This window comes from Hyla sarda, chromosome 1 (assembly GCF_029499605.1).
Source record: "Hyla sarda isolate aHylSar1 chromosome 1, aHylSar1.hap1, whole genome shotgun sequence".
NCBI lineage: Eukaryota > Metazoa > Chordata > Amphibia > Anura > Hylidae > Hyla > Hyla sarda.
Window position 1 is genome coordinate 481,532,540 of NC_079189.1, and position 72,089 is coordinate 481,604,628.

At 43.8% G+C, this 72,089-nt stretch overlaps 1 protein-coding gene across 4 annotated transcripts; it reads right to left on the minus strand.

Annotated features, from left to right (window-relative positions):
- Positions 1 to 10,808: 10,808 nt before the first annotated feature.
- PRRC1 (proline rich coiled-coil 1) lies at positions 10,809 to 36,350 on the minus strand. Of its 4 annotated transcripts, none has more exons than XM_056537301.1 (9): positions 36,072 to 36,348; positions 34,659 to 34,784; positions 28,750 to 29,145; positions 21,760 to 21,905; positions 18,080 to 18,182; positions 17,751 to 17,914; positions 13,075 to 13,178; positions 12,731 to 12,833; positions 10,809 to 11,865 (listed from the first exon to the last, which is right to left on the minus strand). In XM_056537301.1, exons 2-9 carry the CDS (start codon positions 34,765 to 34,767, stop codon positions 11,656 to 11,658), a joined length of 1,335 nt encoding a protein of 444 aa, XP_056393276.1. In that variant the 5' UTR covers positions 34,768 to 34,784; positions 36,072 to 36,348; the 3' UTR covers positions 10,809 to 11,655. The 4 variants fall into 4 exon arrangements, with proteins under 4 accessions (XP_056393276.1, XP_056393279.1, XP_056393277.1 ...); XM_056537304.1 differs by lacking the exon at positions 36,072 to 36,348 and adding an exon at positions 35,723 to 35,877; XM_056537302.1 differs by lacking the exon at positions 36,072 to 36,348 and adding an exon at positions 35,717 to 35,877.
- Positions 36,351 to 72,089: the final 35,739 nt, after the last annotated feature.

The following is a 72,089-nucleotide window of genomic DNA, read 5'->3' on the forward strand; positions in this document are numbered from 1 at the left end:
TGTAACACAATTTCTCCCGAGTACAGCGATACCCCATATGTGACCCTAAACTGTTGCCTTGAAATACGACAGGGCTCCAAAGTGAGAGCGCCATGTGCATTTGAGGCCTGAATTAGGGACTTGCATAGGGGTGGACATAGGGGTATTCTACGCCAGTGATTCCCAAACAGGGTGCCTCCAGCTGTTGCAAAACTCCCAGCATGCTTGGACAGTCAACGGCTGTCCAGCAATACTGGGAGTTGTTGTTTTGCAACAGCTGGAGGCTCCATTTTGGAAACAGTGGCGTACCGGACGTTTTTCATTTTTATTGGGAGGGGAGGGGGGCTGTGTAGGGGTATGTGTATATGTAGTGTTTTTTACTTTTTATTTTATTTTGTGTTAGTGTACTGTAGTGTTTTTAGGGTACAGTCACATGGGCGGGGGATTACAGCGAGTTCCCGCTGCGAGTTTGAGCTGCCGCGCAAAATTTGCTGCATCGCAAACTTGCAGCCTGATACTCACTGTAAGCCCCCTGCCCATGTGAATGTACCCTGTACATTCACAGGGGGGGGGGACGGGACCTCCAGCTGGTGCAAAACTACAACTCCCAGCATGCACAGTCTATCAGTGCATGCTGGTAGTTATAGTTTTGCAACAGCTGGAGGCACACGGTTGGGAAACACTGAGTTAGGAAACAGACAATGTTTCCCAACCAGTGTGCCTCCAGTTGTTGCAAAACCACAACTCCCAGCATTCTCACACATGCTGGGAGTAGTAGTTCGGCAACATCTTTAGAGCCAGATGTTGCCGAACTACAACTCCCAGCATGCTTGGAGTTGTAGTTTTGCAACATCTGGGGGACTACAGTTTGCAGACCACTAATACAGTGGTTCCCAATCTGTGCCCTTTCAGATGTTGCAAAACTACAACTCCCAGTATGCCAAAACTGTCCAGGCATCCTGGGAGTTGTAGTTCTGCAACATCTGAAGGGCCAGATGTTACAGAACTACAACTCCCAGCATGCCTGGACAGTAGGGATGTAAGAAAAAATCGATTCTCGCGATAATCGCGATTTTTCATTTGCCGATACAGAATCGATTCAAAATATTTTTGAATCGATTCTTTTAGGGATGTGAAATTTTTATCTGCGGACGCCCGTATCTTACCTGCCAACGAGCCCCCGGAGCTCCGCAGCGATGTCCCGCCTCTGCTGGTGATAGGCTGAAGCTCCATGTGACGTGCCGGACTAACAGGAAGTAAGAAGAATACAGCCCGGGGACCGAACACCTGTACCGGACTGTACCGGAGCTCAGCGGGCTCGTTGGCAGGTAAGATAAAGTGCGTTTTATTTTATTTTGCAGCCCGGACGGGATAACATGAGAAAAGTGTGCACCGGAGTACTAGATCGCCGCTGTCAAAGCTGACAGCGGCGTCTATTGGGATCTATGAATGCTACCAGGTGGGCGATATATCGCGATGTATCGTCACCTAGACGGTATCGCGATATATCGGGATATATCGATTCGCCACACTGGTATCGCGATTCGAATCGAATCGCCAAATTCTTGGCGATTCACACCCCTACTGGACAGTAAGGGCATGCTGAGGATGTGTAGTTTTGCAACATCTGGAAGGGCACAGTGGTCTCCAAACTGTGGACCTCCAGATGTTGCAAAACTGCAACTCCCAGCATGCCCAGATGCCAAGGGCTGTCTGGGCATGCTGGGAGTTGTAGTTTACAGGGTCCCAATACAGCAATGCATGTCGCTTTACGGCGACGTGCATTGTTGTAAAGGGCCCGACCGCGGCTGAAGATCTACTCACATGTCGCCGCCGCCATCTTCCTCGCCGGGATCCGGGTCTTCAGGGACGAGGTAAGTACCGGGGCTGGTCCCCAGCACTCCCCCGTCCCCCGCCGCGTCCTCCGGTCTTCCTCCCGTCCTCTCCGGACTTCAAGGGGCAGGGCGGGAGGAAGTAACCGCCCCCCCTCCTGCGATTGGTCGGTTAGTTAACCGACAGATCGCAGGAGATCGGAGGAGGTGGCCGGCTTGCCACCTCGCTCCGATACTTCAGCATGGTCCTGGCTGTCTGTGACAGCCGGGATCATGCGAAATTACCGGGTGGTCGGGTCCCAGAGACCCGATCAGCCCGGTATCGCCGCAGATCGCAAGGGCGATTTCCCTTGCGATTTGCGGCGATCGCCGACATGGGGGGCATACATGGCCCCCCTCGGCGTTTGCCCTGGATGCCTGCTGAAGGATTTCAGCAGGCATCCGCTTCCGATCTATGCCCGGCGAGCGGCAGAGACCGGAAATACAACAGGACGTTCTCTAACGTCCTTGGGCATTAAAGCCCAGGTAGTGAGGACGTTAGAGAACGTCCTATGTCCTTAACAGGTTAAACTTATCCCCTATCCTTAGGATAGGGGATAAGTTGTTCACCACTGGACTACTCCTTTAAGGACACTGACACACGGATCGATATAAACTATAGGGGAGATTTATAAAAACCTGAGCAGAGGAAAAGTGGAGGAGTTGCCCATAGCAACCAATCAGATTGCTTCTTTTATTTATCAGAGGCCCTTTTTAAAATTAAATAAGCAATCTGATTGGTTGCTTTGGGCAACTGCTCCACCTTTCCTCTGCACAGGTTTTGATAAATCATCCATGTGACTGAGAAGAAAAGGGGGCATTGCTGGTGATGACAGGTGTATCAGGAAGAGTTCAACCTGACTACGTAAAAAAATGTTCAGGTTATTTTTCCAAAGCATTGCATATGTAATAAGGCTTGTCTTATATGACTACCATGGTCTTAGAAAAGCCAGGGAGTGTTATACTTAAACTTCTGATATGTTTTGGGCAGTGTACCATCTTTTCCTTATTTTATCTGTCCCATTTAACAAAAAAAAATGTGTTTAACTAATAAATCAATGTATTGTTATGGAGCTGATTAACCCTTTAATGACAGGAAAAAAGACTAAGCAGCCGACACTACTTGTGTCCCGTTTTCAAGGAGTGAAGAGGTCTTAAAGGGGTACTCCAGCCCTAAGACATCTTATCCCCTATCCAAAGTATAGGGAATTAGATGTGTGATCGCGGGGGTCCCGCCGCTGGGGACCCCCGCAATCTCTCATGCAGCACCCACCTGTGTGATCTGCACGCAGCGCTTGAGGCTCTGAGTCCAAAGCCTCACGACCACAGGGCTGGAGTATCGTGATGTCATGCCCCGCCCCCTCGATGCAAGCCTATGGGAGGGGGCAGGGCATGACATCACACAGGGCAGAGTCATGACATCACCATACTTTGGCCCCGTGGTTGTGAGGCTTCAGACTCCAGCTTCATTCTTATCTATTGGCTGACACATTAGATGGTATTTGTTAAAGGATTTGATTAAAAAAAAAATAATAATGTATGCAGTGGTTAGTAAAGAATGGTGTAAAAAACAGATTTTAGTGCTTCTATGTCCTGCTTTTCTCATTTATCACTTACACACATTTGCTGAGGAGAGCTGCTGTGTCAGATACTGGTACTGCTCCAGAAAAACTAATTCGGCCCAACAAGATGCTATTTTTCACTCACTTAATGTTATGATATCCAGTATGCATTATTCTTGCACTACTATTCCAACATTGAATCTGCAACACAAAAAAGTAAAAGTTATGAATTACGAAAATCACAGGAGAGATTAATGATATGCAAATTACCTTATGACTTGTCCTTCTGGGAGTTGCCATTTCAATGTTGAGGAGTGTATGATAACAGTTTTAGTGTTGCGATGCTCTGCAAGAACTTGGAACAAACTCATGCTGCCACAGGAAACCAATCTTTTTATCTTTCTCATTTATTTTATATAGCCCCAACATGTTCTGGAGGACTATACAAGGAGTATTCACATGCATAATTCCTTGTTCCCTAAGGGGAAACCATTGAGTTTTCTTATCTCACAAAATCACTAAAATACCCCGGGGCCAAACTTAAAAAAAAAAAAAAAACACTAATAAATGAGTTTTCCCACCACTCTGGCAACTGGTTGGCTCCAAACCAGATTTTAGTGCTGGGCTAGTCACCTGCATACAGCGGTAGGGATGTCCAGATATTTTTTTTTTTAAGACAGAGTACCAATACTTTTTATTAAGCACTAGCCAATTTCAATTACCAATACTTTTTTCAAGGTCATGTGACTTTTTCCTTAAGGGTACGTTTACAAGGGCGAATCCGCCGCTGAAGGACCGGCTATGTGATGCCTTTAGATGTGACTGCTCGGAGCAGCAATACCCGCTACGAGCAGACACATCACTTCAGGTATGTCTGCTCGTAACGGCGTATTGCCGGTCTGAGCAGGCACATCTAAAGGCAGCATGTAGCAGTACTTCAGCGGCGGATTTGCAGCGTAAAATATGCTGTGAATCCGCCCATGTGAATATACCCTTAACCTCTTCAGGACGCAGGGCTTATGCATATGCCCTGCATCCTGAGTCCTTAAGGACGTAGGGTGTACAGGTACGCCCGTGAAATCATTTAGCAGGCATCCCAGCACATCGCAGAGGGGTCAATTCAGACTGGTGATCTGTGGCGATTCTGCCACAGGAAACCAATCTCGGAAAATAAGGGGGATCAGGGATGTCCAATACATCCCCAATCCCCCTGAAATATAGGAGTGAGGTGGCAGTGATGCGACCCCTCCTATCCCTGCTATTGGTTGGTCAGAAACGACCGACCAATAGCAGATCGGGGGCGGGGGTTAAAGTTCGGTTCCCCCGTTCAAAGCCTCCATAGTGCTAGAACAATGCCCCCCCCCCCCCCCCACATGTGACCCCATTTTGGAAACTACACCCCTCACATAATGTAATAAGGGGTGCAGTGAGCATTTACACCCCACTGGTGTCTGACAGATTTTTGGAACAGTGGTCCGTGAAAATGACATTTTTCATTTGCACAGCCCACTGTTCCAAAGATCTGTCAAACGCCATACTCAGAAGAAATGGGGTTAAAAATTTTGAGGGGCATTTTCTCCTATTACCCCTTGTACAAATGTAAAATTTGGGGGAAAAACTGCATTTTAGTGAAAAAATTTTTCTTCTTCATTTACACATCTGACTTTAACAAAAATTTGTCAAACACCTGTGGGGTGTTAAAGCTCACTGTACCCCTTGTTACGTTCCTTGAGGGGTACAGTTTCCAAAATAGTATGCCATGTTGGGTTTTTCTTTTGCTGTTCTGGCACCATAGGGGCTTCCTAAATGTGACATGCCCCCCAAAAACCATTTCAGAAAAACTCACTCTCCAAAATCCCATTGTCGCTCCTTCCCTTCTGAGCCCTCTAGTGCGCCCACAGAGCACTTGACATCCACATATGAGGTATTTCCTTACTTGAGAGAAATTGGGTTACAAATTTTAGGGCGAGTTGTCTCCTTTTACCCCTTGTAAAAATTCAAAAACTGGGTCTACAAGAACATGTGAGTGTAAAAAATTAAGACTTCTTCACTTTGCTGATATTCCTGTGAAGCACCTAAAGGGTTAATACTCTTACTGAATGTCATTTTGAATACTTTGAGGGGTGCAGTTTTTATAATTGGGTCATTTATGGGGTATTTCTAATATGAAGGCCCTTCAAAACACAACTGGTCCCTGAAAAATTCTGATTGTGAACATTTTTTGAAAAATTGAAAAATTGCTGCTGAACTTTGAAGCCCTCTGGTGTCTTCCAAAAGTAAAAACATGTCAACTTTATGATACAAACAAAGTAGACATAAAACAAAAGAGAGAAAAGAATATGTCTGCACTCACCATAATATGCAAAATCAGTTCAGGCTTTTATAGCGGCAAAGTCTTATAGAACAATGCTATAGAACATGTTCACCCGTGGTGCAGGGAGGGAAGGTGGCTACCAGCCGGTAGCAGGAGCGTATCAGAATGACAGCGCGGTTTCACGTTAGAGCCGCATCATCCGGTTCCATCACTGATCAATGCTATGCCACAGCAGAGAAGTGATCAGTGTTATCGGCGCTCCTTTACTAATGCCTGTCATGGCTGGCAGCAGTAAAGGAGCGACAATCCGATGCACAAAGCAGGGTAAGGGACCTCCGGCCATCTTCACAGCTGATCGGGACACTGCGGTGATCCCGATCAGCATTCCTGAGCTAGCCGGCAGTTAACTTCAGGACTTTTAGAAGTCTTGATCAACTTTGATCACGGCATCTTAAGGGTTAATGCATGTCCCGGCTATGATGTGGGCTAAGCTGCTGAGTGCACTGCGTAGCTTGGGAACAGAGAGTGCAGGTGGCTTACCGCACCTCCATGATACCTGCCGGCAGGTATCGGGACATTTGCACGAGTACAAGTACTCGTGCAAAAGTCCAGTATCTGCATCGGGACATCACTATACAGCGCTATTGCAGTTCTCTGTTCAGTAGTTCAAGAGAGCCACAGATTGTCCATTCCAGGGAGTGGTGAAGGTCCCTTTGTGAGTCCTTCACTGTTCAGTAACTTAGGCAATGCCCCAAGCAAGTATGAACTCCCCTTTCAAGTATATTTAGAAAAAAACACAACAATATCTTCCTCGTGTAGGTGCTGTACAATTTTCAATTGTACCTAAAGCATAAGCTCATGATACTTAACACGGTTTTGACAAGGTACAGATAAAAAAAATTGTACCAATGTAATAACTTGTGATACACAGCCAAAAAATAATCAAAATCAGAAACAAATCTAATTTATAAAAACATTTATTTAATGCTGATACACATAATAAGCCACTAGAGGCAAATATATTAGTGCACTGCTTCAAAACTGTGTATAAAAAAAAAAAAAAAAAAAATTATCAGTTTTAGGCATCAAGGTTAGATCGCATTATAAACTAGCATATAAGACCAAAAGAAATACATTCACCCATAAGTGGTGATGTGAGCGTGTGCTTTAAATACTCTGCTTATTATTTATCAAACAGAAAAAATAAAGCTCTCTTTAAGCTATAAAAACTGGCCAAAAAAACCCTGAATGATAAAGAACCTAAATGACAGATGTTAGAATTGCATAAATAGAATTCTTAAAAAGTGATTTTAAAGGCAAAACCCACCGGAGTATAGGAAAGTTAAAATTAACCTTAGCCAGCAATCTCTCTTTAAGAAGTTTCATATAAATTATTCGGAGGTAAAGAGATCTTAGAAATCATGTGGGTGTCGTGGATTAACATTTTATGCTGCTTGTAATAAATCTACAAATCCACAAGGAAAAACTATTTTATTAAATATAGCAAACTAAATAACTGCTGCCCAGTTTCATCATCTGCATTAGGGCTACAGGGAACTGCTGCAGCTTGACTGTTGTGGCTGGGACGGGCAGTAGCAATGTTTTCTGCTATGGCATAAGTCACCATGCTGTCCTGGCTTTTCCATGCACAATGAGATATAAAGTGTGATTCACTGTAGGAAGAAGAGTAAAGTGAAGCTTGTAAAAGTCTTTGTGCTGCGCTTCCTGCAAGGACAGTGAAATGCAACACTGATACTATCATTTGTAATAAAGGACTTAGACACACCATTTATCAAGTGCCTGATAAAAGAAGCTCCAGAAGTATTCTTTTAATTTTCTACAAGGAATAACATTTAAAATGATAGTATTAGGTCAATGGTAGCAATACTTTCACTTCTGGTAGTAGGGACGATCATAACAGGTTTTATTTGATGAAGATCAATTACGTATTTAAATGTGATGCATAATGGTTGTTCTTAAAAGTGGCTCAAAATATAGAATTTTTCTGGAAACGCAAACACTTAATTGAATGGGGCCGATCTGTAATACCATACACAGCCCAAGAACAACAAAACAACACCCGTTTTGACATGTCATGGTGTAGCATTGGGATATCTCAAGCACATAAGTCATACTCCAGGTAGAAAAATGTTAACATGCTTGTAGATATTGAGTATAAGTATTGTTGCACATACATTTGCTTTTACAATACCTGATTAAATGCTATCACTGTAACATTTATCAAGTATAAAAAAAAATATTAAACAAAAAAATATAAGCATTTTCATAGTGTAAATGCTATGGAAACAGCTAAAAAAAAATTCCTCTTATTATGGTACAAAAAACACTTTCTCTATAAGCCAACTTAAAAAAAATGTGTGTTCTTTTGTTATCAGTAACGTACATCATAGAAGCAGTTCTCAGATGGGTTTCATATCAGCCCTTCTTTCCTTTCCAATATATGGCCACACCAAGTTGACCTGATGTGCGTGGTCATACATCAGCTTGAAAGTAAGGTTATCAGACAAATAACAGAAGCAGTGGAACACAAACTAAACTTAATAAAGAACTATGGAGATAATTTTTTTGTTTTTTGCACCATGAGTACAAAGCCAGAATAAATGAATGCTGTTCGAAAGGTGTCAATAGTTTAAAAGGAAAAGTTTTTTCCTTTTACAACTTGCATCATGTTAAAAATGTATTCAAGGGGTACTCCCGCCCTAGCCAAATGATAGGGATAAGATGTCTGATCGCAGGGGTCCTGCCACTGGGGACCCCCACAATCTCTCATGCAGAACCCACCTGTGGCAGCTGCACAGAGCTATGTTCGCTCTATGTCTGAAGGGTCACGACTACGGGGCCGGAGTTTCGTGACGACATGCTGCCGCCCCATTGTGATGTCATGCCCCGCCCCCTCAATGAAAGTCTATGGGCAGGGGCGTGATGTCACAAGGGGGCAAAGTCGTGACGTCACAAAACTCTGGCCCAGTAGTCGTGACCCTTCAGACACAGAGCGAACATCGTTCTGTGCAGCTGCCACTGGTGAGTGTCTGCATGAGAGATTGCGGGGGTCCCCCGCAATCAGACATCTTTTCCCCTATCCTTTGTATAGGGGATAAGATGTCTTCGGGCCGAAGTACCCCTTTAAGTGCCCAACTACCTATTGATTTAGGATACTACCCACAGTGACTAGAGGATAAAGAGTTAGAGGCTATAGATATCTTTGAAAGCATTTGGTTTTATTTTTGCACTACACTTCTGCGGCAAACACATTTCCTCATCTACAGCCTCTGTCTTTAATGGGTCACAAATCAGCTCAGACGTTCCCTCAGGAGCAGAGAGAAAAGAGCTAGAAAGAGACCCATCAGGCTGCTTTGTTGACAGACTTCTGACAGAGTAGACAGCACTCTATGTAACAACATGTTTGTTTCATAGTAAGGATAGTGCAAGAACTAGCAATAAAAAAGCATTATAGGGTGTCCACAGCCTGTAACGTACATCCACATATGGGTGTAATTGTGCTGTAAAGACGTACAACATTCTTGTACAGAAAAATATGGTGAATATTCTATTATAGTACTGAGAATATTTTTACTATACAGCATGTAAAAATAAAAAAAATGTTTTCCATTTGTTAGTCAGTTCTGTAGTAATTCCTTGTTGAAGTCAATGGATAAAACAATGGCAAAACCACGACCAATAGGGCACGCTGTGCTCAGTGGATTAAAAGAGTATTCCGGCTTTATACATCTTCTCCCCTAGCCAAAGGATCGGGGATAAGATGTATGATCGCAGGGGTCCCGCAGCTGGGACCCCAGCGATCTCGATGCAGCCCCCGGTATTCTGTGCCGGGCACTGCCTCCGAGACGTGACATACTGCCACGCCCCCTCGTGACGCCACGCCCCTTCCATTCATGTCTATGGGAAGGGGCGTGACAACCGCCACGCCCCCTTCCCATAGACATGAATGGAAGGGGCATGAAGTGACGTCACGAGGGGGTGTGGCAGTGACGTCACTTCTCAGTAAGATTGTAAAGCCGGAATAACCCTTTAAAAGCAGTTTTATGGAGAAAGTGTGTCAGTAAAAAACTCAGTGTTTGGATGAAGAACAGGAAACATGGACAGCAGGGGCCAGCACTGTCAACATGGCACTTTCAGAGGATTGATGGCAGGGAAGTAATTTTTTTTTTGTGACATCCGCAGCAGTTTTAAAAGTAAAATAATTTTTCCAGACTACCCCTTGAAAAAATTTCCTTTCACTAAAGTGTAACATCTATCATTTACAGCAAAACAAAAACTGGGAATATCACATATGAATCAATTGGGCAATGCAAGATTCTGTGGAATGAAAATTCATCCCTTATCTAGACAATGGCTCCAAGATAAAGCTTTGCATTAAATCTATCTGGTGATGTATCAGTTTATTGTTTGATCACTTGGAGGCTAAACAAAAGACCACCCATACTTGACTGTACAACTTGCTACATGCTCAAAGGACAGTTTTGCTTGAAACCCTGCCAGTTTGCTAAAAAGACAGATAGAAATAGCATCATATGTACTTTATGATAAAATAGGAAGTGGGATTAATTACAGTTACATGTGGTGTTACGGATCAGTCCAAAGATCATATGCTTGCTTGGCATCACTGCAATCCCTCAGGACTGAATGGAATGATGGACAGGACAAATTAGTCTCTGAAGACCAAAACAGAGAGGAACTGCCCCAGAACACTTTAGACCCTATTTACCGAGAACAGGCTAGCAGTCCATAGACATATATTTTTCTAACCTGAAGTTATAAGATCATTAAAGTGTACCTGTCTTTTGCAAAAAATTTTAATATAACGTAGATAACATTATGTGTATATTTGTAATATACATTGGTTAATAAACATGTATACTTTTGGAAGAAGCAGGGCTCTTTGCACTGAGGCTCTATGAAACGCCCCTGGCTCACACAGCAGGCTGATTGACAAGCCAGCAGCCTGCACAGAGCCCTGCTAACACTTCCTGTATTTGGTCTCCTCATAGAGACACACAGGCAATAGCTGCAATACACACACGTTATTATCTACATTGAATAATTTTATTTTTTTAGCAAAAGACAGGTACACTTTAAGCTACCTGGATATGGTTTTGCATTTTAAAGGGTACTGCAGTGAAAAGTAACTTATCCCCTATACACAGTATAGGGGATAAGTGTCAGATTGTGGGAGCGCAAGCTGGGGTTAGCACACGCTCCATTCATTCTCTATGGGAGCGCAGAAGAGACCCGAGTGCTGTACTCTGGCATATCCAGCATTCCCATAGAAATAAATGGAGTGCATGCTGACCCCAGCACGCACTCCTCTCAGAAAACTGGGACCCTTTCAGGAGATGTCTGGAGTCCCAGTACTTGGGGATAAGTTACTTTTCGCCGCAGTATCCCTTTAACTGTAATATCTACAAATGAATAACCAAGAAAGGAAGGGACAATTAAGGTGCAATCATTTCCAATATATATTCCTGGCTATATGATCTACATGAAATTAAGCAGACAGACTTTGTATTACATACACTGACATACATAGAAATTAAAGCTTGGCAAGTAAATAAATGGAAGTATCTAGTGAAGAATGTATAGGCAGTATATAACGTATACTCCTTTGCTTATAAGCCTAGCCTACCACTTGCCATATAGGTACCTCTATAGCAGCTGAACACACAGATATTGTGGGTGGAGGCAGACGTAGGGGCACTACATTCCCAGATGTCTAACAAAAGTTGTAACCTCTTGATTGTACAGAAAATTAGATATCTCAATAGAAATAACTGTGCAGTTTCTTGTGTTTCCTTTTAACAATAGAGAACTACTGCTCCAAGTCATTTGGTCTTAATTTCAGGTCTAAAAAACACAATTATATAAAAAGAAATATCAAGTGGGGTTGTTTTCAAAGACTTCTTGGTGGGAGACGCTGCTTGTACATTCCTGCCAGGGCTTTGGCTGCACTGTAAATCATCTGCTTACGGGACATGCCTGTGAATGCCACATGCCAATCAGTCCTGCTGACATGGGGCATGCTTCTCTCCAGAACTTCGCCCACTGTCACTGAGAGCCCGGACCACCGGAGGTTATAGTCTTGGGGGGTTAGATTTTGGGCCTATAGATCAGAGGGAAGAAAAGGAAAAAAAAAATCTTTATCTAAATATTGTATTCATTATAACCTCAGACAAAAGGGAGACATCTGTTAGATTACTTCGGGAGGTTGGTAGTAGTAAGACAAGCTCACTGTGCTCTGCATTCGTGTTCTGAGTTATGCATTACAATAATGTATTCTAGGATATTTTAGTTGCTTATATAGTACCTGTCTGTGGCCAATGCACAAGAGCAGTTAGAGTACGGCCACAAGAGGTGGGTGTGTGTGTATATATATTTATTAGTTAGGAGTAGCCGTATTAGTCCAGGGATGCAAAAAGCTAAATCATCGGTAGTTGCAGTATCTTGTAATACCTTTTTTATTGGACTCACAAGATTTTGTAGAGACAAGCTTTCGGGATTCCTCCCTTTATCAAGAAATGCCTATGACTTGATAAAGGGAGGAATCCCGAAAGCTTGTCTCTACATAATCTTGTTAGTCCAAAATAAAAAAGGTATTACAAGATACTGCAACTACCGATGACTTTGCTATCTATATTATATTATATATATATATATATATATATATATACATATATACATACACACACACATACATACACATATACACACACTGTAAATTTGTACACTTATTACTGTACACTTATATTAAATAGTACAGCCGCCATATAGCATTTCTTTTTTCAGCAGATAAACATAAAACCTGACAAACTACCCAGAGGGTGCTTATATAATACTAACAATGTGAAAAGAGCGTAACAGAACAATCACTTAACTTTCTTGTAAAAACTGTATGATCTTCATAAAAAAAAACTGTTTCCTTGCTTTCATTAAGTCTCTGGGCATAGACAAAAAATATGACATTGTACCTGTTGTACATATTCTAAAGGCACAGGTGTGGCTTGTGTAAAGGCTTCTAAACGTATTCCATGGATTGGGTCATCAACAATGATACAGCCGATGTCAAACCACCTATAACAAAATGTAACATAATAACTAAACTGTCTTTTAATTAGCAAGTAAAATATGTATAGATCATTCATTGACACACAAGAACAAAGTACAGTATCTTTTACCTGCTTCTTCGGATATAAGTCAGCAGTATTGAAGATGAATGCTTATATGTGACTACATGTACAGAAAAACATGGATAGTTTCTAAACTGAGGACATCAGCACAATGAAGTTCATTTTACTATATATCTATTGCTTACTTGTCTGGCAGAAGCTCAGCGATGAAATTTTCCACTGACACAGCAGGCTGCTTCTCATGGATCACACCACTCCGACGCAGGCTATCGATCCTTTCCTGGGCTCCCTGCAGACGGCAGGTATTCTGTTTAAGGTGCTAAAATAATACTTTAACCCACTTACCATGTTTTATTTATTACCATGTTTTATTTTTCATCATTAGATTGTACATGGGATAAGTGGGGAGATGGATTCTAGCACATTAACTAGTGCTCAGTTGTTATAGCTCTCTTTATGTACTGCCAAAGAAATGGGCAAACGAACATTCCAGATCCCCAAGACACTAAATATAAAGTGTTCCTAAACTCTCACACAACTTCTGACATGTAATTCTGTTGTAATCACTAGTGAACACCAATGGAAGATATTGCAGCTGGTGCCCAAGGGATTATCAATACTTTAAAGTACATAGAGCTCAAAACTAGCAACTAAATAAGCCAACAATTATTGGATGATCAGAAAAAAACAAAAGTAGTAGTAGTAGTAGTAGTAGTAGTAGTAAAGTGGCCAGAAGAGTTGAAAAATACACCAACACAACGCCTTAAGCACTCAGGGTTTTTCCATTTTTGCACCCCCCCCCTTTTTTTTTCTCCTTACCTTTCAAAAAACATAACCCTTTCAATTTTGCACCTAAAATTTCATATTATGGCTTATGTTTTGCGCCACCAATTCTACTTTGCAGTGACATTAGTCATTTTACCCAAAAATCCACAGCAAAACAGAAAACATTTTTTAACTGTGCGACAAAATTGAAGAAAAAACACCATTTTGTAAATTTTGGGGGCTTCCGTTTCTACGCAGTAAATTTTTCGGTAAAAATGACATCTTATCTTTATTCTGTAGGTCCATACGATTAAAATGGTACCCTACTTACATAGGTTTGATTTTGTCTTATTTCTGGAAAAAATCATAAATACATGCACAAAAATGAATACGTTTAAAAGGGTCATCTTTTGTCCCCTATAACTTTTATTTTTCCCCGTATGGGGCGGTATGAGGGCTCATTTTTTGCGTTGTGATTTGAGGGATACCATTTTTGTATTGATCTGACTTTTTGATCACTTTTTATAAATCTTTTCATGATATAAAAAGTGACAAAAAATACGCTATTTTGGACTTTGGATTTTTTTTGCACGTACGCCATTGATCGTGCGGTTTAATTAATGATATATTTTTATAGTTCAGACATTTCCGCACACGGCAACACCACATATGTTTATTTTTATTTACACTTTTTTTTTTTTTTTTAAATGGGAAAAGGTGGGTGATTCCTTTATTAGGGAAGGGGTTAAATCATCTTTATTCACTTTTTTTTCACACTTTTTTTTGCAGTGTTATAGCTCCCTCCTCTAGTGGCTATAACACCGCACACACGGATCTTCTACACAGATGACTGCTATGCATTAACATGGCATTGATTAGTGTTATCAGCGGTCGATTGCTCAAGCCTGGATTTCAGGCTTGGAGCAATCAATCGCCAATTGGACGCACCAGGTAATGGACCCTCTGCTCGCGTTCTAGCTGATCAGAACATCGCGATTTCACCGCAATGGTCCCGATCAGCCTGACTGAGCAGCCAGGAGTGTATTTTTGTTACTTTAGATGCGGCGATTAACTTTGAACGCCACGTCTAAAGGGTTAGTACTACGCAGCACAATGATCGATGCAGCATGCTATTAGTCCGGGGTCCTGGCTTTCATTAGCCACCGGGACTGACCCACTATGATGAGGGGACACGTGACCCCGCGTTATAGACCAGGACCGGGCGCAGAGCGTACAGGTACGCCATGCGTCCTTAAGAGGTTAAAGGTGTACTCCAGTGAATAACTTTTTTTTCTTTTTCTCTCTTTTAACCCCTTAGGAGTACGGAGGTTTTATTCAGTTTTTGCATTTTCGTTTTTTCCTCATCACCTTCTAAAAATAATAACACTTAAAATTTTGCACCTAAAAATCCATATGATTGCTTATTTTTTGCACCACAAATTCTACTTTGTAATGACATCAGTCATTTCACCCCAAAATCTATGGTGAAATGGAAAAAAAAAATCATTGTGCGAAAAAAAATCGAAGAAAAAACACCATTTTGTAACTTTTGGGAGCTTCCGTTTCTGCGCAGTAAATTTTTTGGTAAAAATGACCATTATCTTTATTCTGTAGGTCCATACGGTTTAAATTATACCCTACTTATATAGGTTTGATTTTGTCGTACTTCTGAAAAAAATCATAACTTGACAGAGGAATGGCTGTGGATATAGTGTTTCTGGATTTTGCTAAAGCATTTGATACTGTCCCTCACAGACGTCTGACAGGTAAGTTAAGGTCTTTGGGTTTGGAAACTTTAGTTTGTAACTGGATTGAACACTGGCTCATGGATTGTACCAAGAGAGTGGTGGTCAATGATTCGTACTCTGATTGGTCCCCGGTTATTAGTGGTGTACCCCAAGGTTCAGTACTGGGCCCGCTGCTGTTTAATTTATTTATCAATGATATAGAGGATGGTATTAACAGCTCTGTTTCTATCTTTGCAGATGACACCAAGCTTTGTAGCACAGTACAGTCTATAGAGGATGTGCATAAGTTACAAGATGACATGGATAGACTAAGTGTCTGGGCATCCACTTGGCAAATGAGGTTCAATGTGGATAAATGTAAAGTTATGCATCTGGGTACTAATAACCTGCATGCATCGTATGTCTTAGGGGGGATTAAACTGGCAGAGTCACTGGTAGAGAGGGATCTGGGTGTACTTGTAGATCACAGACTACAGAATAGCATGTAATGTCAGGCTGCTGCTTCCAAAGCCGGCAGGATATTGTCATGTATAAAAAGAGGCATGGACTCAAGGGACAGGGACATAATACTCCCCCTTTATAAAGCATTGGTACGGCCTCACCTGGAATATGCTGTTCAGTTTTGGTCACCTGTCCATAAAAGGGACACTGCAGAGCTGGAAAGGGTGCAGAGACGTGCGACTAAACTAATATGGGGCATGGAACATCTTAGCTACGAGGAACGATTAAAGGAGTTACAATTGTTTAGTCTTCAGAAGAGACGTTTAAGGGGGGATATGATAAACGTATATAAGTATATAAATGGCCCATACAAAAAATATGGAGAAAAACTGTTCCAGGTTAAACCCCCCCAAAGGACGAGGGGGCACTCCCTCCATCTGGAGAAGAAAAGGTTTAGTCTAAAGGGGCGACACGCCTTCTTTACCGTGAGGACTGTGAATTTATGGAACGGTCTACCTCAGGAACTGGTCACAGCAGGAACAATTACCAGCTTTAAAACAGGATTAGATACATTCCTGGAACAAAATAACATTAATGCTTATGCAGAATTATAAAACTACATCCCTTCCCCTTATCCCCTTACACCCTTCCCTTCAATCCCCTGGTTGGACTTGATGGACGTATGTCTTTTTTCAACCATACTAACTATGTAACTATAACTACACGCAGGAAAATGTATATGTTTATAATTGTCCTATTCTGACCCCTATAACTTTTTTTTAATTTCTCCATGTATGAGGCGGTATGAGGGCTCATTTTTTGCACCGTGATCTGAAGTGTTTAGCGGTACCATTTTTGATCCCTTTTTATCAATTTTTTTTATGGTATAAAAAGTGACCAAAAATACGCTATTTTGGACTTTGGAATTTTTTTGCGCGTACGCCATTGACCGTGCAGTTTAAATAATTTATTTTTATAGTTCAGACATTTAAGCACACATACCACACGTTTATTTTTATTTACACAGTTTCTTTTTTTTTTATTGGGAAAAGGGGGGTGATTCAAACTTTTATTAGGGAAGGGGTTAAATGATCTTTAACTTTTTTTTGGACTTTGGATTTTTTTTACACTTTTTGGGGGTGAAATAGGGAAAATGGGACAATTTACGTTTTTATTGGGAGATGGGGTTTTTCAAATTTTTTTTTTTTTTTTTTTTTACTTTTCTGTTTACACTTTAATAGTCCACAAAGGGGACTATTTATAGCAATCATTCGATTGCTAATACTGTTCAGTGCTATGTATAGGACATAGCACTTATCAGTATTATCGGTCATCTTCTGCTCTGGTCCGCTCGATAGCAGACCAGAGCAGAAGACGCCGGGAAGGCAGCGGAGGCAGGTCAGGGGACCTCCGTCTGCCATGCTGGATGATCGGATCGGCGCGGCAGCACTGCGGGCGATCCAATCTTCCATTTTAGTGTCCGCAATGCTGCAGATGCTGTGATCTTTATTGATCATGGCATCTGAGGGGTTAATGGCGGACATCCGCACGATCGCGGATGTCCGCCATTACGGGCGGGTCCCTGGCTGCTATCAGCAGCCGGGACCTGCCACGCATGACGCGAGCATCGCTTCGATGCTCGCGGTTATGCATAGGACATAAATGTATGTCCTGGTGCGTTAAGTACCAGCTCACCAGGAAGTACATATACGTCCTGCGTCGTTAAGGGGTTAATACACCAACAGTAAAATGCATGCAACCTTTTTGACTAAACAGTCAATAAGTCTTACAATGAAAAAAATAAAAATAAAACAGCACAATATCTTAAGAAAAATAATATATTAATTGCACTTGCTTCTTCTTTTGTCCTTTATATGCAGTATTTACTGCAAGATAGAATAACTTACCTTTAGGCCTGCTGCATAGCCAACAGGCTGCGGAGCAATGTTTGACTGCCCATCTTCTCCTGTTACAAGGGCCATACCAAACACTTCTTGAAAAGCATCTCGCACAGCAGCAACTTTCACTTCTTTCTTAGAGGTTACCACTATGTCCAGCTCCCCTCCAGATCCTTAAAAAAAAATAATTGAAGACACCATTTTTTATTTTTTTTGCATTCAGATGAAGAGTCTTCCATTTGCTTCTTTCCTGCCATTCTACCTTCATATGAATGGACAAAGCTAAAAATAGGATTGAATGCTATCTGAACTGACAGAAGTTGTAATACTTTACTTACTGATATATGGAGCCATGCCAGGGTCCAGAGTAGTGATCACACTCTCCACAGAGTGTTTGGTTTTATCTAGCACAGATTTCACCACAGGATTTCCAGCAACTCCCTATATTAAAAAAAAAATTTAATTTTTAAAATTCACATTTACTGAAAAGCTACAAACGATCAAACATTTTAAAAACGCATAACATTCAGTATCACTTCAAACTATTAAATGTGTTACTGTCATAAAAAACATACATACATAATGTTGATCAGACATATCAAAAGCTATTGATCGCATCAGTTGTCACCTGAGACTCATTGTGATTGTGAGGTATTAGCCAGGAAAGCAGGCGGCGTTGCACTCTGCTCCCCGGCCGGCCGAGAGATCTGTCCATTTATCTGCATAGAAGTCTACAGATCTCTTGGCTGCGATCGACAACTTTGGACACGTCTGATCGACATATGGTGTTTTTAATGAGTGTAACACTTTAAATATTAGTGACCATAGTGCTGTCTTCTGACATACTACAAGTCCAATAAACATGTTCCCCTGACCCCTATTTCTCTCTGTATGAGAAACAGAACTTAAAGGGAACCAATCAGCAGATTTTAGCATATATAACAATTGACAACGCGTTATATATGCTACAATTGTTATCCGCACCTTCCCCGGGGGACGTTTTTGCCCCCAGGAATGGGGAAGATATTAAGTTATAAAGTTTGTTAGTTTCTAATCCCGCTATATTTATGATCAGTCTTATTGCCGCTTAGTGTATTTGGCTATTCTTTGTGTGAGACTGTGTGCCTGCTCACAATAATGTGCACCATTTAGTGGTAAATTGCACCTATCATGTCATTGAAATCAAAACAGACAGATTTAAAGTTGGTCAGAAAAGTACAGGGAAACCTATAATAAATGTATTATCAGGAATGCCAAAAATACAGAGCCCATGCCCCTTTTGTTGGTTGCTGAGCAAAATTGGCTAGGTGATGCAAAAAAGAGAGACAAAACTGGAAAGCTAAAAACAACAAGAAACTTTTTACATTAGTAAATCTGGGCAAAGGTGCCCATCATATTTAGATGGGCACAGTCATTATAAAAGCTTGCAGACATATGGACCTAGTGACTGTTCAGGTTCTGAATATTTAGACCCTGACCGGTAAAAACTTGATTTTTTTTTTTTTTTTTTAAAACAGGTACATGTTAAAGTGCATCTATCACGTATTAACCCCTTAACCTCCGTGGCGGTATGATTCTGTGTGGAAATTTGTACCAAAAGCGGTACAATTTTTTGCATTTAATTTCACATCTCCCCCCCGCCCATTTCACATCTCCCCCGTCACATTCTCCCCCCCTCCTTGTCACATTCCCCCCCCTTGTTACATTCCCCCCCCTTCAAGTTACATTCCCCTCCCCCCTGTCACATCCCCCCCCCTTCATGTCACATACCCCTCCCTGGTCGCATTCCCCCCCCCCCCCCGTCGCATTCCCCCCCCCCCCGTCACATTCCCCTCCCCCCCGTCACATTCATTCCCCCCCCCCGTCAAATTCCCACCCCCCCCCCTTGTCACCTTGTCCTGCAGCAGCATACACTAGGTTTGCCGGGCAGATTTCAAACATAGTGTATTTGCTGCAGAACAAGCCCTTTCCCCTTCAGCCAATCACAGGCTTGAAACCACTGCGGCCTGTGATTGGGTGAATAGGGAAAGGTCCTGTAAGGTGAATAGTGAAGAGAGCAGGGACCAGAGCGCACGGAGGGGAACGACATCTTCAAGGACCGGGATTAGGTAAGCAAACGTTTTTTTTATTTTTTTTATTTTACTCCTTTTTTGCTTTTACACTTAGCTCAGTGCGCCTCCAGCTGTTGTGAAACTACTACTCCCAGCATGTAGTTGTAGTTTTGCAACAGCTGGAGGCCCCCTGGTAGGGAAACATTGACTTTTAGTATTTTTCTTTACCTGCTCTGGCCGGCCCCCGCCACGGGAGCCGACCAGAGCAGATAATCGCATGTTTTCCCGGGGGCCGCATCGCTATATCGCATTGCTTTTGCGATATATCGTGTAGCCCGCCCGGCAACTCTGCTATTCTACCCCGAGCGTGACTCGGGGTTACCGATCCTAGCAGGGAAAATTAATCCCGAGTCACGCTCGGGATTATCGCTCAGGAGGTTAAGGGCAAGGCCATTTTCCAGTTTTGACCTTTCGTTATTTCCTCCTCACCTTCTAAAAATCATACACTTTCAATTTTGCACCTACAGACCATTATGAGGGATTTTTTTGCGCCACCAATATCACTTTGTAATGACATCAATCATTTCACAACAAAATCTACAGCAAAACCAGAAAAGAAAATATTTGTGGGGCAAAATTGAAAACAAAATGCACATTTTGAACTTTTGGTGGCTTCCGATTCTATGCAGTGGACTTTTTGGTAAAAATGACAACTTTTTATTCTCTAGGTCCATACGGTTACAAGAATACCAAATTTATATGGCTTTTATTTATTTTACTCCCTAAAAAAAATTATACCGTAAACTACGTGCACCAAAATTTGTATTTTGAAAATTGGCATCTTCTGACCCCTATAACTTTTTTTATTTTCCGTATACGGGGATGTGTGGGAGCTCATTTTTTGCACCATCACCTGAAGTTTTATTGGTACCATTTTTGTTTTTATGGGACTTTTTGATCGCTTTTTATAAATTTTTTAAGATATACAAAGTGACCAAATATATGCAATTTTGGATTGCGTGGTTTAATTTAAGTTATATTTTTATAGTTCGGACATTTGCACACGTGGCGATACCACATATGTTTATTTTTATTATGTTTACATATTTTTTATATGGAATTTGGAAAAAGGGGGGCGATTCACACTTTAATATGGAAGGGGTTAATGGGGTTTTTTTTTCCAGTAGATTCATCATATAGATTAATGTGGTTCATTGATCTGTGTGTTCTGCGCTTGATTGATAAAGCCTGGTTTAGCCAGGCTTTATCAATCACAGAGTTGGGACAGCCGTAGGAGCAGAGGTAAGCCCTCCGGTTACCTCCACAGTGGATCGCACCCCTGCGATGGCACTGTGGAGGGGGCGATCCATCCCACTGGACCACCAGGGAGTGTTTAAATGTCCCTTTTGACTCCAATGTCAACTTTGACAGCAGCGATCGAAAGAGTTAATAGCCGACCCCCAGCTACAAGAATCAGCTGAGGGCCGGCCGGTAGGGCGTGGACTCGAGTCAGGAGACCATGCCATACACTGCTTGCTGGAAACCGGTTAACCAATTGTAAAGCTGCCCACATATCGCAAAAGGGCTTCACGTGTTTAATCCGGGCATACCTTTAGCATAACTTTCAGGCGGTTTATGGTATATCCATTAAAATAGTTTTGTTAGGTGTTCAGGACAGTCAGAAAGCCAGGACCTGGGTCTGCTATGCTTCCCGGCCCCAGTGGATGTCTCCGCTTAAGTCATGCCCATCATGAAATCATGCAGTTTCTAAACTTGCAACTAGGGCTAAAACTAAACTAAGACATTATGTTCTGTACAGATTATTTCCTAGTAATGCCTTTTTTTCCCCAGAACATACAGGGAGCACAGTAAAAGGTCACACGAGTAGATAGATAACACTGAATCCACCAATCACAGGATAGATTAAACCCTCCTCCTATAAAATATGCATCTCCTATGCTTCTTACCTTAATGAAGCCCCAGATTCCTCCAGCAGGCAGCTCATTTTGTGCTGCAGGCACTCTGGGGTCTTCAGACTCCTCTGGAAATGTAATGGAAGAGCCTGATGTACCAGGTGCAACAGAAGCAAACTGAGTTACGGGGTTTGGTAAAACTACAAACGGGGGAGGAAAAAAAAAAAAAAAAAACACAACATTAATATTTGGTTATTTTATTATATATTTAACATAAATGTGTGTTGATGCCAAAAATCTGTGAATGATGTTGTATGCATGATAATTGAAACATGGAACTGAGGCTATATTGTTCATATTTATTGACAAATAGCTGATTTTCAGTGATTTTACTAACAGAAAACACGTTTCCTTGTCCACACAGCAGCCAAGTCTACAATGCTGTCAATTAGGCTTTTCAGACCTACAATTGTGCCAGGAGTTACAGCCATGATATGGATGCAAAAATCTTTGCTCATCTGGAACTGTAGAGACAAAAATATTCCCATGCGTAACTGATCTACGCCAAGACAGATACCTCACAGACAGAAAAATTAGTGTACAAAGATCATAAGAGACAATATTGCAACCTAAAGTATGTGGGGTGCACCACACGGAAACTGAAAACAAGAATTAGGGAACACCTAAATGATGCTGTAAATATAAATGGTAACCGTAACAAATCAGGTGCATCATTACATTTTTTCAAAAAACACAATGCCAGTGTCAATAACTTTAGGATGTAGGCCATAGAAAAAGTTCAGTTGACAACACGGAGAGGTGATCTGCAGCGCAAACGGTTAAGTCGGGAGGCATACTGGCAGTTTGTGCTCCAGACCAGAGCCCCCCAAGGGTTAAACAAACGAAAGGAACTAATGTTTCATTACTAATGTTGCACTTGTGAATGGTCATCTATATATTTAATATTATTGATAATTGTTCTCTTGATACATATATACATATGTGTATAGACTACTGTGCGCACCTGCATGTCACTATCATGGCGATTTGAAGCACATATAGTTTCCAACTTTACGTGAATATTACCAGCAAGCACTTTTTGAACCTGTCTTGTTAAATCATTTTAAATTCACAAACAGTGACTCCTCCCTCTGGGTCACGTACTTAGAGGGCAAGGTGTGCACAGGTGGTATGGTGATCAAGAGCGCGCATGCGCTCAAAACGCATCTATTGGGAGTGTGTCACCGGCTAGGTGGTGTGATGCGAGTTAGTCTTGCAAATGTTATCGTTTGGAACAAAGAATTGATGTTTTAGGATTTGCTGGATTAAGTGCTTTCTCTTTTTACTGTCACGTATCAAGCTGAGCCAGGCTGAGGATCCGCGCAAAGCCCACGGGAGGTGAGCTGAAGATTATTTCTTTGTATTTTCACAATATTTTATTGACATGAATGCAAAAACAAAACACAAGACCGAAGGATAAGATCACATAAAAAATGGAAAGTGCTATAGTGGAATCTGACAGAGATGGGAATCTGCACATGATTAAATGGCATCAAGTACATGTATATTAAAAGGCATGCCATGAACCGTTACTACTCCCTTATAAGCAAAATTAATACCGTAGCAGTAGCATAAATAGAGTGCATCAAGATGGTCTATAGAACAACCTACACTGAACGTATGTAGCAGCAAAAATGGTAATGTGCATCAACATAATATGGAACCTGCACGGTGCTTAAGGGGAGAGAGAGGCACAAATGCTTAAGTAAACATATGACACAGTGATTACCAAGTGGTCACAACAATGTGCAGCGTGCATGCCTCCAACACCCAATGTTTTGCTCCAAGGCTTCTTCCGGGGCATCTTGGCATGCCTTTTAATATACATGTACTTTATGCCATTTAATCATGTGCAGAGCCCCATCTCTGTCAGATTCCACTATAGCACTTTCCATTGTTACATGATCTTATCCTTCAGTCTTGTGTATTGCTTTTGCATTCATATCAATAAAATATTGTCTCTTATGATCTTTGTACGGTCATCTGGAACTGTCCTTAAGTACTGAGATAGCCCTAGTAGAGTATACATATGAATACTTTTTAGAATGTAACTACAATCACCTGCATTCACCTGACTGTATCTATATAACCACATCACATTGTGTCCCTAAAATAGATCATGTGGGAGCTCATATCGTACAGGACATTTGTGATATATAAAGACATGGAACGCCAAAAACGTGTACCAAACAGTGCACACAAAAACATGAAATCATTATAAATCCATATACTTTATTAAATTCACAAAGTTTAAAACATACATAGAAAAGTGCAGAATGCATAAAAAAGGCACTGAATCACTATGGAAAGGCAGGTATAAGTCTATGTGAGATGTAATATAGCAGAGTAATCACATAAATAGATGGCAATAGGGGTTATAAATACAAGGGAACCTCAGTATAAGACTATGACGAACATAAGTCAATTGAAAGAAAACAAAGCCCAATGCCCAACCAGATGATCAAGAATGCCAGACCATACCTACCAACCCCAACGATCGTTTTGCTTCTAAAGTGCTTCCTCAGGGGGTGTGGCTATCCTATAAAACAGCCTACCGTTGGGGTTGGTAGGTATGGTCTGGCTTTCTTGATCATCTGGTTGGGCATTGGGCTTTGTTTTCTTTCAATTGACTTATGTTCGTCATAGTCTTATACTGAGGTTCCCTTGTATTTATAACCCCTATTTCCATCTATTTATGTGATTACTCTGCTATATTACATCTCACATAGACTTATACCTGCCTTTTTTATGCATTCTGCACTTTTCTATGTATGTTTTAAACTTTGTGAATTTAATAAAGTATATGGATTTATAATGATTTCATGTTTTTGTGTGCACTGTTTGGTACACGTTTTCGGCGTTCCTATTTAGCAAGTGCACTCCCACCTACTTTTTATAGTAGGTTGGTTCTTCTCCTTTTTGGTGTTAATATATAAAGACAAATAAAAGCATATTTCTGGTGGGCATGCAGAGATTTTGAGATGATGCTACCATCCCTTCTCATATGTTATCATGCCCACAGTGTGATGAAAGTAATTTATTGCTGTTGCCATGTATTGTTTAGTGGTGCTGTCAGCACCTGGTCCACGTACATTAGGGAATAAAGTTATTATCACACAGGTTACTGGAAGGCACCAATGCAATGTTATGTAAGAAAAATAAAGTAAACAAGAATGTAAACTATTTCCAGCTACAACTTCTGACAGCTCTCAGTCCCCACTGCTTGCTGGTTCCTCTAATGTGTTGTCTCCACAAAAACTACCTGTTCATCCAATTACTGGATACAGCAGTGACCCTTCTCAACCAGTACCTGGCTAAGCAGGCAGTGCTTGTGGAGATGACAGGTGACTGGAACAAGGGCTGAATGGTGGGGACTGGGAGCTGTCGGAATGGCAGCTGTGTGGCAGGTGAGTATGGCTTCTTTTTGGGTCACTCAGACCCACTTTTAAAATCTTTTTTGATCATTGTTACCTCACATATTATGTATCCTTACATAAAGTTTTTTTTTTAAACCATAATCACATAAAGTGTCCATGATCACAAGAAATGAGAGGCACCATCCGAGCAAAATTTCGAGTGTCATAGTAAAGGGTCTTAATACTTATGTCCATGTAAAGTTTTTTCATTTTTAATTAATTTGAGAGTCAAAATTTGTGTTTTCACATTGTCATTATGGGGTACTGAGTGTGGCATGATGAGGGTACGTTTTTGTATTTTAGCACAAGGCAGCAACATGAAATGTTCGAAGGCTTTGTACTTGCCCTGCTGTAAATCCACAAACAGGACGAGCCATAGAGAAGACTGCTAAGTTTAATGATCTAAAGCAGAGGACTCATCAGCTAGTAGCGCACAATCGGGCTTAGAGCAGAGAAATGCTAGTAAAAAGAAAATAAATGACAGATTAAGACCTAATCCTAATCTGCATATTTTAAGCGGTGGGGGGAGGGGTTAAAGATGTAAAGGTGCCTTGGTAAGTTTCTCTCCCACTATATCAGTGTTTCCCAACCAGGGTGCCTCCAAGTGTTGCAAAACTACAACTCCCAGAATGCCTGGACAGCCAAGGGTTGTCCAAGTTTTCTGGGAGTTGTAGTTTTGCAACATCTGGAGGCACCCTGGTTGGGAAACACTGGACAATATGGATGAAAGAGCAGCATCAGGAATCATTTCTGAAGTGTTATATCACTACACATCAATATACAACTAACACACCGTATGAAACTCAAATTAATCTATGGTTAGATATAAACAGGGATGACATAATGGCAGCACTTTCCTGTTAGTGCTGTAAACAAATAACCAGCTCTCCGTAACCTGTGAGTATTATCAATATGTGACCTTTTACATCAGTCCTATTCAAACTAGAAAAGACTATACACATGTAACACTGCCATACAACCACCAGGCACATGTAACTCACCAATGTATCAATCACTGTTATACAGTACACTTCAGCTTGGAGCCGGGATATACATTACATTAAAGAACAATTCCTTAATATAATGTTCATATCTGAAACATCTGCTAACAACATGACATTTATGGCAGTCAGCAAGATACAGCCTGCCATAAAGAGCAGACGGTATTCCGCTGGCACATTTTAGCTGGGAATATAAAACTACAATAAAAGTCATTCCTGTATCACTCCAAGTTTTAGGCTTCTGATATACAGTTCATACATACATTCGTAATAAAACAGAGCACTTGGCCTAAAAAAATAATATACATATATATTTTGGAGAGTTCCCTAACAATGTTCACATAAGCAGCAAACAAGAGCGTCACATAATGTGTTTTGTCTAGACATACACAACAGAAAGCTGTTTTCTAAGGGGTACTCCAGTGGAAAACTTTTTTTTTTTTTTTTTTAAATCAACTGGTGCCAGAAAGTAAAGTACTGCTTTAAACAGATTTGTAAAATTACTTACATTAACCTGTTGGGGACGGAGGGCGTACAGGTGCTCACTCCCTTCCTATAACGCGGGCCCACGCGTCATAGCGGGTCAATAGCGGGCCTCTAACAACAGCCAGGACCCGTGGCTACTAGAGCACGGCACCGCGATCAGTGCCACGCGCTATTAGCCACGGGTCCCGGCCGTTGTTATTAACCATTTAGACGCGGCGTTCAAAGTTGATCGCCGCGTCTAAAATGAAATTAAACTGCTCCTGGCTAGCTCAGTGGGCTGTTCGGGACAGCTGTAGGACATCAGGAGGGTCCCTTACCTGCCTCCTCGCTGTCCGATCACCGAATGACTGCTCAGTGCCTGAGATCCAGGCATGAGCAGTCAAGCAGCAGAATCATTGATCAATGGTTTCCTATGAGAAACCACTGATAAATGTAAAAGATCAGTGTGTGCAGTGTCATAGTCCCCTATGGGAGCTATAACATTGCAAAAAAAGTGACTAAACCCCTTCCCTAATAAAAGTTTGAATCACCCCCCTTTTCCCATTTAAAAAAACAAAGTGTAAATAAAAAATAAAAACATGTGATAGTGCCGGGTGCGGAAATGTCCGAATTATAAAAATATATCGTTAACTAAACCGCTCGGTCAATGTCGTACGCGCAAAAAAATAGAAAAGTCCAAAATAGCATATTTTTGGTCACTTTTTATATTCTGAAAAAATTTATAAAAAGCGATCAAATAGTCCGATGAATACAAAAATGGTACCGATAAAAACTTCTGATAACGGCGCAAAATAAATTAGCCCTCATACCGCTCTGTACGCGGAAAAATAAAAAAGTTATAGGGGTCAGAAGATGACAATTTTAAACGCATACATTTTCCTGCATGTAGTTATGATTTTTTCCAGAAGTATGACAAAATCAAACCTATATAAGTAGGGTATCATTTTAACCGTATGGACCTACAGAATAAAGATAAGGTGTCATTTTTACCAAAAAATGCACTGCGTAGAAACGGAAGCCCCCAAAATTTACAAAATGGCGTTTTCTCTTCAATTTTGTCACACAATTATTTTTTTTCCCCATTTCGCCGTGCATTTTTGGGTAAAATGACTGATGTCATTACAAAGTAGAATGGGTGGCACAAAAAAATAAGCCATAATATGGATTTTTAGGTGCAATATTGAAAGAGTTATGATTTTTGAGGAAAAAACGAAAGTGCGAAAACGGAAAAACCCTCCGTCCCCAAGGGGTTAAAAAATCTTAATCCTTCCAGTACTTATTAGCTGCTGAATACTACAGAGGAAATGGTTTTCTTTTTGGAAAACAGAGCTCTCTGCTGACATCACGAGCACAGTGCTCTCTGCTGACATCGCTGTCCATTTTAGGAACTGTCCAGAGCAGCATATGTTTGCTATGGGGATTTTCTCCTACTCTGGACAGTTCTTAAAAAGGACAGAGATGTCAGCAGAGAGCACTGTGCTTGTGATGTCAGCAGAGAGCTCTGTGTTCCAAAAAGAAAATAATTTCCTCTGTAGAATTCAGTAGCTAATAAGTAGTAGAAGGATTAAGATTTTTTTTTTAATAGAAGTAATTTACAAATCTGTTTAACTTTCTGGCGCCAGTTGATTTAAAAAAAAAAGTTTTCCACTGGAGTACCCCTTTAATCCTTCGAGTACTACTTAGCTGCTGTATGATCCACAGGAAGTTATTTTCTTTTTGAATTCCCTTTCTGTCTGACCACACTGCTATCTGCTGAAGCCCCAATGTCAGGAACTGTCCAGAGCAGGATAGGTTTGCTATGGGGAATTGTTCTTGCTCTGGATAGTTCCTGACATGGACAGAGGCGTCAACAGATAGCACTGTGGTCGGACAGAAAGGAAATTCTAAAAGAACTTCCTGTGGAACATACAGCAGCTGATAAGTACTGCAAGGATTAAGATTTTTAAATAGAAGTAATTTACAAATCTGTTTAACTTTCTGGCACCAAGATGATAAAAAAAATGTTTTGCAGTGGAGTACCTCTTTAAATAAAAGAAACTTAAAATAAAATAATGGAATATAAAACATTAAAGAGAGACAACCTGTGACAGGGGGTGCAGAATATGAAGGCATCAATGGTGTCTGTGGTGCTCGCCCCGCGTGACCCTTTGTAATATCATAGGTGGAAGCCATAGAAAATCCTGTAACCGGAGGACCCATAGGTGGTGCTGATAAAACAGGTGCAGGAGTAGAGCTGAGTGGAGGAGGAGGAAAAGATGTAGGAGAAGAGAGGGATGGCAATGGACTGCTGAAACCTGCAGAGGCTGATGTATGGAGAGGAGGCAGCAAACCTCCTGAGGCCACAGGTGGAGGTGTATACGGCAAGGGAGCTGAAGGTCTCATGGGAAGAACTGATGGAAGAGGGGATGAGAAAGTAGGAGGAGGAGGAAGACCCTGGGGAGATGAGATGGTCGGAAGAGCCAGTGGACTTGATAAAACTGTAAAGTGAAAACAGAAGAGTACATCAGTGGTTTACATAGCCATTGTTCTTTCATCATAATACAGTACACCGAAGAGTAATGACAGAGAACACAGTATAACAGTAAATCGACAGTCTTCAGCAGATCCAGTCTTATGGCCTGCACTGAGTTGAAGTGCTGGTTGTAATGTAGGGGATAAATTTCAGATCGTAGGGGGGGTCTGACCGGAGCACTGCCTTCGGCAATCTCTGGCTCTGCCATGGAGTTGTATTGAGGGGGCGTGTCAGCTGTCACTTCGTGCGGTGGTAAACATGCCCCCTTCCTGCGGGCTGCCAGGCCCCGTACAGGAGATAGGATAGGGGATACGTTTGTTTTTTTTAGGACTGGACTACTCCTTTAAGCCTTTTGCAAACGGCTGTAAATGTATCCCATTGATGTCAATTGGATTTTTTTTTTTTTTTTTTTTTTTTACAGTCCTTTGTAAGCCGTTTTCACCCGTTTGGTTCCTAATCCGTTATTTTTGACGGCAAAAAGACGTCGTATGCAGTATTTTTTTCCCAGTCAAAAGTAACGGAATAGAAGCGGATATTATAAATTTAACATTGATGTCTATGGTAAACAGATGAGCTTTTAATGTCATTCGTTTGCACCCGGTTTTTAAAGGTGTATTCCAGGCTAAAACTTTTTTTATATATATCAACTGGCTCCGGAAAGTTAAACAGATTTGTAAATTACTTCTATTATAAAATCTTAATCCTTCCAATAGTTATTAGCTTCTGAAGTTGAGTTGTTGTTTTCTGTCTAACTGCTCTCTGATGACTCACATCCCGGGAGCTGTGCAGTATCTATGGGGATATTCTCCCATCATGCACAGCTCCCGGGACGTGACATCATCATTGAGCAGTTAGACTGAAAACTTCAGAAGCTAATAATTAATTATTGGAAGGATTAAGATTTTTTAATAGAAGTAATTTACAAATCAGTTTAACTTTCCGGAGCCAGTTGATAGATATAAAAAAAGGTTTTGCCTGGAATACCCCTTTAATATCCATTTTCGAACAGTTATTTCTGAGCATGCTCAGAAGAGGTGACATCAGCAGACTCCTGCAGTGCTGAGCGATGACTACTACTCCCATCATGGAACAGACTCCTTTCCATGATGTGAGTAACAGTTTCCCCGGCTGCGGGAGTCTGGGGGTGGCTGGGGAGATTACTGTAGTGGTAGTACTACTACCTCCAGAAAATTCGTATACTTAGAACTGTCCTCTACTGACCCCTGTTACAGTTATTTTTCCATAAATGGGGCTCTATGAAAGCTCATTTTTCACCATGATCTGTACTTTTTATCTGCACCATTTTTGTTTTGATGGGACTTTTTGTTCAGAAATTCTGAACAATTTTTTTTTCTTATTTACGCAATAAAGCATTCAGACATTTACACATGTAGCTATACCACACATTTATCTTTGTTTACATTATTTTATCTAAAAAAAAAATATATAAATAAATGGGAAGGGTGTTTCAAACATATTTAGGGAAGAGGATTATTCACATATATTAACATTTTTTTCCAAATGTTTTTATTTTTTATTTTTATGGCACTTAAGTGCCATAGCACAGCATTGATCAGTGTTAACGGCGCTTCATTTGTACAGGCTGCTGAGGTTTCCTGCACAGTTGAAGCACCGATCAGACAGCATGGAGTGATCAGGACCCAACGACTTCACTATAGTGGTCCTAATCAGCACCCTGAGCTAATCGGCAATGCAATTTTGGCACTTTTAGACACTGCAACCAAAGTTGATCACAGCATCTAAAGGGTTAATGCTGGACATCACCCTGATTGGTGCTAATGATAGCAGCCGGGATCAACCAGGTAGGAGGTGCACTCAGCTCCAGAGTATGCTTCATAGACAGTGAATGGGCGCAGGTGGTACATGTAGGGTTCAAAAGAAATAATGATTCCATAATTTTATTGGTAGCTTTATTTGAACATGTAAAAACAGAAATACAAAAAATCCAGGTTGTCCCCATGTGTGTGGTATTACAACTTGGAGACAGACAGGGAGTGGTTTTTGAAAGAAATTAGCTCATTTTTTTCTATTACTTGATAATCCCTTTAAACAGGGTTGTCCGATTCTACAAACTCCTTTCTGTTAAACTACATTAATGAAAGACTTAGTTTGTAAATAATTAACTTACAGTTCATGAATGATTCTTGTCTTAATATCTCCCCTATTTCCTCTAAAATCATGTAAACTGCACCCAGCATGCACAGGTGCAATGAACATATACATAACAAGGAATGGGGATTTGCTCCTGCTCCAGATAGTTCCTGACATGTCCAAAGGTATCAGCAGAGAGCACTGTGGTCAGACAGAAAGGACATTAAAAAAAGTAGTATACAGCAGCTAATAAGTACTGGAAGAATTAAGATTTTTTAATAGAAGTAATTTACAAATCTGTTCAACTTTCTGGCAACAGTTGATTTAAAATAAATAGTTTTCCACCAGAGTACCCTTTTAAAGGGGTTCTCCGGTGCTTACACATCTTTTCCCCTATCCAAAGGATAGGGGATAAGATGCCTGATTGCGGGAGTCCCGCCGCTGGGGACCCCCGTGATCATGCACGCGGCACCCCGTTTGTAATCAGTCCCTGGAGCGTGTTCACTCCGGGACTGATTACAGGCAACCTCCGGGCCAGAGGCGTGTGACGTCACGCCTCCGCCCCCGTGTGATGTCACGCTCCGCCCCTCAATGCAAGCCTACAGGAGGGGGCGTGACAGCTCCAGGGACTGATTACAAACGGGGTGCCGCGTGCATGATCCCGGGGGTCCCCAGCGGCGGGACTCCCGCAATCAGGCATCTTATCCCCTATCCTTTGGATAGGGGAAAAGATGTGTAAGTACCGGAGAACCCCTTTAAGCAAAAGTATGTAAGCACAACAGTACTTCCATATCTGTTGATCTCAGGCACTGATCCATCCTGTCCCACTGATCACTTTCTAGATTTTCTAGTACTGATTTCGTAGATATTCGAGTAGTAGCATAGACAGGGTTTCTTTTATTGAAAGCAGAAGGTGTGCCAGATTTTATATAAGACTTTTATCAGAACTGTAACTATTTATACAGGGCATGCAAAAGGAGCTTTGTAGAACCAGACAACCCCTTTAAGACAGCAAACTACTTAAGAGACTTGTGGATCTGATGTATGCAGCTAACAAGGCATCATCTAGACCAGGATGTTTTCCATTAAAGGGGTACTCTGGTGGAAAACATTTTTGTTAATATCAACTGGAGTCCAGAAAGGTAAACAGATTTGTAAATTACTTCTATTAAAAAAAATCTTAATCCTTCCAGTATTTATCAGCTGCTGTATGCTACAGAGGAAGCTGAGTTGCTCTTTTTTGTAGAGTAGAAGCAAATCCCCATAGCAAAACTATCCTGCTCTGGACAGTTCCTGACACAGACAGAGGTGTCAGCAGAGAGCACTGTTGTCAGACTGGAAAGAACAACTTAAAGGGGTACTCCGGTGCATTTTTTTTTTTTTTTTTTTTTATCAACTGGTTTAACAGATTTGCAAATTGCTTCTATTAAAAAAATCTTAATCATTCCAGTACTTATTAGCTGCTGACTACTACAGAGGGAATTCTTTTCTTTTTGGAACACAGAGCTCTCTGCTGACATTATGAGCACAGTGCTCTCTGCTGACATCTCTGTCCATTTTAAGAACTGTCCAGAGTAGGAGAAAATCCCCAGAGCAAACATATTCTGCTCTGGACAGTTCCTAAATTGGATGTCAGCAGAGAGCACTGTGTTCCCCAAAAAATTTTTTATAGAAGTAATTTACAAATCTGTTTTACTTTCTGGCATCTGTTGATTTAAAAAAAAAAAATTATAAATATAAGTACAGTATGTTTAAAATTGCCCTATATTGACCACCTATAACTTTCTCATTTTTCCATATACAGAGCTGTATGAGAGCTTTTTTTTGCACCGTGATCTGGGTTTTCTTTGTACCACTTTTGGGTATATGTGACAATTTGATCGCATTTTATTGTTTTTGGGGGGAATTTGATGTAACCAAAAAACAGCAATTATTTTTATTTATTTTTTTTTTATTTTTTTTACATTTACGCTGTTCACCATACGAGCTCAATTACATATTTACATTATATTTTAATAGTTCGGACATTTACGCATGCGGTCATACCATATATGTTTGTTAATTATTTTATACTTTTTGGAGGTAAAATGGGAAAAAGGGGCGATTTACATTTTTATTGGGGGAGGAGGGATTTTCGACTTTTTTTAATACACTTTATGTCCCTATAGGGGACTATTTATAGCAATCATCAGATTGCTAATACTGTTCAGTGCTATGCATAGGAATAGCACTGATCAGTATTATCTTTATTATTACCATTGATGTCCACCATTACTGGCTGCTGATAGCATTTGGGACCTGTCATGCATGTTGCTACCACCGTTACAGTGCTCACATCACGTATAGGACGTAAAAGTACCACGTCCTGTGTCCTTATGGGGGTAAGGGTGAATTCACATGTAATGTATCCTGCGCATATTAGATGCTGTGTTCAATTCGTTTACATTGAAATTTGCAGCATCAAATATGCGCAAGATACTGTATGTGTGAATAGACCCTAAGGTGGTATTCCAAGTTACAACACTTATCTCCTACCCACAGTTTGCAATGGGGTCCAACTGCTGGGACCGCAATCTCCAGAATGGAGCACCTGAGTCTTGGAGTGGGGAGTTGTGCATGTGGCCACCACTCCAATCATTGTCTATGCAGCTATGGAAAATAGCACAGAGCTTCATTCAAAACAAAGATACAGGGCCCCTTTCTGGAGATGGGGGAAAGGGGTCCCAGCAGTCAGATCCCATGCGAACTGACACTTATCACCTTACCTGTGGATAAGGGATAAGTGTTGTAACTAAATGCCTACATGTTTCAGAAAGATTGCAACAAATCACAGCTCATTTTGATAAGTGAAAGCTGAACTGTGTTTTTTGTCTCAAGACATATAACCAATTAGGCACATTTTTGTCTCAGTGAGAAGTCTGGGCCAGTGTACAGCAAACAGTCTTAGGCTGCATTCACACCACGTTTTGTACATATGGGTGCCGGATCCGGCAGGGGGAGGGGCAAACCGGGCGCTTCTGTAACCCCAAGCGGATCAGCCCGTGACGTCATTTACTTTAATGAGCCGACCAGAGTCACACGGTGTCTCCGGTCGGCTCAGTTTTGACCCGTATGCGGTTTTGTTACCGGACCTAAAACCGTAGTATACTAGGTTTTAGGTCCGGTCCAAAACCGCATACGGGTCAAAACTGAGCCGACCGGAGTCACCGTTTGACTCCGGTCGGCTCATTAAAGTAAATGAAGTCACGGGCTGATCTGGCTGGGGTACGGGAGCGCGCGGTTTGCCCCTCCCCCCGCCGGATCCGGCACCCGTATGTACAAAACGTGGTGTGAATGTAGCCTTATGCCATGACACACTGTTTCTACCTGGAGGAAGTGGGGCAGCAATAGCTGGAGCAGCTGCAGTTGATATCCCCAAGGTGCTGGGAGGAGGAGTGCCAGGGGGGGTTGTCTCAATGCCGCTCTCTTCCATCATTTTCTGTGATTGGGGAACTGTAAGAAAAAAACTGATCAGAACAGACATACTGTAAATCTTATATATACACACACTGTGTATTTATTGCATAAAACTCATACATTGCACAAAGATATTCAAATATTGGAGCCCAATAAACAAGATTACTGTACAAGTCTCAATAAGAGCTGGAATCCCCTGTTATACTGCAATGTGAATGCTTGTCCTACAATAATCACTGGACTGGGTGTCTATTCAAGCGATGAGCTACCTGCAGTTTTCATGGGGAACACAGTGGTTCATAACAGTTCCTAGGGGCACTGGACAGGTTCCAGTTTAGCAGAAGAGGAGTTCCAATAGGAGACCCCACAACAAAGCTCAATCCAATAAGACAATACTCCATATCCTCTCCCCATGCCTGACTCACAGGTGATGTCTCCTCTATCCAAAGGACAGGGGATAAGATGTCTGATCGACCACCCTCGATCTCAGTGCAGCACCCGGCATTCTTATCAGTATGTTTAGAATGCTGGGTTCCTGGGGCAGGAGACGTGACGTCACGCCTCACACCCTCCAATTATGTCTATGGGAGGGGGCGTGACGGCTAGGGCATAAGATGTCTAGGGGCAGAGTACCCCTTTAAGATTTCTCACGACCAACACTTGTCTCAACAGAACATGCCAAACATCTTAGGCTACTCTGTCCTGCACAATGCCCAACTCTTCACGGACTCCCTGTGTGCATTGTCCCACACGGTAATAGTGCCCCCTCTGTGGCACCATCGAGCAGTAATGCGCCTCATTCAGTAGTAGGTCCCCACACTGCCCCCATATAGTATTAGGCCCCCACATCAACCAATCACAGCTCAGCTTTCATTTCTTACTCTCTAAAAGCTGAGCACCAATTGGTTGCTATTGACAACAGAGTTTTTCTTACAAAAAGATACATCATGCCAAAATACTGAACAAACCCTCACAGCAGAGTTTCCTCAACCTGTGTGTCTACAGCTGTCAGGGCACCATGGGAGTTGTAGTTTTGCAAGCAGCTTTAGAGCCACAGGTTGGGGAGCAGGGATACTGTTGTCTGACACCACAGCACAGTCCATGACTACATTTCCCAGCATTCCTCGCACTGCACGGTCCTGGCTGCCACGTCCTCCCCCAGTCTACTGCCCGTATAGTGTAGATAAGACACTGTGCAGACAATGCGGCTGCTAATGTATAGTGTAGATACAATACTGTGCACACAATGCGGCGGATGGTGAATGTGTAGCCGGGGGGAGATTCCTGCAGCAGCCGCCGCCTCCTGCCCCACATCCTCCTCACCTTGCACCGGCAGCTCAGCTGTGTGGAGCCCTGTATAGCGGGACGTAGCCGGTTACCGCTCAGCACCTTCCCCAGGCCGACATGTAATATGTCCGCCGCTCTGCTGCTGACGGTAGTGCTGCCACGTAACCCGGACTAGGAGGAGAGAAGCTGGACCAAGGCCGGGGGGCGGGACCACAGCGCGGGATCCCGGGAGCCGGGGGTGACGGGGACGCGGCGGTGCAGGCGTGGGCCTAGGGAGGGCAGGGCGCCGTGTGTAGCGAAGGAGGGGGGCAGGGCCTAGGCACTAATTACAACTAATGTACGAGCCTTCACCAACCTGTGGATTACAACTCCCAATATACACTGACAGCCTTGAGCATGCTGGGAGCTGTAGTTTTGTATCAGCTACAGGTTGCTGTGCTCTATAAGGAATATTTATTTACCCAATGAAGTTTTCCAAACAGTGTGCAAAACTACAACTCCCAGCATGCCCGGACAGCATTTGGCGGCATGCTGGAAGTTTTAGTTTTGAACCAGCTAGAGACATACTGTTTGGAAAGCATTTGTGTGAATTGTTCCTCTGCTGACCCATTCATGCTGTGGAATTTAAGTGGCGCAAAATTTGCACAACTAAAGAATGACCATGTTCTTTATTTCAGCAGAATTATGCGCCAACTGCATTGCTGTCAAGGTGGCGATGGCAGGGTTGACGGAATCTCCTACCCAGAATAACTTTAGGCAGAAATTCTGCAGTGTAAACATACTCTAAGGGCCCTTGTACACTACAGATATTGCAGCAGAATACCATTGATCTCAAAGGGATTCTGCTGCCCACTGCACACTATAATAATAATAATAATGCTTTATATATATATATATATATATATATATATATCAGTGTGTCCTTGGAGTGTGGGAGGAAAACAGAGTAGCCGGAGGAAACCCATACAGGTACACGGTGAACATACGGAAGATCTGCAATGGAACTTCCGAGGCAGATCCAGATCCCGCTGAAAGAATGAGAGTCCCTTCACACTATGGAATATCCGCCTAAAGAAATTCTCCTCAGACATGCGTCACCCCCATTGACAGCAATACATTTCTGAATGACCCCTTTCGAATTTTTTTTAGAGTTCACCATGACCACCTCCTCCGGGAGAGAATTCCACAGTCTCACTGCTCTTACAGTAAAGATCCCCCATCTGTGCTGGTGTAGGAACCTTCTTTCCTCTAAACGTTGAAGATGCCCCCTTGTTATAGATACAGTCCTGGGTATAAATAGATCATGGCAGAGATCTCTGTACTGTCTCCTGATATATTTATACATAGTAATTAGGTCTCCCCTAAGCCTTCTTTTTTCTAAACTAAATAACCCCAATTCTGATAATCTTTCTGGGTACTGTAGTCCTCCCATTCCCCGTATTACCCTGGTTGCCCGTCTTTGAACCCTCTCCAGCTCCACTATATCTTTCTTGTACACTGGTGCCCAGTACTGTACACAGTATTCTATGTGTGGTCTGACTAGTGATTTCTACAGCGGTAGAATTATTTCCTTGTCGTGGGCATCTATGCCCTTATTGATGCACCCCATGATTATATTTGCCTTGGCAGCAGCTGCCTGACACTGGTCACTACATCTAAATTTACTATTAACTAAGACTCCCAAGTCCTTTTCCACGTCAGTCGTCCCAAGTGTTATCACATTTAATGCATAATCCCAGCCTGGATTTTTCTTCTCCATGTGCATTACCTTACATTTATCAGTGTTGAACCTCATCTGCCACTTCCCAGCCCAAACCTCCAACCTATCCAGATCCATTTGTAACAGTGCACTGTCCTCTATTGTGTTTACCACTTTACAGAGTTTAGTATCATCTGCAAAGATTGTTACTTTACTATTCAACCCCTCTACAAGGTCATTAATAAATATATTAAATAGAACAGGACCCAAGACAGACCCCTGTGGTAACCCACTAGTAACAGTCACCCAATCAGAATAAGTACCATTAATAACCACCCACTGTTTCCTATCACTGAGCCAGTTACTTACCTACTTACACATATTCTCCCCAGACCAATCCTTCTCATTTTATGCACCAACCTTTTATGTGGAACAGTATCAAATGCTTTGGAAAAATCCACATATATGACATCCAGCGATTGCCCCTGGTCCAGTCTGAAGCTCACCTCCTCATAAAAGCTGATCAGGTTAGTTTGACAGGACCGATCCCTCATAAAGCCATGCTGATATGGCGTCATGGTATACTAACAGGCCTATAACTCCTGGGTCACCTTTTGACCCTTTTTTAAATATTGGCACCACATTTGCTATGCACCAGTCCTGGGGAAGAGACCCTGCCACTATAGAGTCCTTGAATATTAAAAATATTCCTTTAGAACACGGGGGGTGAATGCCATCTGGAACTGGTGATTTGTCTATTTTGATTTTTTGTAGGTGGCACTGTACTTCTTCCTGGGTTAGACAGGTGACCTGTACTGGGGAGTTTACCTTATCTCGCTGTTTTTTACCTTGCATTTCATTTTCCTCTATCAACACAGTGGAACAGAATGTGTTTAACCCCTTAACGACGGAGGACGTAAATGTACGTCCTGGTGAGGTGGTACTTAACGCACCAGGACGTACATTTACGTCCTAAGCATAACCGCGAGCATCGGAGCGATGCTCAGATCATGTGCGCCAGGTCCCGGCTGCTGATCGCAGCCAGGGACCCGCCCGTAATGGCAGACATCCGTGATCCCGCGGATGTCCGCCATTAACCCCTTAGATGCCGTGATCAATACAGATCACGGCATCTGCAGCATCTCGGACACTAAAATGGATGATCGGATCGCCCGCAGGGCTGCCGCGGCAAGCCGATCATCCAGCACGGCAGACAGAGGTCCCCTCACCTGCCTCCGCTGCCTTCCCGGCGCCTTCTGCACTGATCTGCCTTCCCGCAGACCAGAGCAGAAGATGACGATAATGCTGATCAGTGCTGTGTCCTATACATAGCACTGAACAGGATTAGCAATCAAGTGATTGCTATAAATAGTCCCCTATGGGGACTATTGAAGTGTAAAAATAAAAGTTTAAAAAGTTTTTTTTAAAAAGTGAAAAACCCCCTCCCCCAATAAAAACGTAAATTGTCCCATTTTCCCTATTACACCCCCAAAAAGTGTTAAAAAAATATTTTATATACATATTTGGTATCGCCGCGTGCATAAATATCTCAACTATTAAAATAAAATGTGAATGATACCGTACGGTGAACGGTGTGAACGTAAAAATAAAAAAAAGTCCAAAATAGATGCTTTTTTATAACATTTTATTCCCCAAAAAATTAATAAAAATTGAATAAAAGTTCTATATAAGCAAATATGATATCAATAAAAAGTACAGATCATGGCGCAAAAAATGAGCCTTCATACCGCAGCTTATACGGAAAAATGAAAAAGTTATAGTTCTGCAAAATAGGGGGATTTTAAACGTACTAATTTGGTGCAACAGTAAGAGAAAAGTATGTTATCATGGGTATCATTTTAATCGTATTGACCCAAAGAATAAAGAACACATGTCATTTTTACCGTAAATTGTACGGCGTGAAAATGAAACCTTCCAAAATTAGCAAAATTGCGGTTTTCTTTTTCATTTCACTCAAATGGTATTTTTTTGGTTGCGCCATACATTTTATGGTAAAGTGAGTGATGGCATTACCACGGACAACTGGTCGCGCAAAAACAAGCCCTCATACTAGTCTGTGGATGAAAATATAATAGAGTTATGATTTTTTGAAGGGGAGGAGGAAAAAATGAAAACGTAAAAATATAATTGTCTTAGTCCTTAAGGTCCAAATGGGCTGAGTCCTTAAGGGGTTAATATGGTGCGTGTGGCTTAAAGGAAGTGCCAGTTAGGCACGAAACCGTGCAGTCCAACCAGCACCCCCTTCCAGCTTCCCTGCCCTCCCCTGCGATGATGTGTGTGAGGCTTCACCGTCTGGAATAAAGAGAAGCCATTTTTCTGCAGTTTTGGTGAGTTGCTGAGTATTTTTCTTCTCTTGTGATTTCAAGAATTTGTTTAATATATTTGCTTTTTCCTGATCCCCGTCTATAATTTCTTTCTCATCATTTTTTAAAAGGCCAACTCTTTCATTTTGAACCTTTTTCTATTTATATAGTTAAAGAACATTTTGGGGTTAGTTTTACTCTCTTTGGCAATGAGTCATTCTGCAGAATCCTCAGCTGAAAAATTTCCAGCTGGAGATTCTGAGTGCGGCCAGCGCCAACTGAATTAGTCGATGCTAGGACTGCATGGATATTGCTGTCCCGATAGATGGCGATATCTGCAGTGTGGATTCCGCCAGAACATTGAGCAGGTTCAATGTTCTGGCGGAATTATGGATCGAAATTTCCTGTCGGAAATAAAGACCAAAAAATTCTGCAGTGCGAATAGGTTAACAGAAAACCCATTAACTTGCATGTTAACCTTTATTGAGTGGAATTTCCGACCAAAATTCCTGAGTGGAATCCCAGTTGGAACTTGGCTTTAATATGCCATCGCCGTCTATTGGCATGGCAATATCTGTGTGGTCCTAGTATCGACTAATTCAGTCAGCGCTGATTCACAGCCACAGATTCTATAGTGTGAGCCTCTTTTCTCAGAATCCTTTCGGAAATGCATTGTTGTCAATGGGGATGACGCATGTCTGAGTGGAATTTCTTCAGGTGGATATTCAGTAGTGTGAACGGATTCTTACTCTTTCAGCAGGATCTGGATCTTCCTCAGAAGTTCCACTGCAGAACTTCTGTATGTTCTCCGGAATTCGAATTTACGATATGGAAATTTCGCCATGTGCAGGATGCAGTAAAATCCTATTAAAAAATGATTTGAGACTGCTGCTCGGAAATGCCATAGTATGAATGTATCATTCTTTTATTAGTCAATGGACTTTTGGCACAAATTTTCACAAAAAAATTCTGTGCAAAATAAGCGCCTTCTGATTCTGCAAGGCAATAAATTGCTGGCTTTTTCGTAGCATTTGAAAAGATCAAACACGTATAGAGCTACACACCCCGGGGATTAACAGTAATAGTTTATCCAAAAAGTGACACACATCATCATTGGCATCATTGGCAGCTCAGTCGGGCTGATTGGGACCATAGTTGTGAAATCGCGATGTCCCGATTAGCTAGAATGCGAGCGGAGGGTGCCTTACCTGCCTCCGTCGCATCCGTACGGCTATTGATTGCTCCAAGCCTGAAATCCAGCCTTGAGCAATCAACCGCCGATAACACTGATCATTGCCGGGTTAATGCACGGCAATGATCTGTGTAGCAGATCAGTGTGTGCAGTGCTATAGCCACTAAAGGGGGCTATAACACTGCAAAAAAAAAAGTTATAGTGGTCAGAAGATGACAATTTTAAACGAATAAATTTTCCTGCATGTAGTTATGATTTTTTTCAGAAGGGTATCATTTTAACTATATGGACATACAAAATGAAGATAAGGTGTCATTTTTACCGAAAAACGCACTGCGTAGAAACGGAAGCCCCCAAAAGTTACAAAATGGCATTTTTTCGTCAATTTTGTCACACAATGAATTTTTTATCCGTTTTGCCGTGGATATTTTGGTAAAATGACTAATGTCACTGGAAAGTAGAATTGGTGGTGCAAAAAATAAGCCATAATATGGAATTGTAGGTGCAAAATTGAAAGTGTTATGATTTTTAGAAGGTGATGAGGAAAAATGAAAATGCAAAAACGGAAAAACCCTGAGTCCTTAAGAGGTTAAGCTAATTATAATAATAATACAGTCAACAATTTACAATAAAACCATATAAAAATGTGGTTCTGGTCTGTAATAGAAAGTTTTAAATGTGGATTCTTAAGACCAATTGGCGGCTTTCAGAATATCTGCTAAAAAACCTCCTGATTGACTAACTTTAGTAGACATTGCACTTCTAGTGGAATGAGCCCCAAAAAGAGAAATGTCTGTACTAGTCTAAGACATGGTTTGTCTAATCCATCTAACTAAAGTAGGGGAAGAGACTGGTAAGTGAGGTTTACCAAAATAAATTATTAATTGAGAATTGGAACGACCTTTAACCCCTTAAGGACCCAGCCATTTTACACCTCAGGACCCGGCCTTTTTTTGCACATCTGACCACTGTCACTTTAAACATTAATAACTCTGGGATGCTTTTAGTTATCATTCTGATTCCGAGATTGTTTTTTCGTGACATATTCTACTTTAACATAGTGGTAAAATTTTGTGGTAATTTGCATCCTTTCTTGGTGAAAAATCCCCAAATTTTATGAAAAATTTGAAAATTTTGCATTTTTCTAACTTTGAAGCTCTCTGCTTGTAAGGAAAATGGATATTCCGAATAATTTTTTTTTTTTATTCACATATACAATATGTCTACTTTATATTTGCATCATAAAATTGACGAGTTTTTACTTTTGGAAGACACCAGAGGGCTTCAACGGTCAGCAGCAATTTTCCAATTTTTCACAAAATTTCCAAACTCACAATTTTTCATGGACCAGTTCAGGTTTGAAGTGGATTTGAAGGGTCTTCATTTTAGAAATACCCCACAAATGACCCCATTATAAAAACTGCACCCCCCAAAGTATTGAAAATGACATTCAGTCCGCGTTTTAACCCTTTAGGTGTTTCACAGGAATAACAGCAAAGTGAAGGAGAAAATTCACAATCTCCATTTTTTACACTCGCATGTTCTTGTAGACCCAATTTTTGAATTTTTACAAGGGGAAAAAGGAGAAAATGTATACTTATATTTGTAGCCCAATTTCTCTCGAGTAAGGACATACCTCATATGTCTATGTAAAGTGTTCGGCGGGCGCAGTAGAGGGCTCAGAAGCGAAGGAGCGACAAGGGGATTTTGGAGAGTACGTTTTTTTTAAATGGTTTTTGGGGGGCATGTTGCATTTAGGAAGCCCCTATGGTGCCAGAACAGCAAAAATCCCCCACATGGCATACCATTTTGGAAACTAGACCCCTTGAGGTACGTAACAAGGAATAAAGTGAGCCTTAATACCCCACAGGTGTTTCACGACTTTTGCATATGTAAAAAAATAAAAATAAAATTTCACTAAAATGTGTGTTTCCCCCCAAATTTCACATTTTTGCAAGGGTTAATAGCAGAAAATACCCCCCAAACATTGTAACCCCATCTCTTCTGAGTATGAAGGTACCCCATAAGTTGACCTGAGGTGTACTATGGGTGAACTACAATGCTCAGATGAGAAGGAGTCATATTTGGCTTTTTGAGAGCAAATTTTGCTCGGGGGCATGTCGCATTTAGGAAGCCCCTATGGTGCCAGGACAGCAAAAAAAAAAACACATGGCATACCATTTTGGAAACTAGACCCCTCGGGGAACGTAACAAGAAATAAAGTGAGCCTTAATACCCCACAGGGGTTTCACGACTTTTGCATACGTAAAAAATAAATAAAAAAAATCACTAAAAGGTGTGTTTCCCCCCCAAATTTCACATTTTTGCAAGGGTTAATAGCAGAAAATACCCCCCAAAATTTGTAACCACATCTCTTCTGAGTATGGAGGTACCCCAAAAGTTGACCTGAAGTGCACTACGGGCGAACTACAATGCTCAGAAGAGAAGGAGTCATATTTGGCTTTTTGAGAGCAAATTTTGCTCGGGGGGCATGTCGCATTTAGGAAGCCCCTATGGTGCCAGGACAGCAAAATAACCCCCACATGGCATACCATTTTTGAAACTATACCCCTTTAGGAACGTAAGAAGGCATAAAGTGAGCATTTACCCCCCACTGGTGTCTGTCATATCTTTGGAACAGTGGGCTGTACAACATTTTTAATTTGCACAGCCCACTCTTCCAAAGATCTGTCAGACACCAGGGGGGTGTAAATTCTCACTGCACCCCTCATTACATTCCGTGAGGGGTGTAGTTTCCGAAATGGGGTCGCATGTGGTTTTTTTTTTTTTTTGCGTTTGTCAAAACCGCTGTAACAATCAGCCACCCCTGTGCAAATCACCTCAAATGTACATGGCGCACTCTCCCTTCTGGGCCTTGTTGTGCGCCCCCAGAGCAGTTTGTGCCCACATATGGGGTATCTCCGTACTCGGGAGAAATTGCGTTACAAATTTTGGGGGGCTTTTTTCCCCTTTACCTCTTGTCAAAATGAAAAATATAGGGCAACACCAGCATGTTAGTGTAAAAAGTTTATTTTTTTTACACTAACATGCTGGTGTAGACCCCAACTTCACCTTTTCATAAGGGGTGAAAGGAGAAAAAGCCCCCCAAGATTTGTTAGTCAATTTCTCCCGAGTACGGCGATACCCCATATGTGACCCTAAACTGTTGCCTTGAAATACGACAGGGCTCCGAAGTGAGAGCGCCATGCGCATTTGAGGCCTGAATTAGGGATTTGCATAGGGGTGGACATAGGGGTATTCTACACTAGTGATTCCCAAACAGGGTGCCTCCAGCTGTTGCAAAACTCCCAGCATGCCTGGACAGTCAACGGCTGTCCGGCAATACTGGGAGTTGTTGTTTTGCAACAGCTGGAGGCTCCATTTTGGAAAGAGTGGCGTACCAGGCGTTTTTCATTTTTATTGGGGAGGGAGGGGGGCTGTGTAGGGGTATGTGTATATGTAGTGTTTTTTACTTTTTATTTTATTATGTGGTAGTGTAGTGTAGTGTTTTTAGGGTACAGTCACACGGGCGGGGGGGTTACAGCGAGTTTGAGCTGCCGCGCAAAATTTGCTGCATTGCAAACTTGCAGCCCGATACTCACTGTAAGCCGCCTGCCCATGTGAATGTACCCTGTACATTCACAGGGGGGGGACCTCCAGCTGTTGCAAAACTACTACTCCCAGCATGCCTGAGAATGTTTGGGAGTTGTGGTTTTGCAACAGCTGGAGGCACACGGGTTGGGAAACAATGAGTTAGGAAACAATGTTTCCCAACCAGTGTGCCTCCAGCTGTTGCAAAACCACAACTCCCAAACATTCTCAGGCATGCTGGGAGTAGTAGTTCGGCAACATCTTTAGAGCCAGATGTTGCCGAACTACAACTCCCAGCATGCTTGGAGTTGTAGTTTGCAACATCTGGAGGACTACAGTTTGCAGACCACTAATACAGTGGTTCCCAATCTGTGCCCTTCCAGATGTTGCAAAACTACAACTCCCAGTATGCCAAAACTGTCCAGGCATGCTGGGAGTTGTAGTTCTGCAACATCTGAAGGGCCAGATGTTACAGAACTACAACTCCCAGCATGCCTGGACAGTAAGGGCATTCTGAGAATGTGTAGTTTTGCAACATCTGGAAGGGCACAGTGGTCCAAAAACTGTGGACCTCCAGATGTTGCAAAACTGCAACTCCCAGCATGCCCAGATGCCAAGGGCTGTCTGGGCATGCTGGGAGTTGTAGTTTACAGGGTCCTATTACAGCAATGCATGTCGCTTTACGGCGACGTGCATTGCTGTAAAGGGCCCGACCGCGGCTGAAGATCTACTCACCTGTCGCCGTCGCCGCCATCTTCCCCGCCGGGATCCGGGTCTTCAGGGACGAGGTAAGTACCGGGGCCGGTCCCCAGCACTCCCCCGTCCCCCGCCGCGTCCTCCGGTCTTCCTCCCCTCCTCTCCGGACTTTCAGGGGCCGGGCAGGACGGGAGGAAGTAACCGCCCCCCCTCCTGCGATTGGTCGGTTCACTAACCGACTGATCGCAGGGGATCGGAGGAGGTGGCAGGCTTGCCACCTCGCTCCGATACTTCAGCATGGTCCTGGCTGTCTGTGACAGCCGGGATCATGCGAAATTACCGGGCGGTCGGGTCCCAGAGACCCGATCAGCCCGGTATCGCCGCAGATCGCAAGGGCGATTTCCCTTGCGATTTGCGGCGATCGCCGACATGGGGGGCCTACATGGCCCCCCTCGGCGTTTGCCCTGGATGCCTGCTGAAGGATTTCAGCAGGCATCCAGTTCCGATCTCTGCCCGGCGAGCGGCAGAGACCGGAAAACGCCAGGACGTACGGGGACGTCCTGGGTCCTTAAGGCCCAGGGTGCGGGGACGTCCCCGTACGTCCTGGGTCCTTAAGAGGTTAAGAGATTCCGTTCCTTGTTCGTAGGTTTTTAAACAATGAACAACACAAAGATTTTCTTGTTGGGGAAAATTTGGATAAAAGACAGTATGAAGATTAGTCTTGGTACGTCTGTAAATATGAAAAGTAACACCTTGTGGAGAAAAATGTCTATGAGATATATCCAATGAACGGACATCAGAAACTCTTTTGAAAGATATGAGACAAAACAACATAGTGAGTTTGAAACACAATAGTTTCAAGGGAAGAGATTCATTGTCTCCCCATGAAACTATTAAATCCAAAACCAAAGATACATTCCAAGTGGATCTATATTGAGGTAACAGTGGTCTTCTAAATATAATACCCTTCATTAATTTGCATATCAAAGGATGTTTACCCAAGGGTAAAGAATGAATCGAGGCATAGTAAAAGGAAATGGCAGATCGATATACATTGATGGTTCTATAAGCTTTATTTGAATCGAAGGAATGAGAAAGGAAATTCAAAACTTGATTTAAAGGTGCATGCACAGGATCCAATGCCCATTGTATGCACCAATTAGACCAAATTTGCCAGGCTGATCCGTGAGCAGATCTGCTGCAGGGCCGGATCATCATTGGCGCTCATGGAGCACCTGCTCCGGGCCCCGTGCCCGCAGGGGGCCCTGTCACATTCGGGGCATCCCTGCGGGCTGCTCAGTAGCGGATCAGGGCCCCCCAATAGCCCGGCCGCGGCCACTTTAAAACAGTGACCAGCGGCGGCTCCTGTGGGCCCGGACTCCTCCTGCTTTTTCTATATTTTATATTTCCTTACCTGGCCACGCTCGGCAGGCTCAGGTGATGCGTCGGGTCATGTGGGCTGTGAGAGTGACGTCTCCTGCGGCTCCTCTTCACAGCGTCAGGGGTGTCACTCATCATTTCCTGCAGGGCACAGTTTTCTTCATTACACCCCAGCGCTGCAGGAAATGACGAGTGACGTCCCTGATGCTGTGCAGAGGAGCCGCAGGAGACGTCACTCTCACAGCCCACATCACCTGAGCCTGCCGAGCCCAACCAGGTAAGGAAATATGAAAAATGGAAAAAGGAGGAAGAGGGGGAGCAATGGGGGGAATGATTGGCAGGGGGGAATGATGAGTGGGGGGGGGGGATGATGAGCGGGGGGGGGGGGTTAATGATGAGCAGGGGGGTTAATGATGAGCAGGGGGGGTAATGATGAGCCGGGGGGGGGGGCGGTTAATGATGAGAGGGGGGGGGGGGGGTAATGATGAGCAGGGGGGGAATGATGAGCAGGGGGGGAATGATGAGCAGGGGGGAATGATGAGCAGGGGGGGGATGATGAGCAGGGGGGGGGTAATAATGAGCAGAGGGGAATGATGAGCAGGGGGGAATGATGAGCGGGGGAGAATGATGAGCAGGGGGGTAATGATGAGCAGGGGGGTAATAATGAGCAGGGGGGAATGATGAGCAGGGGTGGAATGATGAGCAGGGGGGAGCGGGGGGGGGGGGGTAATGATGAGCAGGGGGGTAATGATGAGCAGGGAGGGTAATAATGAGCAGGGAGGGTAATAATGAGCAGGGGGTAATGATGAGCAGGGGGGGTAATGATGAGCAGGGGGGTAATGATGAGCAGGGGGGGTAATAATGAGCAGGGGGGGTAATGATGAGCAGGGGGGAGAATGATGAGCCGGGGGGTAATAATGAGCAGGGGGGGTAATAATGAGCAGGGGGGTAATGATGAGCAGGGGGGGAGAATGATGAGCAGGGGGGTAATGATGATGTGGTGTCCCGGTACCGCATCCTATACGGTACCTATGTATGTGTGGGTCCCCATAGCCAGATTTCCTAGGACATAGGGATCCCTGTCATTTAATTAACCCCTTGTCGCCTTAATTTCTACTAATAGACCAGTGGTCTATATAAGGTTAATGTAAATATAATGATATATCTGTAAATAAATGGTTAATTACCTGTGCGGGTCATGTGACTTGGTGAACTCTATGGTATTAAGCTTAAGGACCTTTGGAGGCCCTGTGACGTAAGCAATCCCATTACTCTCTGTAATGGTGAATGGCAGATGTTCGGACCAATCGGATTCGCCCCACCCCCTGCCCATATAAGGGAGCGGCGGCCATGTTTCTCTCACTTACCTCGTGGGCGGTCATGAGAGAAGGATCTGCGCAGCAACTAACACAGTGAGTTAGGCCCGAGCCTTGCGGCAACGGCTGAACAATTCTAAATCTAGAGTGTATCAATCCCCAGACACTCTGCAGCATCACCGGACCTAATAATACCCCTAAATCCGGAAGGATCTGCAAATATCTACCCTAAATTCAGAGACTGTATGACTAGCTCAAGGTCCGCAATAACTGTCAGTCACTAAGCAAGATAAGGACTGTTTATATGAGACTGTTACTGTGCCTTGGATACTGCAAGCACTTAAGTAAAGTTTGTTCAAGTTCAAGTTCAATCTCTTTGTGGACCTTCAGTCACTTCATGCACCTATCATTACTGGGAAGGGCGGCGATAGGCCGGAGCATTGACTCAGCATACCAGCCCTCAGCCTGGCATCACGAACTATAGGGTTAACATTAACCCCTTATATACCGATACCATACCACCACTACCATACACCCCCCAAGGGCTACCACAAAGCCTTTTTGGCATTGCTCGAACAGGATTCGGGTGTGTGCCTACTATTGCCGCTAGTGAAAGTGTACTCCCCCCCAGAAAGTGAACTTTATTCATGTGTTGCTGTGTACAGGAACGGTGCTTGTGGGGCACCATACAAGGGGGCCAAGAGAAAAGTAAGGGGGGAGGTGAAGATTTGTCTACAGTTGAAATGCTGCGATCCTCTGGTCGAGTCAGCACAGGCGGAATCGAACTGCTGCCGGAAAATCGCGCAAAGAAAGCCCACGCTGCGCCACGCCACGCCCCTGGGCGTGGACGCTAAGTTGCTGTATCCCAGCCGAAAGGGAACTCAGAGATGCAGGAGTCGTTTCTGGAGGGACCGGAAGTTGGGGCTGCACCGATAGTGTCCTTCCTGCCCAGCGCCATTTTGGAGATGCCTACTATAAAATACCCATAGAACAACCTCTTCAGTCTGAAGAGAGAGCCGGAGAATACAGACATGGCGGAGAGCAGCGTTCCACGTGGTCAAGTTGGCAAAATGGCGCTGGAAACACGGAAAGTTGTGGCAGTCGCAGCCCAACTTTTTCAAGAGCTTGCTGACCATCTGCAGCGGTTGTCATTAGACGAAGAGGGGGCCTGCAATCTTCCCCTACTGCCTGATGATGATGACGATTGGCCAGAGACACCTCCAGCGAACAGTACAGGGACACCTGGAGGTGCGTCATTGGTGAGATTGTCCCCTCACCACAGGACCTGGGGCTCATGGGCCGAGATCCCGTCGGAGGAGTCTGCTGTGAGTACCCCGCCAGAGGCGGCCTATTCTTCCTCCTCCAGCCCTGAGGTCATTCCTCGATCAAGCTTGCCAAGTGCACGACCGTGCTCACCAAAATTGCCGCAATGGGTGTTCGGAGATGAGCTGGAGCTGATTAAGTACATGCACAGAGTACTTCAACCGTTACCTGGGAAGACACTCCCATCAATCCCAACTGCAGAAAGGGAAAGGGCCGTCAAGAAGCCGAGCTGGCTGAATTGATGGAAAAGCTAAAGGCCCGATACAAAGAACTCTACGCTTCAAAGCACGTACATTTGCCTTATGAAGAAAGAGTGCGGTATCAAGAAAATACCAAAGAAATGGAGGCATTGTACATCCATAAATGGGATCACCCCCGAGAAGGGGGGAGCCATAAGAAAGGAGAAGAGCAACTGTGGCCAAGTTCGACAAGGTCAGAGGTTATGGGACACTTCTTGACTGCCACACTGGGCAGACCATCCTCGTAAACCGGCGAGCAGTGCAAAGGCCATATCTCCATAAGAAGTTTAACACCTTGGAGGTGGGTGAAATTGTGGAGTACACCCCCGTCCAGAGCCTTCATGGAGAATGGGCTGCAGCGGTCACCAGACCAACAGCCCCAACACAGCTTCCTTTCAAATATTTCCCGTCAACGGATTGGGAGTCCGATCCCTTCAACTTGAGGCCGAAAAGGTCTGCTCCTAAAGCCTCCACCAGCGTACCCAAGGAGGAGGAACCTAAAGAGTCAAGTTCTTCATCTTCTATGTACAACAAAGAGTCAAGTGCATCATCCTCTATGTACAGCAAAGAACCAAGTTCTTCCTCTTCTTCATACTGTCGAGAGTCAAGTTCTGCACAGGGTGAAGAAAACAGGCCAAAGTTGCGGCCACCCAAGTCGGTACCTAGACCCTCTTGGAGCAGTGAGAGTTTGTCTAACCCTGGGGTACCCACAGATGTACCAAGGCCCTCTCGGAGCAGTGAAAGTTTGCCAGTTCCTAAGGTACCAACGAAAGGGTCATGGGTTGCTCCTAATTTGGAGATGGTGCTCAAGCCCTATTGCCCCACTGTGATCCCGGCTAGTAAGCCTATAACCCCTTCTCAAGCTGCTTTCCACCACTCTATCCTCACCAATGTGGTGTGGCAAAGCTATGTCAATTCTAATCCTGCCCCTGATGTTGGCAGATATAGATGAACCAAGAGAGGCACTACAAGAGTAAAGAAGAACATCTTCTAAAGAGACTCTAAAGTAATGTCATATTGTTTTTCTGTCTAACCATTTTGTCTTACAGCAACCAAGTTCAAGAATTGTGCCTAGCAGGACTGTGCTAAGTTGTTCCAGTTTAAAGTTCAGCAACGTAATCACTAAGCTTGTGCCTGACTATTAAGTTAAGAGACTCCTAGCATGTAGGAGATTCATTAAGGACTGTACCCGGCTGATTTGGGGTGAGGCCGTGTTTACCTTTCCCTTCCTGTGAACTCCTAGTGTAGGTGGACTGCTGATCCTTACACGCCAATTTGTATATTTTCTTTGGACTCCTAGTGTAGACTGCTGATCCTTAAACGCCTGCTTCATGTATATACCACCAGCTTCATAAGGACTCTTATGATAAATGTTGCACTTATCGGGTGAATGCACCAGAAACATGTTGGAGTGTTGATATATGTATAGTAAATATGTATATGGTTCTGTAAACAGAAAGATATCCTTGTATCTGTGTACATAAGTAGTAAGTAAGGTTTGTACATAGAAAAGATAGTCCAATGTCTATGTACATAAAAAGTAAGGTAGAGTTGTACATGGAAAATATTGATGTACTGCACGTGTACACTCAACACTAAAAATATGTATAACTCTTGTACATACAAATGTGTAATAAACTAAAGGTGTTTAGTAGGTAACTCAGCAGGGGACACCTCGGCTCCTCCGAGGGTAGTATTATTGTTGTCGCCCGTCGCTAGCACCTCTCTCCACCAAAAATAGTAGGGAGAATTCCCCTTAAACTAGTACTTGTACACATAGTACCCTAGATTACTCACTTAATGGTACTACCTCAAATTTTCTAGTACATACACAAAAGAATCAAAATAAATATCTCACTTAAGAAAAATTTTAAGGAATTGTAGCAAATTGATACCCAATTCCTGCCACTGTTAGGTACACTTCTTTTCTCCTTTCATTGCGTGTGTGAGATGCTCTGCCTGGCCAGTAGGTGCTCTTGCAAATACAAAAATAAACACGTAATTCTAAGAATAACCTAGTTAGGTTGTTTTGGAAGTGCTCTAGGGATAAGTAGCGTGTAGTTGATAGACCCTAGCAGCCACCCTTACTGTGACCTAGCTTCCGGCTAGCCAGTATACCTTTCGTGTACTAACTAACAGGTAACTTATTGATGGCAAATAAAATGTGTGACATAATACAAATGCCTAGTCAGCTTGAAGATAACTGTATAGAGAGCTGTACTAATGTCTAGTTAGCCTTATGTATAGAAGTATGTGCTAATGTTCAGTTTAGCCTCATAAAAATGTGTAGAGAGCTAATAAAGTGTCTTAGGAGCTAGCAACTACATGTCAGATAGCTGCCTAATTGTCTAGTAGGCTTCAAAATGTGTAATAAGTTTTATAAAGTTGTATAGGAAGCTAGAAACTAAGGTATAGATAGCTTCTTTAATTGTCTAGATAGCTTTAAATGTCTAGATAGCATTATATGTCTAGATAGATTTCTAATTGCCTAATCCAGATACTAGGAAAGGTATCAAAAGAATGTAAATGTGTTTAGTCTACTTAGGATGTGTAACAAAAGTACAGATCATCCTGTTCTATAGCATCCTGTTCTAGTCCTAGTCCCTCTGTCTTAGGGGACAGACGTCGAGGCTGACTTATCTTTAGTAAGGAGGTTTGTGGTGTCCCGGTACCACATCCTATACGGTACCTATGTATGTGTGGGTCCCCATAGCCAGAGTCCCTAGGACATAGGGATCCCTGTCATTTAATTAACCCCTTGTCGCCTCTATTTCTACTAATAGACCAGTGGCCTATATAAGGTTAATGTAAATATAATGATGTATCTGTAAATAAATGGTTAATTACCTGTGCCATAGCGTTGCAGGACCTGTGGGTCATGTGACTAGGTGAACTCTATGGTATTAAGCTTAAGGACCTTTGGAGGCCCTGTGACGTAAGCAATCCTATTACTCTCTGTAATGGTGAATGGCAGATGTTCGGACCAATCGGATTCGCCCCGCCCCCTGCCCATATAAGGGAGCGGCGACCATGTTTCTCTCTCTTACCTCGTGGGCTGTTATGAGAGAAGGATCTGCGCAGCAACTAACACAGTGAGTTAGGCCCAAGCCTTGCGGCAACGGCTGAACAATTCTAAATCTAGAGTGTATCAATCCCCAGACACTTTGCAGCATCACCGGACCTAATAATACCCCTAAATCCAGACGTATCTGCAAATATCTACCCTAAATTTAGAGACTGTATGACTAGCTCAAGGTCTGCAACAACTGTCAGTCACTAAGCAAGATAAGGACTGTTTATATGAGACTGTTGCTGTGCCTTGGATACTGCAAGCACTTAAGTAAAGTTGTTCAAGTTCAATCTCTTTGTGGCACAGAGGCTGTGCACAGAGGCTGATAAAAGGGGGAGGAAGGAGGGGGGGGGGGGAAACTGAGGATCAAGGTGAATCAAAGTTGTGGGTATGATGAGGCATATAGTTCAGAGCTATAGTCATTTATTTTACATTTATTTTTTCCCCATCAAATTTTCCTGTGAAAATGAGGGTACGTGTTATTTGCCACTGTGTGTTATACGCAGATAAATACTGTAATTCCCCCTCCCCCCTCACATTCAGCAGGACATCCCTGTGTCCTGAAAGATCTTTTCGGGACACAAGGATGTCCCGGTTACCTTTCTTTGGCCCCGCAATAACTTTAAAAACGCAGGGAGGTAGCGCACGCAGGGACATCACTGACATCCTGTGCGTGCGCCCATACGAGCGGAGCAACGAGGATGCACGCTTGGTAAGTTACCTACACGTCATCTTCGGTGCTCCGACCACCGCTCCTCCGGTCCCGGGACCTGTTGCTATGGCCCCTAGGCCATAGCAGTAGATCATGACCCCAGACCAGAGGAGCGGTGGTCAGAGCACTGAAGTGGGGCAGTAAACAGACATACAGTTCTCCAGCCATACACTGTATATGACTGGAGGCTGTATGTCTGTGGGAGACACTGCCAACGTAATGTGGGGGGACTACAACCTAATGCGGGGGAACTGCAACCTACTGTGGGGGAACTACAACCTAATGTGGGGGAACTACAACCTAATGTGGGGGAACTGGGGGTGGGGTTGGTGGAGAAAAGTGTAGTGGAGAAGGACCAGGAGGGCATGGGGGGCTGAAGTGAGGTTGTTTGGGGGGGGGGGTGAGGTAAGGTAAGTGTGGGTTTGGTAAATGGGGCAGAGGAGTGTGAAGGGGACTGAGGGGGGTAGGGGGTGCAGAAAAGTGGAATAGTGGAGAAGGACCAGGAGTGTTGAAGGGGGGGGACTTAAAGGGGTACTCCACCCCTAGAGATCTTATCCCCTATCCTTTGGATAGGGGATAAGATCTCTAGGGGTGGAGTACCCCTTTAAGGACCAGGGGAGGACTAAGGCTAAGTTACCAGAGAAGGCAAAAGCGCAAGAAAAAAATGCCAAAAAATTACCATCACACAGGAAAAAGAAGTAGCAGTTTTTCTGTGTTTTTGCAGGTATAAAAAGGGGGAAACCTAGCCTTAGGGGTCTCTGGGAGCAGGAGTCTGGAGGAGGACTTAGGGGTCTGGGGGAATTAGGGCTCGTCCACACTACGAACTTCCGCCAGCAGAATTTTGCTTGTTTTCAATGGGATGCTGCTGCTCTGTGCACACTACGGAAGACACAGTGGGTGGTAGTATTATTTTTAGAGGGCATGATGTTTGGCAGTATAATATACAGGGTACACAGGGTTTGGCAGTATTATATTTTGGAAGCACAGTCTCTTGTAGGGTTATAATGATTGTTGTCTTTATACAGAGGATGAGGATCGGCTGGCAGAGTGAGGAACCAATGATGTCCCGGCGTCGAACTTTACAGAGGAAGATGGAGCTGGAAGAAGAGATGGCGTCTGGACCACATGAAGAAGAAAAGGAAAGACAACAGAGAAGACGTCTCCTGTGAGTCATTTTATGTTTGTGTATTCTCCTGACTGTTATATTAGATCTCTCGTCTGTACCCCAATTTGAGGCTCCAGCTGTTACAAAATTATAACTCCTATAATGCCTGAAGCTCTCCAGACATAATGGGGGTTATAGCTTTGCAACAGCTGGAAAGAGTGACCTGAACTAAAGTGATTTCAGACCATGCAGCCTTTTTATTTTAACGGGGGCCTGACTCCTGTGACACCCACCAAAAAAAAAAAAAAGGGGACATAGTCTAATATACCCAGGCCTATTTTTGGTCTCAGTCTGTTCCTTACTTGATAGGCCCGCAACAGGTCTCAGTGTAAGGGAAGGGGGACTATCGGAGGGGGGGGGGGAGCATAATGAAGTGCTCCGTCTTCCAGGCAGTCTTAATCTGGCCCTGTACCTGGAGCCCACGCATCTGAAAGGATGTCTCTAGTTGATTGAGAAACATTGAGGTCAGACTCTGATCCCCCAAAATGAACCAAGCTACCAGAGACAGGAGACCTGAAACCATGAGAGGATGAGGATTCCCGGTTGGGTCTAGAAGAATGGAGTGGTGAGTTGGAAGAATGCATGGTAAATCTATTAACATCCCTAGAATTGGTGGGAACCAAGTTTGAGTCGGCCATATTGGTGTTATCAAAATCAAGGTGTATTTCTGAGCTCTGGTCAGTAAGAGTGTTTTCAGAATCAGAATAAATAGATTTCCTGAGGGCCAGAATTGAGTTAGAGCGTCTGTACCTAGGGATTCTGCATCTTAACGCCAACTGTAAAATTGAGGATTCTGACGATTCAGTTTGGATGCAAATAGATCTAAATGTATGGGACAATTGAGTTGTTGAAAGATTAGAGGATCTAGTTTCCAATCGCTGTCGATTAGGAAACAAAATTGGATATACCTGGGAGATATTCTGCTTTCAAGGTATTATCTTTGTCCAAACAAAAATGACAAAATCCTTTCGCAATGTTGGCTAATAACTTTTTTTCTGGTGCCTCCTAAACGATTGATGTATTGCACTGTGGAAATATTGTCCATCCACAGTAGGACACAGCATGAGACATTTCTTTGGTGAAACAATTGAGGGCAAAGAAACCTGCTAGAAGTTCCAAACAATTTATGTGAAAGAGGGATTCTTGTTCTGACCATTTCCCTCGGTGGAGAAGGAACCGCATCAGGCTCCCCAACCCAGAAGACTGGTGTCTCATTCTATAATCAGATCCAGAATAGGATTGTAAATAGCTTTCCCGTTCCATGATTGTATGTGTTGAAGCCACCAAATAAGTTCTTCTTTGGTATCTGAATTGAGTGAGATTTCGTCCAAATAACCCAGTCCTTCTCTCAAATGTTGGGCTTTGAGACGTTGAAATGCAGAGGAGCGGGAAATATGGCTTGAATGGAAGAGGAAAGGAGACCAACAATACAAGCTATGGCTCGAAGGGAAACCAATTGTTTGTTCAGAACTGATATAATTTCTCTCCGTATTATTATTAATATCTTGGTAGGGGGACTCAATGTGGTTAAATAAGTGTTGATTAAAAACCCTAGAAATTCTATTTCTTTCGATGGGACTAGAATAGATTTCTCTGAGTTTATTTTGAAACCTAGATCTGAAAGAAGGGTCAACGTCCAATGGAAATGAAGATGATTTAGATGATTAAAATATCATGTAGATATATGATTTGACAAACTCCTCGAGCTCTTAGTACACCTACTACTGGTTTCAGCAATTTTGTGAAGCACCATAGAGCTGAGGATAAGCGGAAAAGGAGACTGGTAAATTGCCATTTCTGACCTTCCCATAAAAATTGGAGGTATGGTTGTGAATCTTGATGCATAGGCACCGTGAGATAGGCATCTTTGAGATCTATTTTGATCAGCCAATCGTTTTGTAACAATAAATCTCTTAAAGGGGTACTCCACTGGAAAACATTTTTTTTAAATCAACTGGTGCCAGAAAGTTAAACAGATTTGTACATTACTTCTATTAAAAATCTTAACCCTTCCAGTACTTATCAGTTGCTGTATACTCCACAGGAAGTTCTTTTCTTTTTGAATTTCCTTTCTGTCTGACCACAGTGCTCTCTGCTGACACCTCTGTCTATGTCAGGAACTGTCCAGAGCAGGATATGTTTTCTATGGGGATTTGCTCCTACTCTGGACAGTTCCTAAAATGGACAGAGGTGTCAGCAGAGAGCACTGTGGTCAGACAGAAAGGAAATTAAAAAATAAAAGAACTTCCTGTGGATCATACAGCAGCTGATAAGTACTGGAAGGATTAAGATTTTTAAATATAAGTAATTTACAAATCTCTTTAACTTTCTGGCACCAGTTGATTTAAAAATTTTTTTTTTCCAGTGGAGTACCCCTTTAAGAGATGGATGCCTTCTATCTTGAAATGATGATATAGGACATAATTGTTGAGAATTCTCAAATTTATTACAGGTCTGTGACCTCCATCTTTCTTTTTGACCAGGAAAAGATTGCCTAAGAAACCTGGAGTATCAACTGGAATCTGAATAATTGTACCTTCGAAACATAGTTCATAGCTTTCTAGGCGAATAAGATCTTGGTCTGCTTTGGAAAACTGTATTGGATGTGTTTTTTTTAAATCTGAACAGGAAGGGATACAAATTCTATCTTCTTAATTATATCTGATATCCCTTCACTGTGTGAAGAATCCACACGTCAGATGTAATCATGGACCAAACATGGAGAAAAATGCGGAAGTAGTGCACTTACCTGTAGCGGGTCTGGAAAATCCTCTAGGACTCCTAGCCCTCCAAGGGCATCCTCTGGATGCAAAAAAGGGGGTGATGTGGTATGAGGATGTGGGTACAGAGAATGTATCTGCATGGGACATTGTAGAGCCTCTGTATGGGATTCTCTCTTGGGGTTGACGGCTGGGAAATGGGCCTCTTCATTTCGCAGCCCTGCCAAAAATATGTCCCTGAAACACCCTTTTAAGGGATGTCTGAGCCTTATCTAGAGACGAAAAGATCTAGAGACGCCAACATATTTGTTTATTTATTTTTTATATAGGACTCACCAAAAAGATGGTTATCTGGAGAGGGTGTGGATTCAGAATTTGCAAGGTGTACCAACTGAGGGTCCAACTTCATCAAAATGGACCTCTTCCTCTCCATACACAGGGCTGCATTGGCGTTCCTGAAAAGACATAGGTCTCTTAGCAAAACCTTGGAGGGTATGTAAATCAATCGGGTTTCCTGACAAGGATGCTTCCTCCGTCAAATCAAGAATCTTTGTCAAGGGACCAAGAAGGTCTAAAAATTTGTCCTGAAGGGAGCTAAAGGAGTGGTTGACTCCCTTTTTCGGGTTCTTCCCTGATTTGGTAATGTAACAAACCAGGGTTGGGTCCAAGTCGGGAGAAGTAGAAAAATTTTGGGAAAGGGTAGGTCTGGGGCATTCAGACTTTAAGGGGTACTCCGGTGGTCAACGTGTTTTTCCGTTTTTAACTTACCCTATTTGTTTTGTTTCATTTCTATTCTTGTTGTTTAGGCGACTCTATTTCCGTTCTTTGTTGTGTTTTTATCCCCCACTTTGTTTTCCTATCTTTGCTTCTATTTCCTGTTTCTTGCTGTGCTGAAAACTACAAATCCCAGCATGCCACATGCCTTGCTGGTTTGGGGTGGCTCCTTTTTTTTTTTGTTTGTTTGTCCTTTACCACCTCTACTATTTTCCCGGGTCAGCCCCCTTATACACAGCACACTAATATAATCAGCCTTGGTTGGGATACACTGTCATACACACACAAAAGGGACTACAACTCCCAGCATGTGTCATTGAGGAGTCTTCAGTCTGTGGTATAACATCAGCATGCTGCCTCTGTAGTCTCCTGGGGGTTGTAGTTCACCACACCTCTATAGGCCATACACCAGTGTTTCCCAACCAGGGTGCCTCCAGCCTTTGGGCATGCTAGGAGTTGTAGTTTTGCAGCAGCTGGAGGCACACTGGTTGGGAAACACTGGTGTAACATGATGTGTATGCTGAATAGGCTAGAACAGTGTTTCCCAACCAGTGTACCTCCAGCTGTTGAGAATCTACAACTCCCAGCATGCCCAAAGTCTGTCAGGGCATGCTGGGAGTTGTAGTTTTGCAACAGCTGGAGGCACACTGGTTTAGAAACACTAGCATACACACACACACATAACAGGGACTACAACCTACAACTCCCAGCATGTGTCATTCAGGAGTCCCCCTCCCCCTTCACATATAGAGATCCAGTATGAGATTTCTTCCCCTGCAGTCTGTACATCCCCGGCCGGCGCCCTTTTAATCCTTCACCTCCAGATAACACATTTATCTTCTGTGTTCCGTCTTCTGTGCAGACCTGGGTCCTCAGGAGCAGAGCAGGGGAGGAGGGGAGATAAGGAGCTGTGTACTATGGCTTCTCATGCAGAACTCCGGGAGGGGGGAGATGAGGGGGCGTGGCTTATTCCTGTCATGCAGACAGAGAAAAAAAAAAAGCTCTGACGTCTTGTCCACAAGAGATTCAGAAGATTCAGAACATGGTGGACGACAGTAAAAGAAAATCCTCTGAACTACAGAACTTCCTGCCCAACAAACAGGTAAGCAAACACACACATGCTGACAAAACATATGACACATGTATATTGCAAAAAAACTAAACTTACAAAGAAGATGCCATATAGTCAAAAAAAATTACCACCGGAGTACCCCTTTAAACCCTTTTCCAATACACTTCGATCAATTTCAGACAGGACATGATGTGATAAGTTCATTACCTTTAGGTTGTCATCTCCAGATGTAGAAGGAGCCTGTGGTTCCTGTTTGCATTTTGCTGCTGTCTGTGTGTTGGTCAATTTACGTTTGTAAGGTCTGTAACAACCATGATTGGTCCTGACCAAAAAGATCCATGGCAGACATGTTTGTAATCTGTAATTAAATACAGCAAAATCAACGGAAAAGATCAAACACGTATAGAGCTACACACCCTGGGGATTAACAGTTAGGGGATTAATAGTTTATCCCAAAAAATGCCACACATCATGGCTACCATGAGTACAAAATACCGTGCCCCAACTACGCGTAATTCATAGACTCCTATTGACATATACTACCCGAAAGAAGAAATTGAGCTATTCACACAAGAAAATTGCGTGAAAAATATATACCGTATTTTCTGGCATATAAGATGACTTTTAAACCCGTTAAAATGTTCTCAAAAGTCAGGGGTCGTCTTATACGCCGGGTGCTGCAGTCGGCCGCGACACCCGGGGTATGGATTATCCATACCCTGGGTGTCCCGACCGAGATCAATTTCGCCCACATTCGGGGTGGAAAGATCTTTTCGGGACACAAGGATGTCCCGGTTAACTTTCTGCGGCCCCGCGTTAACTTTAAAAAATGCAGGGAGGTAGCGCACGCAGTGACATCACTGATGTCCCGTGCGTACACCCATAGAAACGGCAGAGCGGCGCAGCGAGGATGCACGCGCATGGTAAGTTACCAGCAGCACGTCATCTTCGGTGCTCCGACCACCGCTCCTCCACTCCTGAGACCTACTGCTATGGCCTATAGACCATAGCAGTAGATCGTGACCCCGGACCGGAGGAGCGGTGGTCGGAGCACTGAGGTGAGGCATTACACAGGCATACAGCCTCCAGCCATACACTGTTTATGGCTGAAGGCTGTATGTCTGTGGGGGGCAACTGCCTACCTAATGTGGGGGAACTACAACCTAATGAGGGGGGAACTATACTGCCAACCTAATGTGGGGGAACTACCGTACACTGACAACCTAATGTGGGGGAACTACAACCTAATGTGGGGGAACTACCGTATACTGCCAATCTAATGTGGGGGTACAACAACCTAATGTGGGGGAACTACCGTATACTGCCAACCTAATGTGGGGGAACTACCGTATACTGCCAACCTAATGTGGGGGAACTATACTGCCAACCTAATGTGGGGGAACTACAACCTAATGTGAGGGAACTACCATATACTGCCAACCTAATGTGGGGAACTACCACCTAATGTGGGGGAACTATACTGCCAACCTAATGTGGGGGAACTACAACCTAATGTGGGGGAACAATGCTGCCAATCTAATGTGGGGGTAACTATGCTGACAACCTAATGTGGGGGGAACTCTGCTGCCTACCTAGTGTGGGGGAACTATGCTGCCTACACAGTGTGGTGAAACAATGGTAAGGTACACCATACATCGCGGTAGAGGGGTAGTCTTAAACTCTATATTTTAACTGTAAAAGTTGGGGGTCGTCTTATACGCCGAAAAATACGGTAATCTTTATTAGTACATAAGTGTAACCAATAATAAAAACATACATGCATTAAATCAAGGAAGAATACAACAACTGAGGGCGGCAGCCTGGTACATTTAAAGATTATGGGCATAAATGCTTAATGCATAAAAAGGCAGTGTGAATGATGGTAAGTATGTGGGCTATATCTAAAGGAACAGACACAAAAATGTGCAATGCAACTCTGGTGATAGTAACAAAGGTAACATGAATAGCTATATATTGCTAAAATATGGAGGCTTGACGACTTGGGCACTCTAAGTACGGACACGCAAACATATACGAGATATTAATCTTGCACATTCGGTTGAAGCAATTGATGACCTCAAACCAATACCCAAGCATTTCAAGATGGTTCACAACTTTGACACCTCCCTACTCCAGATTCAAGGGATTGACAGCATTATTACAGCGTATGTGTGCGGGTGATACCAGCAAATGCCTGGCACAATGTGAGGCAAGATGGATTTGGCGTTTAACCCCTTAAGGACCGGGGTTTTTTCCGTTTTTGCATTTTCGTTTTTGTTCCTTGCCTTTAAAAAATCATAACTCTTTAAATTTTGCACCTAAAAATCCATATGATGGCTTATTTTTTGCGCCACCAATTCTACTTTGTAATGACGTCAGTCATTTTGCCCAAAAATCGACGGTGAAACGGAAAAAAAAATCATTGTGCGACAAAATTGAAAAAAAAACGCCGTTTTGTAACTTTTGGGGGCTTCAGTTTCTACATAGTACATTTTTTGGTAAAAATTACAACTTATCTCTATTCTGTAGGTCCATACGATCAAAATGATACCCTACTTATATAGGTTTGATTTTGTCGGACTTCTGGAAAAAATCATAACTACATGCAGAAAAATTAATACGTTTAAAATTGTCATCTTCTGTATTTTCCGTGTATGGGGCGGTATGAGGGCTCATTTTTTGCGCCGTGATCTGAAGTTTTTAATGGTACCATTTTTGCATTGATAGGGGGGTTTAATTAATTATATATTTTTATAATTCGTACATTTCCGCACGCGGTGATACCATATATGTTTATTTTTATTTACACTGTGTTTTTTTTTTTTATAGGAAAAGTGGGGTGATTCAAACTTTTAATAGGGGAGGAGTTAAATGATATTCATTCACTTTTTTTTTTCACTTTTTTTTTGCAGTAGAACCGAAAAGAAAATAACCCACTTAAAGACGGACCATTTGTAAAAATGAATACATTTTATTTATGGAAAGTTCCAATAATACATAAAACAAACACAGCGTGGACAAACATAAGTGGGAACCAGGGAGCAGGGGGAGACCATGAATAAAGAAATAGTCCGGGTGCACTAGCCTATGGCATGTGAAAACAGGTAAGTCACAAGGTAAGTATATAAGTATGTAAACATGAGATATGTACAAAGGCAGAAAGCGCCTCAATAAAAGGAGTGAATGTTTATACAGGTCTCATATAAAGAGTACCAACATATGCAAAATGAACTATAATGCCATAGGAAGTGTTACGCCGAGCGCTCCGAGTCCCTGCTCCTCCCCGGAGCGCTCGCGGCGTTCCTCTCTCTGCAGCGCCCCGGTCAGACCCGGTGACCGGGAGCGCTGCACTGACTCTGCCGGCGGGGATGCGATTCGCATAGCGGGACGCGCCCGCTCGCGAATCGCAACCCAAGTCACTCACCTGTCCCGGTCCCCGGCTGTCACGTCCTGGCGCACGCGGCTCTGCTCCTTAGGGCGCGCGCGCGCCAGCTCTCTAAGATTTAAAGGGCCAGTGCACCAATGATTGGTGCCTGGTCCAATCAGTCTGATTAGCTCCCACCTGCCCCCTGTCCATATAACCTCACTTCCCCTGCACTTGTTGGATCTTGTTGCCTTTGTGCCTAGAGAAAGCTACTACTATGTTTACCATTACTGTGTTCCTGACCTTCTGCTATTACTATTGACTACGAACCTTGCCGCCTGCCCCGACCTTCTGCTACGTCTGACCTTGCTTCTGCCTAGTCCTTCTGTCCCACGCCTTCTCAGCAGTCAGCGAGGTTGAGCCGTTGCCGGTGGATACGACCTGGTTGCTACCGCCGCAGCAAGACCATCCCGCTTTGCGGCGGGCTCTGGTGAAAACCAGTAGCAACCCTAGAACCGGTCCACCGACACGGTCCACGCCAATCCCTCGCTGACACAGAGGATCCACATCCAGCTAGCCGAATCCTAACAGTAGATCCGGCCATGGATCCCGCTGACGTGCCGCTGCCAAGTATCGCTGACATATCCACGGTGGTCGCCCAGCAATCCCGACTGATCGCCCAACAAGGTCGCCAGCTGTCGCACTTGACCACCATGTTACAGCAACTTCAGTCGCAGCTACAGCAGCTGCAACAGCAGCTACCATCTCCTCTACCAGCTTCTGCACCTCCTCCGCAGCGAGTGGCCGCTCCTAACCTCCGCTTGTCCCTGCCGGACAAATTTGATGGGGACTCTAGACTCTGCCGTGGGTTCCTGTCACAATGTTCCCTACATTTGGAGATGTTGTCGGACCAATTTCCTACAGAACGGTCGAAGGTGGCTTTTGTGGTTAGTCTTCTGTCTGGGAAGGCTTTGTCATGGGCCACACCGCTCTGGGACTGCGATGATCCTGTCACCGCCACTGTACATTCCTTCTTCTCTGAGGTTCGCAGTGTCTTCGAGGAACCAGCCCGAGCTTCTTCTGCCGATACTGCCTTGTTAAACCTGGTCCAGGGTAGTTCTTCTGTAGGCGAATACGCCATCCAATTTCGTACCCTCGCCTCTGAATTATCTTGGAACAACGAGGCTCTCTGCGCAACCTTTAAAAAAGGCCTATCCAGTAACATCAAAGATGTGCTGGCCGCACGAGAAATTCCTGCCAACCTGCATGAACTTATCCATTTGGCCACCCGCATTGACATGCGTTTTTCTGAAAGACACCAGGAACTCCGCCAGGAAAAAGACCTTGATCCCTGGGCACCTCTCTCACGGTATCCTTTGCAATCTACCCCTGTGCCTCCCGCCGAGGAGGCTATGCAAGTGGATCGGTCTCGCCTGACCCTTGAAGAGAGGTCTCGCCGTAGGGATAAAAATCTATGTCTTATGTCTGTACTGCGCTAGTACCGAACATTTCTTGGTGGATTGCCCTATTCGTCCTCCACGTCTGGAAAACGCACGCACGCACCCAGCTCACGTGGGTCTGGCGTCTCTTGGTACGAAGTCTGCTTCTCCATGTCTCACTGTGCCCGTGCGGATTTCTCCTTCTGCCAACTCCTCCTTCTCAACCGTGGCCGTCGTGGACTCTGGTTCTTCTGGAAATTTTATTCTGGCCTCTTTGCTTGATAGGTACTGCATCCCGGTGACCCGTCTCGTCAAGCCGCTCTACATTTCTTCGGTCAACGGAGTGAAGTTGCACAGCACTGTGCTTTACCGCACAGACCCCCTGCTTATGAACATTGGACTGCATCACGAGAACATTTTATTTTTGGTCCTGCCCAACTGCACCTCTGAAGTCCTCCTCGGTCTGCCATGGCTCCAGCTTCATTCTCCCACCCTGGACTGGACCACCGGGGAGATCAAGAATTGGGGTCCTGCTTGCCGCAAGAAATGCCTCACGTCTGCTCCCAGCCCCGTCTGTCGGGCCTCAGTGTCTCCTCCTGTGCCTGGTCTCCCCAAGGCTTATCAGGACTGTGCCATGCCTCCTCATAGCCCCCGTCCTGGTGACACCCTGCCCTGTGACATGCTTCTCCCTCTGCTCCCCATTCCTTCTGTACTGCCTGTCGTTGATCTGTATACCCAGGACTTCTCTGTCCTCCAGAAGGAGACTCAAGAATCGCTCCCAAAGTCCTCGTCCCTGGTGGAGCAACAACCGGACAAAAAGAAGGGGAGACCTAAGGGGGGGTACTGTTACGCCGAGCGCTCCGGGTCCCTGCTCCTCCCCGGAGCGCTCGCGGCGTTCCTCTCTCTGCAGCGCCCCGGTCAGACCCGCTGACCGGGAGCGCTGCACTGACTCTGCCGGCGGGGATGCGATTCGCATAGCGGGACGCGCCCGCTTGCAAATCGCATCCCAAGTCACTCACCTGTCCCGGTCCCCGGCTGTCACGTCCTGGCGCGCGCGGCTCCGCTCCTTAGGATTGGTGCCTGGTCCAATCAGTCTGATTAGCTCCCACCTGCCCCCTGTCCATATAACCTCACTTCCTCTGCACTTCCTTGCCAGATCTTGTTGCCTTAGTGCCTAGAGAAAGCTACTACTGTGTTTACCATTACTGTGTTCCTGACCTCCTGCTATTACTATTGACTACGAACCTTGCCGCCTGCCCCGACCTTCTGCTACGTCTGACCTTGCTTCTGCCTAGTCCTTCTGCCCCACGCCTTCTCAGCAGTCAGCGAGGTTGAGGCGTTGCCGGTGGATACGACCTGGTTGCTACCGCCGCAGCAAGACCATCCCGCTTTGCGGCGGGCTCTGGTGAAAACCAGTAGCAACCCAAGAACCGGTCCACCGACACGGTCCACGCCAATCCCTCGCTGACACAGAGGATCCACATCCAGCTAGCTGAATCCTAACAGGAAGTTATTAACATGCTAACCGGACTGAAGAAAAAGGAACCACATGCAATGATGGCACACAACAGTAAACTCCCCCCACTCCCCAGCTACCCACCAGACCTCCGACGCGTTTCACCCAACGGGGCTTTATTCATGGTCTCCCCCTGCTCCCTGGTTCTCACTTATGTTTGTCCACGCTGTGTTTGTTTTATGTATTGTTGGAACTTTCCATAAATAAAATGTATTCATTTTTACAAATGGTCCATCTTTAAGTGGGTTATTTTCTTTTCGGTTCTATAGTTAGTGTGTATACCACAGGACCTTAATTACCGTATTTATCGGGTATACCACGCACCGGCCTATAACACGCACCCTCATTTTACCAGGGATATTTGGGTAAAAAAAGTTTTTTACCCAAATATCCATGGTAAAATGAGGGTGCGTGTGTGCGCGTGTATACCCCGATACACCCCGAAGAAAGGCAGGGGGAGAGAGGCCGTCGCTGCCCGCTTCTCTCCCCCTGCCTTTCCTGGGGTCTAGAGCCCTGCTGCCGGCCCTTCTCTCCCCCTAGCTATCGGCGCCGCTGCCCGTTCTGTCCCTCTGACTATCGGTGCCGGCGCCCCATTGCCAGCGCCGATAGCCAGGGGGAGAGAAGCGGCGCCGACAGCCAGGGGAAGAGAAGGGGCCGCTGCCCCGTTGCCTCCCCCCATCCCCAGTGGCTTAATTACCTGTTGCCGGGGTCGGGTCCGCGCTGCTGCAGGCCTCCGGCGTGCGTCCCCTGCGTTGTTGCTATGCACGGCGCGGCGCACTAACGTCATGCGCCGCGCCGTGCAGCGCATAGCAACGACGCAGGGGACACACGCCGGAGGCCTGCAGCAGCGCGGACCCGACCCCGGCAACAGGTAATTATGCCACCGGGGATGGGGGGAGGCAACGGGGCAGCGGCCCCTTCTCTTCCCCTGGCTGTCGGCGCCGCTTCTCTCCCCCTGGCTATCGGCGCCGGCAATGGGGCGCCGGCACCGATAGTCAGGGGGACAGAACGGGCAGCGGCGCCGATAGCCAGGGGGAGAGAAGGGCCGGCAGCAGGGCTCTAGACCCCAGGAAAGGCAGGGGGAGAGAAGCGGGCAGCAACGGCCTCTCTCCCCCTGCCTTTCCTGGGGGTGTATCGGCGTATAACACGCACATAGACTTTAGGCTAAAAAGTCTAGCATACCTAGCATAGGTATTTGAGCACATCCCCTTTTTTTTGTGTGGGTTGATTTTTTTTGCAGTGTTATAGCTCCCATAAGGACCTATGACACTACACACACTGATCTTCATCATTGATCACTGGTTTCTCATAGGAAACCAGTGATCGATGATTCTGCCACATGACTGCTCATGCCTGGATCTCAGGCACTGAGCAGTCATTCGGCGATCGGACAGCGAGGAGGCAGGTAGGGGCCCTCCCGCTGTCCTGTAAGCTGTTTGGGATGCCGCGATTTCGCCACGGCTATCCCGAACAGCCCACTGAGTTAACCGGCAGCTTTCACTTTCGGTTTTAGCCGCGCGGCTCAGCTCTGAGCACGCGGCTAAAGGGTTAATAGCGCACAGCGCCGCGATCGGCGCTGCGCGCTATTAGCGGCGGGTCCCGGCTTCACTATGACGCCGGGCCCGCCGTGATATGATGCGGGGTTACCGTGTAACCCCGCGTTATATCAGGAGAGCAGGACCAAGGACGCACCGGTATGTCCTTGGTCCTTAAGGGGTTAAATACTTTTCAACCTGCTGGTCTTAACAAAGTTTTGAGCTTTTTCACCTTTTCTTTAATGTTCCTCCGACCTTTTGCCCTTTAGTTGGGTTCCTTACAAATATGTGGTTTCAATCAGTTTTCTGTTTATTTTAATATTATTTTAATAATTTAAAAAAAAAATTCATATTGCAGTACCACCCTATTCAATTACGTGTTCGGTTTGATCCAAGGAGTTGGACATGCTGTGACCATATGGATTACATATTCTCACTTTTTTTATAGTTTGGGTGTTTTTCACCATTTATTAAAAATTATTGTATTCATCAATTGGTTTATAAACATGTTAGTATATATGTTTTGAAAAAATCCTGATAGCATTCATCATTTATACTATTGTTGTCATTGTGCATTTTCCATTTATTCTTGTCACCTCACTTTGGCACACTGGCATGCGCATGTGCACTGCGCCTTCCAGTCGGCCCTTTCATTCTTTGTTATTTATGATATTTTGCACATTATCAACTAACACAACATTTTTACACATTTATGTACATTGCTTTCCGCAATGTACATATGAATTACAATTTGTATCATTAATTATCATTTATTATTTACGTATTCAATATTTTCATATATATATATATATATATATATATATATATACACAAATTTTTTGGTTCTGTATGAATTTAAATGCACATGTGTAGGAATACACATGTACATTTTTTTGTGTTTTTCACTGTGTGTGTCACATTGACTGCATGCTCACTTGCACTATTTCATTTTACACATACCGTATATACATTTATTATTTTCCCATTTTCACTTTATTTGATCTTCCTTATTTAGCACACGTATAATCATGATTGTGTGTTGATTTTATTATATGAACTGCTGTTTTAGTATTTATTTATATATATTGGCCCTCATTTACTAAAGTCCATCCGACTCTTTTTCTCGGTTATCGCACCTTAATTTTAGTCGCAACGTCTGTGCGACTATTTACGCAACCAAATTTTAGTCGCACAGCCGACACTTTAGAAACCACTCGGAGTGTTTTTTTTCACTCTGAAATGGGCGTGTTTTATGCAAAAATGGGCGTTTTACCGACAAAACCCAAAAAATACTCGGAGTACTTCAAAAATCACTCGAGATTGGCCAAGTGAAATTCCAAAAATGGATAACAAGGGACTGTTCACCATTGTGTTTTGTGTTAAAGTAACTTGTTTTCTCACCTGAAAACATTTTGTACAATATGTACAAACAGCGATAGAGTCTGGCAACTGTGGGGTGTGTATAGAGACCACTATGGATAGTAGAAGTAAGTGAAGAGTTTGTGGCTTGTGAAGGTAGGTGGTGCTCTGACTCAATGTTCCACAGTTCCACAATGTACAATCCAAGAAGGAATGAATGAAAGCCGGCAACCAGTGGCATTGCTAGGGGTGGTGTCACCCGGTGCGGTACAAAATGGTGTCACCCCATACCTTCCCCCCCCCCCCATCAGTAAGTTTTTAGCCTGTTGTGACAGACACCACTGTTGTAGCGCATTGTTATAAATTCCAGTATAATAATCAGATATACCAGTTGCCACAGAATGGGAAAGTGTTAAAGAAGTTTTCACCATTTAAATATACAGCTCCCAGAATTACTTAAAGGGGTACTCCACTGGAAAACATTTACTTTTATATCAACTGGTGCCAGAAAGTAAAACAGATTTTTAAATTACTTCTATTTAAAATCTTAATCCTTACAGTACTTATAAGCTGTTGTATTCTCCACAGGAAGTTGTGTAGTTCTTTCCAGTCTGTCCACAGTGCTCTGTCTGTCCATGTTTTGAACTGTCCAGAGCAGGATAGGTTTGCAATGGGGATTTGCTCCAACTATGGACAGTTCTTGACATGGACAGAGGTGTCAGCACAGAGCACTGTGGTCAGACAGAAAATAAATTAAAAAAGAAAAGAACTTCCTGTGAATCACTTATACAGCAGCTAATAAGTACTGGAAGGATTAAGATTTTTAAGTAGAAGTAATTTATAAATTCACACTGTGTTTCTATCCCCTCCTTTTTTTTGTTTGAGCATGTGTCTGCACTCTTCCCCACCCCCTCAGCCCAACCCTATATAAGTAGTAGTTAGCTACACAAGGGCCATTCTTTCCTAGCAGCCTCCCAGTCTGACTGGGAGAGCTTGGTAAGTGTACTATTACACCTTGTTCACACTGGTGTGGTGCTGTGCGGTGCCTGTTGCTGCCGTGGCGCCGTGTCTGCGGGGGGGGGGGGGGGTGCGACCCATAGACTGGTTGGAGTGGCATTGGGGCCGCTCTGCCAGTGGGTCGTTTCCCCCCGTGGGCACTGGTGTCGCGGCGGTGGTGGTCGCCGCCCATTGCTACGCCATTTTATGCTAGGGACGTTAGGCACCCACTCTAAATAGGTGGCCTTGACGTGGCGAGTGGGCTTGTACTTTTTGATCAAAAATGTATACTAACAACCTGTTAGTTTTTGATATTATGCTGAGAAGCAATCAGATCATTATACAAGATTGTAGATGTGCACCATATCTGTTTTTCTACCCGAATTCATAATTTATAAATCTGTTGAACTTTGTAGCACCGGTTGATTAAAAAAAAAAATTCCCAGTAGAGTACCCCTTTATGAAGTGGTAAGGTTATGCTGGGAGTTGTAGTTTCACTCATCATAACTGTAGAACTGACAAGTGACTCCAGCTCTGATAGGACATAGAGATGAGACTGTACAATGATATCAGTGATTACAGGTGATGTCTTCTCTATAGTGAGGAGAATACATAATGATATCAGTGACTACAGGTGACATCTTCTCTATAGTCTTTCCTTATCTAATTCAGATTGTACATACCGCCTTGTCCAGCTAAAACTTCTGTCTGCAGAATGTGACGCCCAGATGACTCCTCACTATGTCAGCGTATTCTCATCCTCTATATGAAAACAAGTTATTATAAACCTGCCAGACACTGTATCCTCTAAATATAATACTACTATACACTACACTCTTTGATTATAAACCTTCCATACCCACTGAATATAATACTACCACACACTGTACATTCTGAATATAATACCAACACATACTGTACACTCTGAATATAAATCTGCCACATACTGTACCCCTGAATATAATACCGCCACACACTGTACCCTCTGAATATAATACTACTATACACTACACTCTTTGATTAGAAACCTTCCATACATCGCACCCACGGAATATAATACCAACACATACTGTACCCTCTGAATATAAATCTGCCACTTACTGTACCCTCTGAATATAAATCTGCCACATACTGTACCCTCTGAATATAAATCTGCCACATACTGTACCCTCTGAATATAAATCTGCCACATACTGTACCCTCTGAATATAAATCTGCCACATACTGTACCCTCTGAATATAAATCTGGTGGTGTTGCTAGTGGATGATGGGGGTGCTAGTACTGGGGGAGGGGTGTTGCTGGAGGATGATGAGGGTGCTACTGGCCATTCCCCCTGGCAGTATCACCCCCATCATCCATCGGCAGGATCATCCTCCTGGCAGGAGCACCCCCATCATCCACCATCAGGATCTGCTGATGGTGGTGCTGCTGCTGGGGGGGGGTTTGCTGGTGGATGATGAGGGTGCTACTACCAGGGGGGGAGCATTAGGTAGGAAGCAGTTCCCCCACTTAAGGTAGGTAGCAGTTCCCCCACATTAGGTAGGTAGCAGTTTCCCCACATTAGGTAGCATAGATTCCCCACATTTGGTACCAGTTACCCCACATTAGGTAGTAATTTCCCCACATTAAGTAGCACATATTCCGCACATTAGGTAGCACAGATTCCACACATTAGGTAGCACAGATTCCACACATTAGGTAGCAGTTTCCCCACATTAGGTAGCACAGATTCCCCACATTAGGTAGCAGTTTTCCCATATTATGTAGCAACTTTCGCACATTAAGTAGCAGTTTTCCAACATTAGGTAGCAGTTTCCCCACATTAGGTAGCATAGATTCCCCACATTTGGTAGTAGTTTCCCCCCATTAGGCCGCAGGTTCCCTTGCATGTTCCCCACAATAGGTCAAAGTCTCCCCACATTAGATCGCTGGTTCAAACAACCCCTCACCCTCCCCCCACACAAAAAACACACACACAACACAGAGACACACACAGATAGAGAGAGAGACACACACAGTCAGAGAGACACACACTCACAGAGTCACACACAGTCACACACACACAGTCACACACACAGTCACACACAGACAGAGAGTCACACACAGACAGAGAGCCACACAGAGACAGAGATAGCAACAGACACACACAAACACACACAGAGAGACATACACTCACAGACAGAGAGAGACACACACACAGTCACACACACACACAGTCACACACACACACACAGTCACACACACAAACAGAGTCACACACACACAGAGTCACACACACAGTCACACACACAGAGAGTCACTGTCACACACAGTCACACACACAAACAGAGACACACAAACAGAGATAGAGTGAGACAGACACACACTCACTTACCCATCCAGCGCAGCGCTCCTTCTCTCCGGGCGCTCTGTGAGTGACGTCACATCCTCCTGCGCGGCCCTGGGGAGTGACGTCGGGCCGGCGCAACAGAAGACGTGAGGGCGCAGGCCGGTTCACTGTGCAGGTGACGGGGGGGGGGGGGGGGGGGGCGGGTGCTACTAGTACGGAGACAAGTGAGACAGCGCAAGTGA

Excerpts from the sequence above, each read along its gene's own strand:
- PRRC1 (XM_056537301.1), bottom strand. The coding sequence starts at position 34,767 with ATGATGGAAGAGAGCGGCATTGAGACAACCCCCCCTGGCACTCCTCCT. Across the intron at positions 17,915-18,079 it reads TGGCATGGCTCCATATATCA|GATCTGGAGGGGAGCTGGAC; the intron begins GTAAGTAAAGTA and ends TTTTTTTTTAAG. Across the intron at positions 11,866-12,730 it reads CTTTAGAATATGTACAACAG|GCCCAAAATCTAACCCCCCA; the intron begins GTACAATGTCAT and ends TCTGATCTATAG.